Source organism: Ovis aries, chromosome 20, assembly GCF_016772045.2.
Source record: "Ovis aries strain OAR_USU_Benz2616 breed Rambouillet chromosome 20, ARS-UI_Ramb_v3.0, whole genome shotgun sequence".
NCBI lineage: Eukaryota > Metazoa > Chordata > Mammalia > Artiodactyla > Bovidae > Ovis > Ovis aries.
This window is the reverse complement of record NC_056073.1, coordinates 7,391,051-7,451,820: the sequence shown is the minus strand read 5'-3', so window position 1 is coordinate 7,451,820 and position 60,770 is coordinate 7,391,051. Positions and strand designations below refer to the sequence as shown.

Below are 60,770 nucleotides of genomic sequence, written 5' to 3'. Positions count from 1 at the left end.
ATGTCTCTGCTTTTGAACATGCTGTTTAGGTTGGTCATAACTTTCCTTCCAAGGAGTAAGCATCTTTTAATTTCATGGCTGCAATCACCATCTGCAGTGATTTGGGAGCCCAAAAAAATAAAGTCTGACACTGTTTCCACATCTATTGCCCATGAAGTGATGGGACCGGATGCCATGATCTTCGTTTTCTGAATGCTGAACTTTAAGCCAACTTTTTCACCCTCCTCTTTCACTTTCATCAAGAGGCTTTTAGCTCCTCTTCACTTTCTGCCATAAGGGTGGTGTCATCTGCATATCTGAGGTTATTGATATTTCTCCCAGCAATCTTGATTCCAGCTTGTGCTTCTTCCAGCCCAGCGTTTCTCATGATGTACTCCGCATTTGAGTTAAATAAGCAGGGTGACAATATACAGCCTTGACGTACTCCTTTTCCTATTTGGAACCAGTCTGTTGTTCCATGTCCAGTTCAAACTGTTGCTTCCTGACCTGCATATAGGTCTCTCAAGAGGCAGATCTGGTGGTCTGGTATTTCCATCTCTTTCAGAAGTTTCCACAGTTTATTGTGATCCACACAGTCAAAGCCTTTGGCATAGTCAATAAAGCAGAAATAGATGTTTTTCTGGAACTCTCTTGCTTTTTCCATGATCCAGCGGATGTTGGCAATCTGATCTCTGGTTCCTCTGCCTTTTTTAAAACCAGCTTGAACATCTAAAAGTTCATGGTTCACATATTGCTGAAGCCTGGCTTGGAGAATTTTGAGCATTACTTTCCTAGCATGTGAGATGAGTGCAATTGTGCGGTCATTTGAGCATTCTTTGGCATTGCCTTTCTTTGGAATTGGAATGAAAACTGACCTTTTCCAGTCCTGTGGCCACTGCTGAGTCTTCCAAATTTACTGGCATATTGAGTGCAGCACTTTCACAGCATCATCTTTTAGGATTTGAAATAGCTCCACTGGAATGCCATCACCTCTACTAGCTTTGTTCGTAGTGATGCTTTCTAAGGCCCACTTGGCTTCACATTCCAGGAGGTGTAAATCAGGTCCAGAGGCACTCTCGCCCAGTCTCAGCCTGTTTTGCAGTCAATGGGATAAGCCAGGCTGCTTTCTCTTACCAGGTATCAAATTGCCAACATCTGTTGGATCATAGGAAAAGAGAAGTCCAGGAAAAAACCTACCTCTGCTTCAATGACTATGCTAAAGCCTTTGACTGTGTGGATCACAACAGTGGAAACTGTGGAAAATTCTTAAAGGGATGGGGATATCAGACAACCTTACCTGCCTCCAGAGAAACCTGTATGTAGGTCAAGAGGCAAGTTAGAGCAAGACATGGAACAACTGACTGGTTCAAAATTGGGAAAGGAATACATCAAGGCTGTTGTCACCCTGCTCACTTAACTTCTATGCAGAGTACATCATGCAAAATGCCCAGCTGGATGAAGCACAAGCTGGAATCATGATTGCCAGGAGAAATATCAGGTATGCAGATGCCACCATTCTAATGGCAGAAAGTGAAGAGGAACTACAGAGCTTCTTGATGAAGGTGAAAGAGGGAAGTGAAAAAGCTTAAAACTCAATATTCAAAAACCTTAAGAGCATGGCATTCAGTCCCATCACTTCAAGGCAAATGTTAGTCACTCAGCTGTGTTTGACTCTGTGATCCCATGGACTGTAGCCCACCAGGCTCCTGTGCCCATCAGATTTTCCAGGCAAATTCTGGATTGGGTTCCCATCTCCTTCTTTAGGGGATCTTCCTAGGAATCCTCTCTAGGGATTGAACCTGGGTCTCCTGTATTGTGGGCAGATTCTTTACTATCTGTGCCACCCGGAGAAGGCAATGGCACCCCACTCCAGTACTCTTGCCTGGAAAATCCCATGGATGGAGGGGCCTGGTGGGCTGAAGTGACTTAGCAGCAGCAGCAGCAGGGAAGCCATGGCAAATAGGAAAAAAAAAAAGACTGGCAGATTTTCTTAGGCTCCAAAATCACCGCAGTGACTGCAGCCATGAAATTAACAAGATGGGAAAAAAGCTATGACCAACCTAGATAGCACATTATACAGCAGAGAAATCACTGTGCTACCAAATCTGTATAGTCAAAGCTATGGTTTTTCTAACAGTAATGTACCGCTCGCTCTGAGTTGGACCATAAAGAATGATGAGTGTCAAAGAACTGATGCTTTTGAACTGGTGTTGGAGAAGACTTGAGTCCCTTGGACTGAGAGGAAATCAATCCTGAATATTCACTGGAAGGACTGATGCTGAAGCTATAATACTTTGGCCACCTGAGGCAAAGAGCTGACTCATTGGAAAAGACCGATACTGGGAAAGATTGAGGGCAGAAGAGGGTGACAGACGATGGGATTGTTGGATGTCCTCAATGGACAAGTTGCAGGAAACTCCAGATGGTGAATGGCAGGGAAGCCTGGCGTGCTGCAGTCCACTGGGTCAGAGAGTCAGACAGGACTTAGCAACTGAACAGGTAAAGCCACTTAGCTTCTGAGAGTTGAAATCTTTATATTCCCAAACCACAATTTAGAAATACTTGAAGGGGATACAGCCATAGACGTTAAGATTCTAACTGGTCTCCTTTCCAAACAAACTCAAACCTTCAGTTCCCTTTTAAATGTGACAGTGCTAGGCAAACAGACACACATCTAATTGAAACCATTTACCCTTCTAGATTTAAATTCTACCCCACTCCAATTATTTCTGGCTTCCCTGGTGCCTCCGAGGTTAAAGCATCTGCCTGCAATGCAGGAGACCTGGGTTCGATCCCTGGGTTGGGAAGATACTCTGGAGAAGGAAATGGCAACCCACTCCAGTATTCTTGCCTGGAGAATCCCATGGACAGAAGAGCTGGGTGGGCTACAGTCCACAGGGTGACAGAGTTAGACACGACTGAGCGACTTCACTTTCACTTAAGTACTTCTGAACTTTCAGGACAAGAATTTAAATGCAGTTGGGGAAAAAAGAAAGGGGGGAAAAAAGAAATAAATGCAGTTGGAGTTCACTCACTGAGCCTCACAAGTTGGCTCAAAACCCCCTCAAGATCTCATTTAAAAAGCTAAGGCCCTTGCACAAGTATAACAAGCAAGCAATCTCAACCCTGCCTGTGTTACTCTTTGAGCTGGTGCCCAGGCCTCCATTTAAGACTTTAGGTAATTCCCTGGGGGCCCAGCAGTTAGACCGCATCAGTACTTTCACTGCCAGCATGGGTTCAGTCCCTGGCCAGGGAATTAAGATCACACGAACCACAGGGTGTGGCCAAAACAATTTTCAGATATAATTTCAAGTTACTAGCTTTCAGTGGCTCTGTAGATCAAGGATTCGAGAGCTGAGAATCTGCTAGAACCCAGCCTTCTGCAAATCACCACTATTTCTGTTTCTGGCAACATACCGAATAAGCCAGCCTTCACTTAGAAAACTCAAGATTTTCTACCATACCTGTTATACTGAAGGCTCTTGCTTTTGTATGGTCTAAGGCCCCAAATTCTGGTACCCAAATGTTTCATCGTTCTTAACTATAGAGCCCTTCTGTCTTTAGCAAAAGGGCTAGACTTGTACAGTTTTCGTGATTTCCATTTGGTAGACTGCCGGAATCCTGTAAACTAGGCAACTTTGCAAAGCTCCACAAACACGCAATTTGAAGCCAAACCAGCAAATTATAAAAATAGGCACACCGGCCTCTTAAGGCAGATGCCCAGTGCAAAAAAGTACCCATTGTTAGCTACTCTCATCCCTTTCACATCTAACTGGTAACTTCAAGTGTTCAGGGGACAATCCACACATCCAGGACCAGCGAAAAATCTGAGCCTATTCAAAGTCCCGAGTTTGAAACTCTTGGCCAAATGAGCCAGGTATTGGCTTCATCTAAATCCAGAGCAGACTGTGAACCTTGTTATTCTGGAGGATTCACTTTACAAAGGGCAGATGCACTTTTTACCACAGCAACCGCCTACTGATTTATTTAAAACAGGATGATCCTTCTTCCCGCCCGACCCCCAATACATTCCTCAAAATTCTCAAACGTATTCCATTTGTTTTGAAGCAACTACAAAAACAACCGTCATTAAGGTAATGAACTCAGAACATGAATAGTATTTCTTTATTTACAAGTTAGAATCAACAGACAAAAAAAAGACAACCCAGGGGACCAACTGGGGAGATGACTGAAGCCCCTGGGGCCCCAACTGGAGCAGAAGGAAAAGGGAAAACTGAGTAGAAAAAAAAAGTCAACGTAAAAAAAGAGCTCCCCCTTCCTCCCTCCCCATGGAAGCTGAGGGACCATGGCCCCACCCCTCTGCAGCCTTACCTAGCTTAAAATAAATTAGAACAAACAATCTCAAAACAGGGCCCTTCTAAGCGAACAGGGCAGCGTGGCCTCCGGTAAGCCCTATTAGGGCCTCTGCCCATTCCCACCCGACACCCCTGCCTGCCCCAGCCATTTTGAATGGGGGCGCTGTGCCTAAGGGGGCACTCTGCACAGGGCTGGGAGCTCAGTCCTCCTTTGTCCGTTTCTCCGTCCCTCCCTTAGTCTTGTCCCCGCACCCCTCCCCCCTGCAGAGCCAGCTCTCTCGCAGAGGGGGGAGGGGGTGAGATGAGAAGTGTCACGGCACAGGGAGGGAGCGGGCGGGGCAGGGCGGTCTGGGGGTCCGGTCCTGCGGAGCCTCCTGCCCCGTCTGGCCTGGCCCTTTAGCCTGAGTCTGAATCACTGGTGTCTGAAGAGGAGGAAGAGGAGGAGGAGGAGCTGGAGTCCGAGCTGGAGCTGGAAGCACTGAGGCGGGACACCGCGACCTGCTGCGCTGCGGCTGTCTCTGTTTTCTCACTCGCTGAAGAACAGGGGTGAAGTTTAAAGATGTGTGAGCCTATATTCCCCTTTTGAAGAACCAGGAGGGCAGGGTGTAATGAGCTCACAGTGGCTTATGGGACACTCACCTTTCTTGGGGGGCTTTTTGGTAGAATTGAGCTGCCCACTAACATCTTGTAACCGCTTTTCTAGTTCCCGCTTCTTCTCCAAAGCCAGCTCCTCCTTTGTCTTTCCCACAGGTTTTTTAATAGCTAGAAAAGAAACAAACCAGGACTAACGTAGCCAGGGGCACTCCGGTTTCCCTGTCCCATGCGTGTCGTTGCCAAATGCCTTTCTTGAACTTAAGCAGGCAACTAACGCAGCCCGCCATCCCGGGAACTGATGATTCCAAGGGCATCAAGCATAACCCCCACCTCCTTCCCTAAACTGTCCTCAGGATCACACAAGCATTTGCTAGGGTAACTGGGGACCTCACTTCATACTCACTATACGGCTTCCGGGGTTTCTTTCGCAGGCAGGAAAGAACGTAACGTTCAAGCTCTCTAAGTGTGGACGGCTTGAGTGTTTCAAAGTCAATCTCAATTTCTTCTGGGTTTGAGTCACGTAAAGAGGGCTCCCTGGCTTGGATTATGTGCACAACACGACCCAGTTTCTCCCCGGGCAGCTTGTTGATGTCCAGGCTCAACTGCCGCTTCTCATCGTAACTCATGGGCCTGCTTTCTTCCTCCTCCTCTGAGTCGTAGCCAGCAGGCAGGGCAGGGGGGGCTGTCTTTGTGGCCTTTTTGGGGAGCCTGAGCAAAAGAAAATTATCACTTGGGGGAACACATTATCTCAATACATTCTCACTGTTCAATCCAGTGATCTGGATTTCACACGTGAAGAACTGTTTCCATTAAGGCAAATGAGTGAGTCAGAGATGGGCTACGGGGCACTTGTCTATCAGGGGAGCAGAGCTTCTTTACACAGCTAATATTTTAATCTCGGTTGGGCTTTGAAAAATAAATACAAGTATGTCAGCACAGGTCTATTGTTTTTTTTTGGTACCTAAAGCACTAACCCACCCCCGACTACAGAAAAAAAGAACATACAAAAAGGCTTAGAGAAGAGGTAGGCAGATTACACTGTCAAGAGTTAAGCAGCTTCAAAAGACCCTATGTTCTTCAAGGTCTATTTCATCATCTGGACACTTGTCAGAGGGGGAAAAAAACAACCCCAATCACTGCCCCCCCCCCCCCATTTAGAGAAAACTGCAAGCAGCGGGAGAAATCTCTGCTTCCGTTCCTGTTGGAACTCACTTGGTGCCCCCTCCTCCAGAAGGTCCAAAGCCAGGAGGGCCCAGCGTGGCAGCGCCACTGCTGCCACCGCTACCGGCCTTCTTGGACTTCTTGGGCTGAGACGGGCGGGGTGCCCGAGGCCCTTTGTCATCTTCATCAGCCCCAGCTCGGCCTCGATGCTTCTCTGCCTTCCGTTTCTTCTTTTTCTCTTTTTTCTCTCTCTTTCGCTTGGGCTTGGATATTGGGCCTTGGGACAAGGCAGCCAGTTGTTCATGTACTGCTCTAAGCTTGAGAGGAAAAAAAAAATTTGAAAAAAAAAAAATATATAGGTAAAGCAATGGAAAAAAAAAAAAATTAAGCCAAAGACTGCATGAACCTCATCCAGTAACTCAACAGTGACAAAATACCTGCTCCTGTAGTTCAGCCAAGCGATGAGCCCTTTCTTCCTCGGAGTCAGAGCTCTCACTCTCTTCCTCCTCCTCCTCCTCCTCCTCATCTTCCTCCTCCTCTTCCTCAGAAGAACTCTCGCTGCTACTTTCCTCACTGGAGGACTCTGAAGATGACTTGGCCAAGCCAGGGGGCAAGGCAGTAGAGACTGGTAAAGGCCCTGGTTCCAGTGGTTCATCTGGCATTTTGGCATAACGGAACTCAAACACATCCTAGAAAGAGACAGCAGACTCAAAACCGGGCTAACAGATATGCCCTGGTCACACCCAGCCATTCGGCAGCTCCAACGTACAACTGCGTACACCGGGAGCGCCTCATGTTCAGGCTCCGCAGCACAGACGGCAAAACGCCCCCCAGCTCCATCTGCCCTCCCGACCGCGGCCCTGCCCTCACCTGCAGCTTCCGGGCCATGGCCACAACATCGTGGTCTGGAGGGTTGTATTTATAGCAGTTGGAGAACATAAGCCGCACGTCAGCAGCAAACTCCTGTGCGTCCCGATAGTCGCGATTCTCCATCTTCCGCTGCAGAAGGAGGCAGCATCAGAAGCTGCACAGGCAGGGAGACTCACCTTTCCCTGCCAGGCCCAGACACTGCCAAGAACAGCCCTCTAGACAGCACAGTGGGGGGTGGGATGTGTGTGACGGGAAGGACCTATACCCTGGGGCTCAAGTTTGAAGTCAAAGGAATTTGGGTGGGCTGAACAAATGTCTATGTCTAAGAAAAAAAAAAATCATTATTTTTAAGTGAAAGTTGGGGGTGTGTGTGGCCTCCAACTATTGGGCTACTCCCTTTACTCCACTACCCTAACCCAACATTTCCAATAGACAGGACTTGAGTATAAGCAGTGACGCTCTGAACGTAAAACCCACCACAGTTTCCAATTCCAGAAAATACACTCATTAGAGTATGTGACCTTTTGCCTATTTCGTAAAAGTAAAACGCCAAGATAGCTGCATGCCCATAAAAAGTGACTGTTTATTGATCCTTAGGCTCCGATCACTGCCTGAGTATCCCATCTGCCCCATGCAGTGGGTACCTTGACAGTGCTGAGGTCCATGGGGTGCTTAATGATGTCATGGTAGTCATGCAGGCCAAGAGCAGAAGCGTCCACTGGTTTATAGAAAGGCCAGGCATAGGCAGCGTGCTTCTTAGACAGTAACTCCTTCAAAATGCCATTGCAATGTTTTAACTGTTCCGACAGCTTTCCTTTCTTGGAGCTCTGGTGTTGTTGCTGAGAGTCAGGCAAGTCTTTGCGTGGGGGCTTGATAGGGCGGCCACTTTCTCTACGCACAGGGGGGAGCCGGGCTGCCTTAGGCTCCAGACCCCCTGGAGGGCTAGCTGGGGACCCAGGAGCCAGGATAGCTGTAGGTGTAGGGGTGGTAGTATCTGCTTTCCGCTTTACCCCTTTTTTCTGTGGAGAAAAGACAGGTGCCTTTTACTCTGGGGATCCACCCCATTTAAGACCTTCCCCTCCTCATTACCCCAAAGATATCCACAGATGTATACCTTGGCAAGGGGCTGTGCTGGGGGAGCTGCAGAGACAGCAAGGAGTGGGGGTCCAGCGGAGTGCAAGGACTTGAGAAGGGGAGAAGAGATGACCGACGGGTGGGGAATGTTGAGGACAGTGGTAGGTATCTCAGGCGGTGGAGTATACAGGGCAGTGTGAGACACAGAAGAGACAGCGGGCACCTGATGGGCACTGGTGATGCTGCCCTGGAGCGCTGCAGGGGAGACAAAGAGTCTAGTTTGATTACCACTGCCATCTCTTGGTCTCCATTAGCAAAACTCCTTCTCTTCCTACCTGCCAATTTGGCCCCTTTCTTGTGGCTGTTCTTAGGGATAGTAACCACAAGTTCTTGTTCTTCTTGTGGCATTGATGCCACTTTCTGCAGAAAGATCTTTTCCAGCGTTTGTGCCATCAGAACAATATCATCAGTGGGCTACAGGAAACAAACAAAAAGTTCAAATGCTAGGAAGAGAGGTAAAACCATTTTCTCTGGGAAATACCTAGCCCCAGGCATCATCACTACTTCCTTACACAACTCCATCAAAGTACTAAAAATTACCTATACCGGGCCACTCATTTCCCTTTTATCTTGTCCAACTTTGCCCCTCAGAATGCAACAAAGATAAAAAGTGAGTGAAGTGTTGTATTTAAACATCTCTTAATCCTGGATCTCTGAAGCCACATCAGTTTTCAGTGGCACCTTTGCAAACAGACTTTCTAGATACCAAACTGCTGAGAACACCTTCAGTAAAAGATTTAAACTTTACAATGATAAAGTAGTGATAAGAAACGCACTCTCTCCCCCCAACTAATAACACACAAGAACTCACCTTGTTGTAGATGTAGCAGTTGGTGAACATGGTGTTGAAATCCTGCATACACTCTGAGGCAGCCCAATAGTAGTTGTTTTCAAGTCTCCTCTTGATAGTACCCATATCCATAGGCTGCTTTATAATTTTGTGATAATCCTAAAGAAAAAAGTGGTAGGTCAGACCACAGAAAGAAAAACGCCTGTTCTCAGGCAAACTACCAACCCCTACACACACACACACACACACACACACACCCAAGTCTGTCAGAGGAGTACATAGTCTCCTCAACTGCGGCCCCAATCAAAACTATGGGATAGGGTTAAAAAATGGGAACAGGACTCTGATCACCCATAAGGAGACCCCTATCGCCTTGCTCTAACCACCCATCTCCCACCCACTCTGGAAAAGTTTCCCATCCTGTGACATTACCTCTGGGGCTGGCTATCCATGGGCTGCATGAGGGAAAGGAAGAAGCTAAGAATTTTGGCCACCGTGGTCCTCTCCCAACCTGGGGTGGGAATCTGTAAAATGGAGCCAGGGCACAAAAGTTAAGGACACATGGAGGGCACAATGAGAGATCCTAGATAGCAAGCGGTTGGATCAATCACAAAGGACCAAAAATCTAGAATTCTGGTGGCTATCTGCCCTATAGGGTAGAAATGGGAACTCCCTAGGGGCCGCAGCACCTACCTACACTAGGCAGCCCACCTCCAAGCACACGCATTCTTTTCATTTCCACACCTCCCCACTCCAACCTCTCTACTCACCGGCAGACCCAGTTTGACGGCATCCACAGGCTGCCGGAAGGGCCATGCAAACTGATGTTTCCATAGAGCCTTCATCACCACCTTGTGCAGATATTGCAACTGGTTGGTAACCCGTCCTGGCTTTTTGGGATTGGACACCTCAGGAGGTGGTGGGTTGGCAGGGGTTAGTTGCAAAGCCGGCACTGAAGCCATTGTGGGGCTCTCGAATCCCTCATACAATAGAGAGGGCTTTCGAATCCTTTTCCCAGGCGCTGCTGCTTCTGGGCCCAGGCCCAGTAACCCTGCATTCCCCTCCCCAGGGAGCCTGTGAAGATAGGAAACAAAATCAGATGTGGTAATCTGGTGGAGTTTAGTAGAACTCCACAATCCACAGATTTGCACTATGTACCCTCAGCACATCTAGGCTTGGAAAAACAGTGGTAAAGATTATGAAAACGAATTCAGCATCCAAACAATCCGTGGAGCTTTTGTTCTTGTACCTCTTTATTACCTTTTCTATACCCACAGAAGCCCTATCTTCTGAGTTCTTAAAATCTAATAGGCTTCTTCACCTGTTTTAAACTGAAAAAGCCCAAGTAGCTTCTCATAGGGCCCAGCCATTTAAGAATCACAGCCTTGCAGGGACAGACCTTAAGTAAAATGGGTGGAGCCAAGAAACTCAAGCCCCAAGCTTCCTCCTCACTAGGGGCTTGGTGGTTGCCATGGTGGTTGAGCCTGAGGGGAACGGATGAAAAGAAACGAAATAGAAAAATATCATAAATCGCTGATGAGACAGACACCTAAGAATCCACCTGTGCAAAAGGAATTCGCATTCTCCACAAAGCTCGGAATAGTTAACTCCAAACAACGGGCAAGCAATCTAACGGATCCATACCAAAAAAAAAAAAAAAAAAAAAAACCAGACAAGGGAGTATTTGTCAGACTTCAGAGCCTGGAATACCTCAAGCTACTAGCCTCCAGGAATTAACTATTCGAAAATTCAGTCTCCTCCCTCGAAGGGACTCAAAAAATAGAGCTGTCCAAACAGTCAAGGTCAGCAAATTCCCCCATAAAAGTGATAGACCTCCCCCTACCCAACCTCTGCCAAAAACTGCGATGCCATTAACTGGTTCCACTGTAGCATCACCTCTAGAGATCAAAGGCCAACAGTGCATGAAGTTTACATTCTCTCAGGGGCTCCTCAAGACCAGGTGTTACCCAAGGCCCAAGATCTCATTGTTTACATCCCCAGAGCAGGACTAAAGAGTGCTTAGCTCCACCTCTCTACCCTGAAGGAAACTCTCAATGGTGCCTCACACTCTGATACACACACACGAGAAGAAATCCAACCTTCAGCAACACAACGCACACCTCTCAACACAAAACCAAACCACTCACCGAAAATCAAGAATTTAAAGACCTGTCCCCGACATTAGGAAAAAGAGTGGTCCTTGTACCCTACTCAGGGAATCCCCGTTTCCAGTCCCCGAAGCTCTATCACCATGGCAACCCTGTAAAGCACAAGATGTGAACACGAACCCCCGCCCCAGAAGGCCCGACAAACGGTCGCTTAGACAGCAGACTTACTACCCTCAGGACCCGCTGCCCAATCCAAGTCCTCCCCCGGTACATATTCCGCCGCCACCTCGCTCTGCCCGACTCAGCTAAGATCTGACCACAGCGGGAAAGTAACGCGCAGACTGACTACCTGGGCTCCCTCCATACGCAGGATCTGGGGCCGCTGCCACGGTCCCCAAACCGCCGCTCACCCCTGCGCGAGCCTCGACAACCAACAGTTGCGCCACGAAACAGCAACGCGCCCGAGTCGGTTCCACACTCCTTCTGAACCCGACACCTCACACCCGCGCGCCGCAGCCCCCCAACGCCCCCTTCCCACACGCGGCTCGCAGGGACGTACTTGTTGTGGGGAGTCACGTTTTGCAGCATCTTGATCACGGGGAACCGGCGCTGCCCTCAGCCGCGGGAAGTCCGGGTGGCCTCGGTTCCCCTTACCTCCCGGTCCAGCATAACCTGGGAAGTGGGGGGAGGGCGGGGGCCGCCGCCCTCGGTCCTCCAGGCGACAACCCACCCCGCCGGGCTGGCACGAAAGCAATCTCCTCCGCTGTTCCTCGGAGAACTCCCAGCAGCTTGGCGCGCTCCGCAGGAGGCGGACAGCGAGAAAATGGCGGCGGCCTCAGCTGAGGCGGGCGAACGAAAGGGGACGGGCTCTTCAAACCCCAGGATGGCCCCCGATCCCAGACACCGTCGCCAATACTGCCCGCCGTTGGTCTGCAAGGATCCCCTCTTCCTGCCGGGACCGTCCGGGGCGGACGAGGTCCCGTTTCGATCTCGGATGGAGGCGGATGAACACGAAAAGTGGTTTAGGGAGCCGCCGCCTCCATCTTTGAAATCCTCTTGAGGGCGGAGTAGAGGGGGTGGACAGACTCCGAGAACTGGGCGGGGCCCGAAAAAGGGGAGCTTCGGGGGCTTCTATGGGGTCTGTACTGTCCGCCGGGGCCGGTCATAGGCCGAGACGAAGGCCATTTCCAAGCGGATGGACGTGGATTGTAATGGCGGCCCCAGACGACTCGAAGGCTCTGTGTAGATACGCAGAATCCTCCAGCTCGTTCTAGAGGCTGCTCCACTCCAGCGCGAAATGGCGCCTCCGAGCCCCGCGCCAGCCCTTTATATATAGGCAAGGGGGAGGAGCCTCGCCGCTCATGCGCGCCACCGTGCTCGCGATTTCCCCCACCCCCTTCGCGCGCGCTCGCTCGCTCACGCGCGTGAAGAAGCAGAGTCGAAGGGGGAGGAACACCTCTCCGCGGGAGCGTTCTCTATTGGTCGGCGGAAGCGATGACGTCATAAACCTCATTTCCAAAGCGTCAGTCACCAGGCAGAAGAGTGCCGCATAGACCCCCAGGGAAGCGGCAACCCGCCACATCTCTGAGCCAATTGGCTGCGCTGTGGTTCGGCAACTCCAGGGAAAGAGGGAGGTTGGCAGGGGTGCAGCACCCTCTCCCTGCCTCCCCTTCCAACAAAGTCTTTCCAGACGTCCAAGCCCAGTGCGACTGGCGACTGCCAAGCTTGGGCAGGTCGTGCCATTCGTAGCTCCTCCATTGGCCAGGCCGGCAGGATTGGAGGGGGCCGCGTGGGCGTAGCCAGGATCGGCCCGCCGGGGTGTGGCCACAGGACGCCGGCGGTGGTTGTTCTCGGGATCGAGGCGGCCGCCGCAGTGAAGAACCTGAAATGAGGAAGAAGACGCCATCTTAGAAGCCGCGGCCTGCCACTGTGGCAAACGGCCGAGGGCTCCCAAACACAGCGAGGAAGGAACCTAACGTTCCTCTGCTTCGCAATCAAAAGTGCAGAATTACCAGAGTCTTCAAATCCTCCTCTTCCTCCCCCAGGCCAAGCAGTCGAAATCAAAAACGCTCCCCAGAATCTACCCTCTGTGAACTCAAAGGCTTCTCTCCAAGGCAACTAAACAGAGACCATGTTCTAAATACTTGCACCCCAAGCACCTCTTCAATCCCTCCCTCTGATACCTTCAGTTACCAATACAAATATCTACCTGGTCGACAAAACCTCGGCAACCCTTTAGTGGGAGCAAAATCTCCAACAAAAGCACCCGTATACCCTGTAAAATGAAACCCACCTCCTCCCCAAACTTCTCTCCAGTGTCTGGCTCAGAGCGGAAAAAACAAGGCCTTCGAGGGGCGAATCAGGGTGCGCACCCTCCCCCTCTTGGCGAGCTCAGACCTCTCCCCACGCTCCCCGCCCTTCCCCCCACTCCGAAGGCGGGCCCGCACCCCCTCTCAGGGTCCTGGCGTCGGGGGGGCGGAAGGGCTCCCCCATCCCCCCCACGAGGGTCCGGAGTCCTCCCCACGGAGCGGCTGGTCTATCGGTCAGCGCCAGGGAGGAGGGCGAGCGGAGGAGGCGGCGGCGGCTGCGGCTCCGACTAGCCCTCCCCCTCCTCCCCTCCCCTCCCCCCTCCCCCCGGGCCGTCCGCCTCCGAGGAGGGGCAGGAGCCATTTTGGGAGCTCAATTTCGCCCCCTCCCCCCAGCCCACTCAAATCTTTCCCACCACCTAGTAACCCGAATGAGGTTACAGACTACGTGTGAATAGAGCCGCAACGCAAGGTTAGGATCGCTAAAGCCATCTCTTGGACTCCCCCGGTCCCCTTCACCGGAGAGGGAAAGAACTTCCCCCGCCCAGCCTTTAGTTGGGGGCCCTCCCCCCTCCTCCTTGTCCCCTTTTCTGGCTACCAAGTAAGAAAACAGTCTATGCGTATCTGAATAAGGAAATTAATCACGAAAGTCAACGAATATAAAAGCCTCCCCCGACCCCCAACCGCAGGGCTTCGTGAAGGCATAAGTCCTCGAACTGTTACCCTCTTTCCTTCGTAGCAGCCCTGGAGCCTTAACCTCGGTTACTGCGTCTAAAATGGCCGTCAACCTTTAGTCTTCTAGACCACCAACTCGGGCAAACCCTGCGGGGGTGGGGGGAAGCACGCACAGGGACGGCAGTCTCTCCTCTCCTCCCCCCCCCTCCGATCAGGCCTCGGCCTCAAAAGTACAAGCGGGCCCGCCCGGGTGGCTGCAGCAAGGAGAGCAATGACACAGCAACTTTCGCCCAGAGGCCTTCTCCCCTCCCCCTCGTGGCCCAGCCTCCCCAGTCTGCCATTCTTCCATGAGGGGCCTTGCAAGTCTGCACCGAGGCCTATCTGAGGGCCGGTCAGGGAAGAAAAAGAGGTCGAGAGACCACAGGGCCTTATTAGAAAGTAGAAGGGCAGCCAGACATTCTGGCTTATTTCCCTGCATTCCGGAAAATCACTGTTTTCCTCTGCCTCCCAATCGTCCCTTCCCCCAAATGAGTCACACGGGAGGCTACTGGTACTCAGTAATTTGGAAAAGTAACTCTTCCCTCCTTTCCGCTCCCTCCCCCGCAATACACAAGGAGAGACTGTTCAGGAATGGGGGAGGGGGTGAAGGAGGCAAAAGACACCACCCAGGAGAAAACTGAAACTTTGGGAGCTGTGAAATCATCCCAGGTCCCAAGACTCACTCTCCTGTGTCTCAAGCCACGATTTTCAACCTCTCCCGAGACCCTCGTTGGGCCTGGTTCCTGATCCAAAGAAGACCCCAAGCTTCTAGCCTGCAAACTCTCCTCAGCCGGTGATAGACACATGCTCAGCTAAGACCCCGCCGGGGCAACCAAGGTTTATTCAGAAGGCTCCGCAGGCCAGGTCCACGTGAATGCACACAAATTCGATAACCCACTCGAAGCGTAACCTCCACCATGCCATGTGATGACTGCCAGGTTCCTACCGCTGACACAAAAGCAGCACAGAAATGCTCCTTCTAGAGCCTCTGGGGAAAAAGGGAGTGGGCGCCTGGAAACAATTTCAGTTCACAGCTTGGGTTGCCAACTCTCAGTATTCCCCTCTAGGAGTAGGAACTACAGTCACCACTCCCACTCCTCAGCCCACTAGATCACCCCACCCTCCGACCGCCAAAGGATCCCTTCTCACCTGGCTCCAAGCTCCTGTACCCCTAAGGGACGAATGGAATCGGGGGGACACACCGCCCCCAAGCCCCTTTGCCCTCCAATTGGTAAGAGGACAGAGGTTGGCCATTCCCCTCCCCCACCCGAGGGGCCCTCGCCTGCTCGCTCCCTCCCCGCTCCTATTGGTTGTAAACTGTTTGAAGGACAAGTGCTCCCACCCTCAAACGGTTCCTCTCTGCACCCCAAGAATCTCCCTTTCCGACTCCCCACATTGGTTAGGCATTTAAATGACTGTCAACATGCCCGCCCGGCAAGGGCCCCTTCTCACCTGGATCCCGGAACCTTCCAGGGGGGCTCCACTGTTCCCCTTGGCTTGGTGCGGGGGGAGGATGTAATCCGGGGTGTCACCCCCCCGGAAACTGAGGTTGCGTTGGGGGAGGGGGCGTAGCCCCCAGCCCCTCCCTTCCCGGCCGAGCTGGGGGGTGGGGAGAGCATCGGGACCGCGCGGCCACGTCAGCGTCACCCAGATTGGCTGATCCGGGTCACGTGCCAGCCACCCCCCTTCCCCACCGCCACGGGGGCCGGTTTTTCCGAAGGTTCTCGGGGGTCGCGCAAGGGGCCAAGGGGGCCGCATGGCCCAGGCCTTTCTCTACAGACCCAAAGCACCCTAACGCCGCCGCTTCACATCCTCAGCTGCCTATCCCGCTGTCCTCAACCCTATCCCCCCCACTAGTCGCGCCGTACGGGCTCAGCATGGCTGCCGCAGCCCGGGAACGTGCACAGCGCAGGCGCAAGGGTGCGACCGGCTTGGGGGAGGGGGAAGGAGAGGGGGAGGTGGCGGGGAGAGCGGCAGTGCGCAGGCGTCGGCCGTGGCCCCGGCGGCTGGGCTCGGAGCGCGCGCAGTGGGTGGGGCGGAAGCGGGCGCGGCGCGCGCCCTCCCGCCTCAGCAGCCCCTCCCCCACCGCAGGCGGCCTCGCGGGGCGTCCTGAGGGGGCCCAGCTCGGTTCCTTTTCCGCAGGTGTGAGGGGTGGCTTGGGACGCCCGGGCGCGGAGTCCAGCGGGAGCGCGCGCTGCTGAGCTGTAGTCAGTGGAGGAGGATGGGGGCCTGGACCTGGAGTTGTGAGGGTTTGCAGGGTGGGGTCCCTCCGCGGTGTAGTGTGGTTCCGCAGCGGGAGGGTTGTCACCACCCTCGTCGTGCCTGCGGCGGGGAGCGGAGGTGTGGGCTTTGTGTTCGGCCTCTTTTGTCTTAGGCCCGTAACCTCTCAATCGCCTGAGTCTACCTAGACTGCCTTCATTGAATGCTGCGGGGCGAGAGGGAGAGGGAAGGTGTCTGGACTCTGCGTGCTGCAAAAGTTAACAGCCTTCTGATCGCTTCCTTTTGCTTTCAGCAACTTTGGGATTCTTAGGGCAGGAGCCACCCAGGTATGAATTTGTAATGAACCTTGCCCTGTTACCAACTCTGCTGTTTAGATTGATGAGCCTCACTGTGCAGGAGGCACAGGGGCTTCCGAATTCGGTAACAGGGATGGTTGGCACCTAAAGCTTTGTTCCTGGGCAGTAATCCGACCCATGACCCTCAGTGTGGTTCAGTCTGTAGTTCATTACCCCACTCCCCTCCCACACACCGGAGCAGAAAGGCCAACTTGCCCGACAGTTCTGGCTTTCCGTTTCCCACCTGTAAACGCCCTGTATGTGTCTCTTTACCATTTTATCAGTACTAGAAGTCCTCTTTTCGGATTAAAGACACGTATTTTCCTTTCGACCTGTCAACTCGATCTGTTACTCTGAAGCTTTCCATTTTCTACCAATTGGCGTTTTAAACTGCTCCCTTCTAGGGGTTTTTCCCCTTCTAAAAGTAAGGAAAGAAAGAAAATAACCTTAATCAATATCATATCCCTTTATGGACTCTCTTATGTACTTGTCAGCTCCTCTTCCCAGTCAAGACCTGAAATTGTGTTAATTTTCCTCTCTCTGCCTCATTTCCCATTCTTTAGCCCATTTCTTCCACTACCGACACTGTCTTGGCAGATGTCACCAAGGACCTTCTAATTGGCAAAATCAGGAAGCACTTTTCAGCTCTCACCTTATTTGACCTCACTGAAGTATTTGACATTTGATCAGGCTTCCTTCCTGAGATTCTCTACACCCTTGATTTCTGTGACTACTTCTCACTTGATTCTTTTCCTGCTTGTCCTACTGTTCCTCTGGTGTCCTTTGTGGACTCTTCTTTAGCCTGTGTTGATGTTTGCCTGGATTTTGCCTCAGTTTGCTTCTAATTGTGTTCATCTTTTCTAAGTAATGTCACTCAGTGGCTCAGAGCCTCTCAAATCTGTATCTTTAGTTCAGTCAACTCTCCTGAGCAAAACTCAGTACTTAATTTTACCACTTAGATAGCCCTCAGACACTTCAACACGTTCAAAACGGTGCAACCTATATGCAGCCTAGACCTGCTCCTATTAATGTATTATCCTGGCTGATAGCAGAAATTCAGCCAAAAAACCTAGAATCTGGGAGCAGTTCTTGATTTATTTTTCTCACGGTTTTGTATCCCCTTGACTTATCATTGTGCCTCTGATACAGCTATTGACTCACCCTCTGCCCTAGTCAGATCGCCTGAGCTATATCGACAGCTTCCTAACTGATTTGCTTGTCTCTAAAGCTGCACTGTTCATTATGGTAGCCACTAGCCATACGTGGCTGTTTAACACTAAATACTGTTTTAAATTTAGTTCCTCAGGTGCCCTAGCCACATTTTAAGTTCTCATTAGCCCTGTGTGGCTAGCAGCTGTTGCATTGGACAGGACAGATTACAGAGCATTTCCATCACTGGAGAAAGTTCTCTGGGACACTGCTGCTCTAGATTTTCGTCTCTGTCTCTGCCACAACACTGCCAGAAATGAGCTTTCCAAAATACAACTGGAGCCATATGCTACTGTTAAGTCCTGTATTAATTCCTCATTGCCTGTGTGATACAGTTCAAATTCCTGTGCTGGCCAGAAAGGTCTGCCTACCTCTCCAGCATCACGTCTAGCCACTTGTTTGTGGGCCCTATACTCCAGCCATATGGAACTGTTCCCCAACACGCCATTTTGTTTTACGCAATATTTTACACACACTGCTCTTCCTACATGGAAATAGGCTTTTTTGCTCAGTCCATGTAAGCCCAAATACCATCATCCAAAAAGCCTACCCTTGCCTTCCAAATTGAGATGGTGTCTCTTTCTCATAATTGCACCTTTCACAGCGAATGGCATTTATGTGAGCCACGTTTCCCTCCCTTACTTGATTTTGATCCTGAGAACAGGTCCATGCTATAGTCTTTAAAACAACCACAGCAGCAAACTTCCAGCCTCTGGCTCAGGATCTGGCCAATAAGAGGTGCTCACAGAGTATGCAAATGTTGAAGCAAGTTGATGTTTAAGTAAGTACGTGACTTAGGTAAGATTGTAATGTTTGTGGTTGGGGGCCTCCATGCGTAGTGTGGGAGAAGTAATTGTAGTGAGACAAAATTATTGTTATCAGATAAACATTTGAGACACTGGGGTTGTGTGAGAAAAGACAGAACAGAGCAGGTCATTTTCACAGAGCATTGCAGTTCAGTCTGGCCAGACAGAATAAGTTACAAGAAGTAGAGCCGGAGGAGACTGGAAGGTACATTTATTTGAGGCAACATGATGAATTCCAGTGCTGTTAAGTTTGGACCTAATAGGGAACCACTGAAAGTTATTGAGCAACAGCTTGATCAGGATTATATCATTGGATAGGAATTCTGTCTTCATATCTGTGGTGGCTATCACTGTACCTGTTAATAAACACCAAATAAAAATGTCAGGTGTTGGAAGGAGATGAGCCTAGTGGTAGCTAACATTTATTGAGTTGAAATGTCTCAGACCCTATTAAAAGTGCTTTATGTGTATGAACTCTTCTAATCCTTGTAACCCTGTAAAGTAGATTCTATTGTTACCACTCCCAGTTTTCAAATGAAGCAACTAAAGCAAGAGATATTAAATAAACGGTTACATGTTTAATAAGTGTCTGGAGTCGGGATTTGAACCCAGGAAGTCTGCCACTGAATGGTATGTTATTCTGGTTGTTAGGCTAAGGGATCGAAGCAGGTGGGGGAAGCACCAAGTCCTAACCTAAAGTCTAAGGTTGAGGTTTGAGGAAAAAAGATTGGTAGAGGTAGATTTGGGAGTCACCTTTGAGGTATAGTTTGAATCTGTCATGCAAGTAGGTGAGATTTGTAAGGGAGGAAGTATGGGACAATTTAGTTGTAGGATAAACATCGAGATCTGGATTACATCCTCACACAGGCAGCAAGAATAGGAAGTGGAACCAGAGGAAGAGCATCAAACAAGAAGGAAAAGCAGAACAATGTAATATGAGCAACCCAGAACAAGAGAGGGCTCCAGTGAGGACCTCATGTTTACAGAATGTATGACTAATCAGGAGTTTTTTAAGCTTGTCTGTGCTATGGACTTGGGCAATTTGGTGGAGCCTTTGGACCTTGTCTGATGATAATATTTGTAAGGGCATAAATAAAATATGCAGTTATCAAAGTATTTAAAGAACAGGGTGATCATCTAGTAATATGTATTCCCTTACTAATAGAATGCTAATACATTAAGTTAAATGATTTATTTGAAGTCTAACAACTCATAATTGTAGAGATATCCATTTTGAGACTGTGATATGAAAATTTAATTGATGGTGATCTCTATTGATGACAACATTACTGGTACTGTTGATACTACAAAGACTTATTCTTTTCATTGATAAAGTTAAGTTTCAGTTAGTTAGATGTTCTTAAAAATAAAGGTGGCTCTTTTTATTCCATCCAGGTTCATGGACCCCTGAATTTTATGGCATGTGGACTGCAGGTTAAGAACCCGTGTTCTTTTCTTTCTTTTTTGATAGTGCTGTACAGCTTGTGAATCTTAGTTCCCCAACCAGGGATCGAACCAGATAGGGGAAGCACCAAGCCCTAATCACTGGTCTGCCAGGGAATTCCCAAGAACCCCTATTCTGATTGAAAGAGGAGACAAGATCCTGCACAGGGTGTGAGAGCATGAAGAAAAGGGGAAAACTCATTAGGTTGGTAATTGGGGATTGTTACTGACAGTGGAGAGCAGTTTCTGTCATCTAGGGATAGAGGTCAAAGTACAGGGGATCTGAAAACCCAGGCCAGGTAATTCAGACTGAATCTTGTAGAAAGGGAGGAGCTGCTTAATTTTTCTGAAAGGAGAAGCTAGAGTTACTTTTATAGGAAGTCTTACTTAACAGCGTGCACCATGGATTGGCTTTGGAGAGACTGGAGGCAGATCAGGAACCACAGCATACATTCACACATGAAATGAAAAGGAATAAAGTTGTCACAGCATTAGAGCTAATTGCACTTAGAAACCTCACTGTGGTTCAGGAGGCCCTATGTGGTCTTGCTTCTTCCTGCCTCTTGCCTCATGTCTGTCTGTTGTCTCTTAATCACTAATTACTGTACGCCAGCCACACAGGTCTCCTCCATGAAAGAACCAGCCCCTCGCCTGCCTCAGCGCCTTCTCTCCTTCCCACCGCTTCGCTAACCCCTACTCACACTTCATATCCCATCACAACATCACTAGGTTCCATTTCAGTTAGTCTTTCTATGGGATCTCAGTTCTTTTCCTTTATGCTGCCTTTTACAATTTGCTTTTGTAGGTTTGCGTGTTTACTTATTTAATGTCTCTAGACATTAGAGATAAGTTTTCATTAGATTACAAGTTTGATCATGTAGGTGCCTGGTGCCCAGCATACTATCAAGTACATAGAGGACAGTCCATAAATATTTGCTAAATAAATGAATGAACCTCTTTGAGCCCAGGATTTCTTATTTATGTAATGGTAATAGTAAATTCCAGCCTTGTAGAGTAGTTGACAGCATTACTATATTCTAATAATGTAGCCAAAAAGGAAGAGTGAATATGGATGTGAAGAGATACCCGGAGCAGGAAATGAAGGGGAGGGTGAGAGCTGGGTGGCCAGGTTTACTCTGGGCTGTGGCAGAGGGGAAGAAGAAAATGGGAAGAGGGGTGGTATGCATGGGGAAGGCAGTGGGAGTGAAGATGTCTGTAGAGTGGCCCATAGACATGCCTGGTGAGATTTACTGTTGAAATACCGGTATTAGAAGAAACTCATTCATTTAAGGCTTGAAGGTTCTTCCAGGCCCAGTTTTGCACCTTCAGTAACCTACAGCCCATTTATTCATACAGTGAGCAGTCACTTGCTGGTGGGCTTTCTTGGTACATGCTGAGAGTGTTAAAAAGAACAGGATAAGATCCCTTGAGACCCTGCAGTGGGAGTGAGGTGAGTAAAGCAGACATTAACAGAATGATAAAATACAGATGGAAGGGCAGGCCAGTGCTATGGACACATACTGAGGAGGTCCCTCGTCTCCACTCGGTTCCAAGGCTTTCTGAGGGAGCTGAAATTTCAAAGGACTGATACAGAGATAGATTAAGAGGGTCCCGATCATTTAAGTATCATGTCAAGGAAAGCAGACTGCAGAGAACTAGTGAAGGTTTTCATATAAATATGATGTGATCAAATGTGCTAGTAAAAAGAGTCCCATGGCAGTACTGGTAAATGGGAGATTGGAGGCAGAGAGATCAATTCTAAGAAAACTGCAGTAATCCAGGAAAAAAATCTAACCACCGAGGGCCTGAACCAGTAGGAATGGAGGACAGATTCAGGAGATGCGGAAGAGGTAGGATCGATAGTGAACAACTGGGCAAGATGGTTTGAGGAAGATGAAGTTGTCAAACTTGACTCCCACATTTGTGACTCATCTGATTGGGTAGACAGTCAGCCTACACACTGAGCTCTTGAATACAGGAGCTGGATCATGCTGGGAAGGGAAGCTGGTGAGGTTAGTTTTGTAGATTTTGAGATAGAAGTACATTCAGTGTAGTAATTCCTGAACTTAATTTGCCTAAAAATTCATTACTGAACATTTAACAGGTTTATGAGACATCATGTAAAATAGGAAAGTAGTTTTAAAAAATAAAAGCACAATTTGAAAACCACAAGAGTGCTTTCTATTTCAAACTTTCTCAGGCATTTTTGAGATAGGCAGGGGGGAAAATGAACACAAGACTGGGTTAAGTTAAGCAGTCATTTTTAATTTTGTTACTTGCAGTGATAGTATGGCAGTTAAGGAAAATTTATTATAGATACTCTTAGAAATGTTTCCTTGTGAAATATAATGATAGCATTTAACCACTCTAGGAGAATAGATGTTACAAGAATGGAAGACTTCTAGCATGTTTAAATTATTGAAACTGCAAGCATATAGGGGGAGACTTCTGGTGAGCCAATGCTTCTGGGAGACTGGTGAGCCAGTGCTCAAGAATCTGTCCTGCAATGCAGGGGAGCAGGGTCAGACCCCTGGATGGAGAACTAAGATCCCACATGCTGTGGAGCAGCTAAGCCTATGTGCTGCAGCTACTGAGCCTGTGAAGTTGCTCGGTCGTGTACGACTCTTTGCAGTCCCATGGACAGTAGCCTGCCAGGCTCCTCCGTCCATGGCATTTTCCAGGCAAGAGTGCTAGAGTGGGTCTCTGTTTCCTTCTCCAGGGGATCTTCCCGACCTGGGGATTGAACCCAGGTCTCCTGCCTTGTGGGAGATACTTTACCATCTGAACTACAAGGGAAGCCCAACTGAGTCAAGAGTCTGTTCACTGAAGACCTGATGCAGCCAAATTAATTTTAAAAAAAGTGTGTATGGGTTTACTATTCTTTTGTGTTTGTTTGAAATTTTCCATGATTAAAAAAAAAATTTCAGGGACTTTCCTGGTGGTCCAGTGGCTAAGGCTCTGAGCTCCCAATGCAGGGAGCCAGGGTTCGAACCCTGGTCAGGGAACTAGAGCCCACATTCTGCAACTAAGGCCCAGAGCAGCCAAACAAATAAGAAAAATTCAAACTTGGTCATAGATCCAAAGGAAATCATTTAGTGGGATATAGATATTAGAATCAATTAATCAACATTGAGTCAAGTCATAAAGTATATTCTGAATTTGTGGCGAGACCTGTGATAGACCAGAAGTCATCACGTAGATGATAGACATCATTTGGGAGTTGACTGGGAAATGCTGTCTGAATATTTATACGCAGATTTCATGTTATGTTTATGCCTCAGGTGATCTCATGCCATTGTCTGGGATGCCGTATGTTCAAGATAGCTATGTTGAGGTGGTGGTTTGGTTTGTGATAATTCTCTTTTCTTCAGGAATAGCTCTAAGACATAGAGATGATATTCTGCCTGGCCACCACTAATTGGTCCAGAGGTCCATACCTAATACAAGCTGAGACAGTCAGATTGTCTCTTGTAGCAACATGAAACTTGAAAGATAAGATGCTGGAGGCCTTTGAAGATGAGGTATATTAATGGCAACTCAACCCCTGCTGCTAAGGCCCCTGTGACTCCCCTTCCTGAGACTAGCTGATTTATCCCTTTTGATTTTGTGAGCTAGCTCTATATCTGTCCAGTAAATCTCCCCTTTAAGGGGCTTCCATGGTGGCTGAGAATCTGCAGGGCTGACTCTGCCTGCAATGCGAGAGACCTGGGTTCGATCCCTAGGTCAGGAAGATCCCCTGGAGCAGGAAATGGCAGTCTACTCTGGTACTTTTGCTTGGAGAATTCCATGGACACGGGGGCCTGATGGACTATAGTCTCTGGGGCTACAAAGAGTTGGACAGAACTGAGTGACTAATGGGCTTAGCTGATAAAGAATCCACCGGCAATTCAGGAGACCCCAGTTCAATTCCTTGGTCAGGAAGTTCCCCTGGAGCAGGGACAGGCTACCCATTCCAGTATTCTTGGGCTTCCCTGGTGGCTCAGATGGTAAAGAATCCACCTGCAATGCAGGAGACTTGGGTTCGATCCCTGGGTTGGGAAGATCCCCTGGAGGAGGGCATAGCAACCCACTCCAGTATTCTTGCTTGGAGAATCCCACAGACAGAGGAACCTGGTGGGCTACAGTCCATGGGGTCACAAAGAGTCGGATGTGACTGAGCGACTAAGCACAGCACAGAGTGACTAACGCTTTGACTTTTCGCTTAGAAGTTAACTAGGATTGGTTTCTGTTGCTTAAAATCAAAATAACCTGATTAAATATAATTATTGCATAATAAAAATTACTGTATAAACATCTTTGTTGTCTTATTACCTCTGTGTTGGAATACATTTAAAAATAAAAACTCCTACTATCAAATTTACATTTACAAAAATTTCTTGTGGGACCCTATTTTGTGGTGGGTACAATTTGAGAACCGCTGTGTACAACATCCAAGTGGAGATGCCTAAAGGCATCTCCTTTAGGTTTGGTGTAAGGATGGTGGAATCAGCAAGGTCTCAGCCAAAGAAGGGAATTTGGAAAATGTCAGCAAATAGGTGCTAATGGAAGATAAGTGAGGGTAAATGCCATCGAGAGCAGGTGTAGAGTATAAGAGGGGTGAGGACAGAACTCCAGGGACTTAAGGGTTAGCCGAAAGGAGTCCATAAAGGTGACAGGATGCCAGAGAAGTTGGAGGAAAAACTAGGAGAGAGTGCAGACAGGGATGCCGAAAAATAAACCGTTTTAGGAAGCAGGGCATGGCCAACGGTGTCAAATGTTGCTGAGACTGCAAAGAGTCCATTTGATTTAGCAACACAAAGATGTTGAACTGTTTCATTGTTTAGGGTTAAGGATTAAATGGCAAATATGAAAGAGAGATGGTTGCCCACAACTTTTTCAGGAAACTTGGCTCTGTCAAGAAATAGAAAATCGGGCAGGAGTACAGACACATGAAGGGCTGGGTGTTAGAAAGCCGGGACCTATTGGTTTCACAGGTATGAGGGCTCTATTTTCAGAGGCGTTCATATCATCAAAGACAGTGAGTTACTGGGACACAGAACTGGCCACCTCCTCTTGCCTGCAATTCCCACTTCCCTAAACTGATGACATACTATTTGTGAGATATCTGTTAATAGAGTTTGTTGCACGGTCCTGGGAGGAAGAAGAATTACATAGAGGGAAGGGTAGTTAGAAATGTTTTAACTTGTTCCCATTTGTACAGGGAAAGAATGGTTAACCACAGCCTTGCCTCCTTCTTAATGATGGACAGTTGACTTTCTCTGCATGCTGGACTTGTCTACACTGTACTCTTGGTGGGGAGCTTGGATCCTCTTTGCCTTGTCCCTCCACCCAGTGTATTGCAGTGTCTGCCCCCACGTGTTCCTAGACCTCCCACTAATCCTCGTGCTCCTCCCCCAGACTTCCCCCTGAACAGTGTTAATCTGGGACACATTAATGAATTGCCATCCTCAAGGAGGACTGGGGCTCTTTGGAGGGTGGGTTTATTTTGGTTCCCCTACCCCATTTCTGACCACACAGAACCGTGTGCAGCAAACTATGGTCTGAGTAATATTCAGCCCATCTGCTTTTATATGGCCCGGGAACTCAGAATGGTTTTTTGTTTATAAATGATTGGAAAAAAAAGTGAAAGAATTGGGGACATCCCTGGCTGTTCAGTGGTTAAGACTCCACTTCCAATGCAGGGGACTCAAGTTTGAACCCTGGTCAGGGAACTAAGATCCCACATGCCTTGTGGTAAGACCAATAAATAAATGATTTGAAGACTCTGCCTGACTGCCCTTGCTCTCTCCCACCCCCCCCCCATAAAAAAAGGATTATATTTTGTGACTCATCAAAATTATATGAAATTTAATTTTCAGTGATTTACAATCTGGTCCTTTATAGAAAAAGGTTGCTCACTCCTGGTGTAGAACTGTAGGTGGCCATGTGCCATCTGTCTCCACCGATAGTTTTGGTGATGTTAATATGACAGAGACAGTGAAAGCTGCTGTCGTATCCAACTCTTTGCAACCCCATGGATGGTAGCCTGCCAGGCTCCTCTGTCCATGGAATTCTCCAGGCCAGAATACTGGAGTGGGTAGCTGTTCCCTTCTCCAGGAATCTTCCAAACTCAGGGATCAAACCTAGGTCTCCCTCATTGCAGATGGATTCTTTACTGTCTGAGTCACCTCCTCTCTAATTTCCTCGGGCTTTCCTAGTGGCTTAGATGGTAAAGAATCTGCCTGCAATGCAGGAGACGTGGGTTCTATCCCTGGGTTGGGGAGATCACCTGGAGAAAAGAGTGGTTACCCACTTCAATATTTTTGCCTGGAAAATCTCATGCACAGAGGAGCCTGACGGGCTTAGTCCATGTTGCAGAGTCCGGTTGCAGAGTCGGACACGACTGAATGACTAACACTACTTTCCTAAGGGGTGACTCTTCCCCACCACAGGAATTCCTGATGGATTAATCCACAAAGGAAGCCTACCCCAACCCTGGCCTTCTACCCACCACCACACACACACTCACACACACATGTATGTACCCTTTAGTGTTTGGGGATATGCAGAAAGTCATGGGGGAGTGTTTGGGGCTGTCAGGACTGCTGTTGTTTGTTTCTCAGAAGGGAGGATGGATTTTGAAAGGACCGTGTTCACATAGATTGATTTTTAAGATTACTACTTAATTGCCACATTAGATTTTTCTCACTGCCTCCCCCTCAAACCCCTTCTGTCTTTCTTTCTCTTCTCTATCATACTTGCAGCATATACACTGACAGTTTCTTCCTCTTCTCCCGCTTCCCAGCCCACCACAATCTGGAGTCCACTCCCGCTAGAGTGCTGAAACTGCTCCCAGCACGTTTCTCAGCCATCTCATAACCGCCAAACCTGAGGACGCTTTCCAGTGCTCCCTCGACTTCCGAGCTGCATCCGAGCGTGCTGGCCTCGCCCCTCGCCGTGGAGCGCCTCTGTTTCCCTGAGTGCTCGTCGTCTTTTATTCCTGTCGCTCCCGGGGTGCTCCTCTTGCCACGGGCTTCATACAAGTCAGTGTGTTTTGGTGGCCTGGCTAACGCGCGGTGTCGGCGCCACGCCTTGTCTCCTGTATTGTGTTCTAGACTGTTCTGTCTAGGAGTCTGCGTTTCCCAGCCTTCCTGGGAGGTTGGCTTCCTGTTAGATGCTCTCAGTAGGAGGCATGGGCTCATATTTATGCCTTAGGCAGGAGTTTCAAACTCAGGACTTGGAATAGGCTCAGGTTTTCCTCTGGTGCTGGATGTATGGATTGTCTTGGACTCTTAGTCATCAAGAGGTGGAAGGGATGGGAGTAGCCAACGGTGCGTCCTTCTTTGCATTGGACATCTGCCTTAAAACTAGGATCCTGCATGCCGTGTGGTGCAGCAGGAAGCAAAGAAACAAAAACCCCACCTGCCTTCTGGTGTAACAGAGCCTATATGATCTAGCTCTTGCCTAAATTTTTAGCTCATTATAAATCAACTATACCCCAATAAACTTAAAAAAAAAAAGATAAAAAAGTAACTCCTAAAAAAAAAATTCTAGCTCCTCTTGACATTCCACCTTCATCCCCTGCCAGTTACCAAACAGGAACACGTGAACAACCTCCAACTATTACAGTCCAACTATACAGAGGTCTCCAAAGAAAGGAGCTCTGAATGCCTTTGACCTTCACCCCTTTGCCTGCTCCTTGCCCTGGGTGTTTTTTCTCTCTTCACATTCTGCTGGCCTGTTTCTCCTTCAAGACTCTTATCAGCCTTCCTAATTACATCCCACCTGTTCCTTCATCCTCAGTCTGAAGAGCATTCCTCCACGGCCTCCCCACGCCGCCAGCTACACCCCATGCCTGGCCGGGTGAAAGAGCCAAGTCCTAAGAAGATGGCTTGCTCCAGGTCTCTCCCCAGCGACTAATAACGTCAAACCCTACACTCTTTATGATTGGCTTATCCAGAATGACAAGGGCAGTGGTGGGAAGTGAGCTGGAGAAACATGATCTGGGAAGGAATTTGGGGACCTGGGTCAGCTGGCTGGTAGTTCCTAGCCCCCCGGGGAAGTGTGAAGATATGGATCGTGAGCCGAGCCAGGAAACTGCGCTGCTACGGCTGCTCTCCTTTCTGTGGCTGTTGCCCCTGTCCTGGACCGCCCCTGAAGGTATGACAGTACCTCTCACTGACTTCCATCCTGATTGGGGTAGAGCCTAGGGAGCCGGGGTATTTGAAAGTGACAAGAGTGCTTAGTAAATGGTGCAAGTGTGACGAGAGAGCAAAACGATAGCAGAGTTGGGAAAGAGCCATGCTGTAGATGGACAGTAAACAGTGCCAGAGGTGCTTCGTAGGTTCCATTGAAGACAGTCTCTTGAAGCAGAGATTATTATATCCATTTTCCAGCTGAAGGAAATGAGACTCAGAGTTTAAGTAACTTGGGCAAGTTCACCCCTTTGGTAAGTGGTAGAGCTGGGATTTGAACAAAACAGATGTTATCTCCACTGTTCCTACGTAGGAACCCTGCACTCTGAAATCAATTCACCTTAACAATTCTTGAGAAACCTCTTAACTTTATTGGTCCTTAGTTTCTTTCTCTGAAAAGGATGGAGTGGAATGGAAGAAGAACCTGGAAGATCCCTCTTACTCTGTCTATCATTCTGGGTATTGGGTTTTGAGTAGAATCTTTCTGGCTGGGGAGATTCCTGCCAGGAGTTTCAAAGAATTAGGGATTATTTCCTGCAGCTATGGTGCTATTCCCCCAGGCCTGTCTTTGCAAGATCTGCAAGGCTGAGGGAGGGAAGACATATTCAGAGAGGCCTGGTGCCAATGAAGTGCCTGAAAAGAAGCCTGGAGAGTGGTTTTATAGTCTGCTGTGCACTTCCCTGGTGGCTCAGATGGTTAAGTGTCTGCCTATAATGTGGGATACTCGGGTTCAATCCCTGGGTCGGGAATATCTCCTGGAGAAGGAAATGGCAACCCACTCTAGTATTCTTGCCTGGAAAATCCCATGGACGGAAGAGCCTGGTAGGTTACAGTTCACAGGGTCACAAAGAGTCGGGCACGACTGAACGACTTCACTTGTGTGTGTCTGAGTGTAGGGTAGGGCACTGTTGTCTGTGGCTTAGATCACCATTCCTCCATCCACGTGAAGACTGGGAAACCCATACAGGCCCTTCACAAGTCAACAGGATGGCCTCCTGGGAATTACACAAAGGTCTCTTCTGTGGGAGAAAGTAGCCCTGTGCCAGGACTTCCCAGGTGGGGCTAGTGGTAAAGAACCTGCCTGCCAGTGCAGGAGGTGAGTCCTGCCTGGAGAATCCCATGAACAGAGGAATCTGCTGGCTACAGTCCATAGGGTTGCAAATAACTGGACACGACTGAATGGACTTAGCACGCACACACACAACTCTGTGCCAAGATGCATGGCTTGGTAAGCAAAATGCAAGCTGAATTTCAGCCACAACTTACCTCCTTGGCTGGGTGCTTTGGGGCACAAAAATACAGTCAATGCTGTGACTCTGCCAACTGAATTTGTCACTTTAGATCCTAGAACCTTTGACTTGTTACAGCTTTAGATGTTTTTGTGGACTGGGAAAGTTTGGAGAGATTCTGTAATTTCTTTTTCGCCCTTTTCAGAGCCTAAGAGACAGACACAAGAGGGGTTGTAAACCCGCTACTGCCCCCCTCCTCCCTGGAGCAGGGCTTGCTGTTTTCTTTTTTAAAAAATATTAATTTATTTGGCTGTACTGGATTTTAGTTGAGGTAAGCAGAATCTTCATTAGGTTATGCAGGATCTTCCGTTGCGGCAAGTGGATTCTCTAGTTGTGGCACAAAGGCCCCTGAACTATTGCTCAGTAGCTGCAGTGCACAGGCTTAGTTGCTTCTCAGCTACGGGACCTTCATTTCTGGACCAGGGATCCAACCCAAGTCCCCTGCATTGCAAGGGGGATTCTTAACCCCTGGACCACCAAGGAAGTCCCTTGCTGTTTTCTAAGCTGAAGGGGATCCCACCTCCCTGAACCCCACCTGTCTCTCTTGCAGCTCCTGCTCCAGGGTGGACGGATGACCTACAAAACCACACGCTCCTGCACACAGTGTACTGCCAGGACTGGAGCCCCAGCATGGGGCTCTCTGAGGCCTACGACGGGGACCAGCTTTTCTCCTTCGACTTTTCCCAGAACATCCGAGTGCCTCGCTTGCCTGAATTTGCTGACTGGGCTCACCAGCATGGAGATACGTCCAACATTATGTTTGACAAAGGTTTTTGCCGGACCATGATCGAGGAAATTGGCCCACAACTTGAAGGGAAGATCCCTGTGTCTAGAGGTCAGGGCATTTTTCTGTAGAGGTGGGGAGGGGAGCTGCCCTCAACCTCATTATACACTGAATTTTTCCCTTTCACACCAATTCCCCATCTCTCATGCTTTCTGGTTCTCCCCTTGAACCTTGATTTTTTTTACCACCCATGGTCTGCACTCTGTTTTTGTTGTAGGCAGAAGAAAAGCCCCTGGGGTGTAGTAGGATTCAAAACTATGGAACTTGATAAATTTAGCAGGGACCAACTGATGCCTTCTGACTGTTAGCACTTGGGTTATGATTGATACTCAGCAAAATGGAAGGGAGAATGGAAGTATCTGATGATGTGTCTGAATTTCGTTTTATTTATTTATTTTAAAACTTGAGTTTATTAGGGAATACTGATGGATCATAGTAGATGAAAACCCTAGCTGAGTTAACGAAATGGTAGTTAACTGCCTTGGTAAACTAGGCTTAACTACATGGATTAAGTAAGCTTTGTTAATATTTATTTTCTTATTCTGCCATGATTGTTTGGCCATCACAATGTGTTTTTTTAATTGGAATATAGTTGATCCACAGTGCTGTGCCAGTCTCTGCTGCGCAGCCAAGCGACACAGTCATGCACACGCATACATTCCGTTTTTAATATTCTTCTCCATCATTGTTTATCCCAGGAGATTGGATATAATTCCCCACGCCACACAGCAGCACCTTGTTGTCCAACAGTTCTAAAGGAAATAGTTTGCAATAATAATGTGTTTTAATGTACATTTTTCAAGATTTAAACAATACCACATCAAAACTGAGTTGACATTAATTGCATGACAAGGTAACTTAAAAAACATATATAGATGTGATCAGCACGTCTTTCAAATATGTCCAAACATATAGTTCTTGAAACTATCCTTCAAATCAGTATCTTCAATGTTTTTTTAGCAATTGGTTCTTTTTTTTCCGGTGGTTACCTTTATTTTTTAATTTTTATTTTATATTGGAGTATAGTTGATGGACAATGTTGTGTTAGTTTTAGGTGTACAGCAAAGTGGTTCCCTTACACACATACATATATTCATTCTTTTTCAGTTTCTTTTCCCACATAGGTTATCACAGAATATTGAGTAGAGTTCCTAGTGCCGTAAAGTAGGTCCTTATTGATTATTGATCTTATATATAGCAGTGTGTCTGTTAATCCCAAACTCCTGGTTAAAATGTGCCTGCATTTTTAATGAGAAGACAGCTCATGGTCAGGAGCCCCCTGTGCGGTCCAGTTAGGATGGCGGGGCCCGCGTGGTCTGCCTCTGGTCCAGGTGTGGTCCTTGCCTGGGCAAAGACCTCTCCCATAGCCCCAGTTCCTCATCTCTCCTCCACGTGCCACGGCCCCTCCATAAACGGGGTTCCCATCTGAGCTTCCTTCCCTCACGCCTCAATCCCCTCACAGGGTTCCCCATCGTTCAGGTGTTCACACTGAAGCCCCTGGAGTTTGGCAAGCCCAACACGCTGGTCTGTTTCATCAGTAACCTCTTTCCACCCACACTGACCGTGGAGTGGGAGCATCAGTCGGCACCCGTGGAAGGAGTTGGGCCCACTTTTGTCTCTGCGGTTGATGGACTCACCTTCCAGGCCTTTTCCTACCTAAACTTCACACCAGCATCCTCTGATCTTTTTTCTTGCATCGTGACTCATGAGATCGATGGCTACACAGCAATCGCTTTTTGGGGTGAGACCCTTCTCCCTGGAAGCCTGGTTCCTTTGTGGGGCAGAAGAGAGGGGGACCCATGGGAGGGCTTCTTTCTCCACCTGGCCCTTGTTAAGGCTGTTCCCGCTCTGCGCCGACCTCAGTCTTCCCAGCCTCGGGGTCTGCCCTGTCGTAGACAGCCATGGCATCCCCAACCAGGTCTCGGGGCTGATCAGCTCCCCTTTTTCTCCAGTGCCCCAGAACGCGCTGCCCTCTGATCTTCTGGAGAATGTGCTGTGTGGCGTGGCTTTTGGCCTGGGTGTGCTGGGCATCACTGTTGGCGTGGTCCTCATTATCTACTCCCGGAAGCCGTGCTCAGGGGGTACGTTGGGGCATCTGGAGGGGGCGGGAGAGCCAGACACAGTGGCGCACATGTGAGTTTGCTGGGGACCGTCTTGTGACCCAGGGAGCACACAGTGGCCCTTGGGTGGGCAGGCCTGTATCTGCACACCCATCCTCCTGGTTGAGGCCCCGGCTGCACATACACAGTTACAGGTCGGGAGGATGTCTTTGCATGGGGGAGGAGCGGTGGGGGAGCTGGAGGAAGGGCGTTTGGAGATGATCTGGAGACAAGGAGAGAGCAACTTCTGGATGGTGTGTTGCTGGTGGGGAAGGGCCTTTGGGGATGAGAAGGACCCCCCTGATGGATTTTCTCCATCCTTCTTTCTCCTCAGGCTGACTCTTCCTGACCAGAGTCTGATACCAACAGCTGCAGCCACGCAACCAGGAGGTGTTCAGGTTCTCACATCCTGACCAGGATCTCTCCTTCTCAGAGCAGGAGGCCCTGGGACTCCTCTGGGGTGTGTGTGTGTGTCTGTCTGTCTGTGCGAGCATGACAGCCCTCTCAGCTGAGGGCTCTGCATCCAGGGGAACCCAGAGTGGCCTTCTGATCACAACCACACCCCTGCTGTGTCAAGGCAATAAATGTCATTTCTTAATATTGATGTGGCTTCTTTTTTAACTCATGATATTTTATTTCTGGATATTTTAACTCGAGTAGGTTATCATGTCAAACTCAACATGCCTTTACCTGACACAGTTTGCCCTCATTAGGGAGAGAAATGGGAAAACCCCCAACTCCTGGCTGACTCCTGCTTCCTGGTCTCCACACAGCATGACGGCTTTTACTCCTATTAGTCTGTGCAAAATATGTGAGTAATGAAATCAGAGCCTCTTTCTGATAATCTGCTCACACAATAGTGGAGGAAGCTGCTTGCTTTTTTTTTTTTTTTTTTTTTAGCACTCTACTCTTTGTGAAAGTGTTCATGCCTAGTAGAGGCTGCCTTGAGGAATATATAACTACCTTCAACCTTCACCATAGCTGGGAAAACAAGAGCTTCAGAGTGGGAAAAATAAGACTTCAGATGCTGTTCTAAGTCATCTTGGTTTTGTGAAAACAGTATAATCAAAAATCACTGAAGTGAAGTGTGAACAGCCTGGAAGGGCCCAGAACTCACGCGTCCTCTCCGATGGCCTGTTCTGTGGCCTGAGGGGACTATCCAGGGAGAACCATGCTGCTGCTGCCCCGGGTGGGCGGTGGTGGTGTGGTGGGGGGCACATGGCGAATGGTAGTAACTCCCTTTGTCTGCACTTTCTTTCTTGCTTTTCTCGAGGTCTGGGAGTTGCTTTCAAGGAGGGAGTGGCGTTAAGATGAAAAGTGAAATTATTTTGGTGTTGGTGCAAGAGTCTCTGCTTTCTGCATTGTATCAGAATCTCAGGGAAAATATTCGCTTCTTCTGAGAAGCTGGCACCTCCTCTGAACCACCTTATTGCTAAGAGCAGCATGTGTACTGGTTAAGAAGATGGGGTGCAGAACCAGACCACTGGGGATTCAGTCATGACTGTAGCTGCGTTCCCTTGGATGAGTTCCTCAACCTCTCTGTGTCTTGGTGTCATTTTCTGTAAAAGGATGATGTTAACAGTGGTGCCTCCCTGAATAAGGTTGCTGTGAAGCTTAAATAAATTAATATCTTGCAGAATGCTTAGAACAGTGCTTGGCACGTAGAAAAAGTGCTTGTAACTTAGCCAAGATTTTCACTGGGGAATTCAGCAGCATCATTAACTTCTTTTCTGGAAACAACTTTGACTCTACCTTCAAGTATTATGTGGTCTCTCTTTGAGACCCTTTCCTTTCACTTTACCATTTTGCGTCTGTCCCTTGTTGCTTTCTAGTTCTTCTTGATTTCTCTCTCTCCATTTTCCAACCTATCCAGAAACTTCCTGCCACTCAAGCCTTAAAAGTGGTTTTATTTATTTATCTGTGAGAATTTTTTGGCTGCACCTCTTGGCTTGTGGGATCTTAGTTCCCCGACCAGGAGTGAATCTGGGCCCTTGGCAGTGAAAGTGCAGAGTCGAAAATCACTGGACCACCAGAAAGTCTCCAAACCTTTTTTTAAACTACACTTTGTGGCCTTAGACAAGTCACACCCTCTCTCTGGGCCTCAAACTCCTCATCTGTAAAGCCGTGGGCTTAGGTTACGTGCTCTCTGATCAAGCATTCTGTGATACTGCCACTTATAATATTCAAGAAGCCTTCCAGACCCTCTCTCATCTGATGTCCCTCTTTTAATAAAAATCTTAGTGCCTCCTCTTCCGTGAACCTATGCCTAATCTTCCAGCCCTATCTGACCTTGACTGAAGTCTTCCAAGACGTGATACACTCAGCCCAGACTCTGCCCTCACGGCTATGCCGTCTTGGCTCATGGGTTAGTTTTTTCACACAATTGCTTTGTCATTTCAGTGATTCAGGGACCATGAACAGTTTACACGCTCACCAACTCTCACTTTCCTTTATTGTCATTAGCACTTGAAATTATTTGACTTTCAAATGTTGGCAATTCAGTGGGTGTCAAGTGGTCTCATGTTTTAATTTGCTTTTTTTGCCTTGCTAGTGAGGCTGGACATCATCTCCTAGGTTTCTCTCTGTGTGAGTTGTTGATTTATATTGTTCATCTATCTTAAAAATGGTTTTTTCATGTGACTGTGGGGGTGGGTGTTTCTGATATATTCCGTATAGTAATCCTATGTCAGCATATAAATACTATAAGTGCCTTCTTCCACTTTGCTGCTCGTCAGTTAAGTTTGTATATGGTCCCTTTCCTAAATAGAATGATTTCATTTTCATGATCAAAACCCATATGGTGGGAAATCCCTGGGGGTCCAGTGGTTAAGACTCCATGCTTCTAATGGAGAAGGCACTGGTTTAATTCCTGGTCATCAAACTAAGATACCACATACACCTGATGTGACCAAAAACTTAAAAAAAAAAAAAAAAAGCCCATATGGTTTGTGTTTTCATAATCTTAAGAAATTCTTTCCAAACCCAGGGCAGTAACGTTATAAATTTTGCTGGAACATAAAGTGATAAGGTGAGTCTCCATATTCTCAGTGAGAATATTTTTAAAACATTTGACCAGTTTCAAAATATAAAGCTTTAGGTATATAGAAGTTATAGGCAAATAGTCAAACGTCTGCTAACTACTTTTATTTAGTTACTCACAAGTTTAAAATCACATAATTTATAACATAGTATTTTAACACATATTGCTGTTTCCACTTTCATGTTCCATAATTTTTAATCTAATTCTTCTCATGTATTTATTTTTGATTATGCTAATGGTTTCTAGATTATCTGATTGATTGATTTAAAAATAAATCCATTTATTTAAACTAAAATGCCCCACCCAAACCAGTTTATTCTTCTCTCCCATCTCCCGGCCCCTGTCTCAGCACCCACAAATCTGTTCTCTTCCATTCCTATAAGCTTGTTTATGACTATTATTCCACATAATAAAGAGATTATATGGTATTTTTCTTTTCCCAACTTATTTCATTTCACATAATGCCCTTGAGGTCCATCCATGTTGTTGAAAATGACAACATTTTATTTTTTATGACTGAATAGTATCCCATTATATGTACACACGACAATTTCTATTTTCTTTCATTCACTGATGGACAGTTAGGTTGTTTCCATTTTGTGTCTATAGTAAATAATGCTGCAGTGAACATGGGGGTATATATATATACACATATTTGAATTAATGTTTTTGTTTTCTTTGAATCAAGACCCAGAAGTGGAATTGCTAGATCATATGGCAGTTCTGTTTTTTTATTGTTTTGAGGAACTTCTGTACTGTTGCTGAATCCTTATGCAATATGGTAGGAATGGAAGTTGGTTAAGCCACTCTGGAAAACAGTATGCAGGCTCCTCAGTTACTTGTTAATTGAAATCATTTTAGAATAATGTATCTTCTCCAAAGAACTTTGAAAGAGTGGCCATAATTTGGAAAGGGAAGAATTTAAGGACTTATATCGAAGGTAATTCTCTCTTTTCTGATGGATAATTTTGGGTAAAAATGCTTTGCTTTGTGTTTATCTGGCCATCTATGATGTTGCGCTGAGCCTTCTATTAGTGTTTGTCATTCTCCTTTCACATTTGGATCTTGACTGATCTGGAGTCTTTGCATGTGGTGTGAGTATGTTGACAGCTTCCTTTTTCTCCAAACACTGAATTGACATTAATGTCATTTAGAAACTATTTGATTTATTCCCAGGAATTTTATGCCAAATTCCTCCATATGCATGGATTTGTCTCTGAATTATTCTGTTCAATGGCTTTGTCAGTTTCTTGTTCAGTTAAACATGTTTAAATTATTACGGCTTTTTAAAAATGTTTTCATATTTGACAATGCTAGTTTCCATTTCTTTGCCACCTCACTTCCCAGAAAACTATATTATGCTCTTCTTTATCAAAATTGTCTAAGATTCTCATGGACTTTATTATCATATATATTTTAGAGTCAGTTTGTCAAATTCTGCTTTGATTTTGGTTAGGAATATGGGGGGAACCTGACTTCTTCATTGTGATAGGATGCCTCATCCATGAATAATGTTATGTCTCTTCACTTCTTGAGGTCTTCATTTATGTACTTTAATAAAATTTTCCTTTTATTCCATAAAGTTCTTATACTTTTGTATATTAATTTCTAAATATATAAATATATTATGGTTTTTAAATTCCTATTAGAAATGGTTGACAATTTTCCATTATTTTCTGATTATTAAGATATTATTATAGGGCTTCCCTGGTGGCTCAGATGGTGAAGAATCTGTTTCTAATGCAGGAAATCTGGGTTTGATCCCTGGGTCAAGGAGAACCCCTGGAGAAGGAAATGGCTACCCACTCCAGTGTTCTTGCCTGGAGAATTCCATGGACAGAGGAGCCTGGCTACAATCCATGGGGTTGCAAAGAGTCAGACAGGATTGAATGACTAATACTTTCACTTTTTCAAGTTATTATTATAGTGTAGGATTTTGAATCATAAATCCTGAGTTCAAGTCATCGCGCTATTACCCAGCATCTGAGCAAAGCTGAGCAATCACTAACTTCCCTCTGCCTCCATTTTTTCATAGCTAAGATGGGGAGGTAATAACATGATTCAAAGGTGGTGGTGGCAGGACTTCCCTGGGGGTCCAGTGTCTAAGACTCCATGTTCCCAATGCAGGGGGCCCGAGTTTGATCCCTGGTCAGGGAATAAGATCCAACATGCCACAGCTAAAGGTCCTGCATGCTGCAACTAAGTCCTGGCTGAGTCAAATAAATTAAATATTTTTTTAAAAAGACTTGTGGCAAATCAGGTAAAATATATGCTAGTAATTCAAGTAATCCGGCTGCAGGATGGAAAGATATTGAACTAGTTATAGCTACTGTAACCCAAAGGTCAGGGTCTAGAGTAGCGAATCCTAACAGAGAAGATGAAGAGTGAGAAGAGGTGAGATGGCAGGTGGGCGGACGTGAAGCTGAACAGACGGGGAAGTCACGTAATCCTGACCCAATGCAGAAGTGTGTAGTTTTGGGAAGACATTGGAGGAAGTCACAAATGTGGTCTTATACTCTTGGTTTTCAACTGCAGATGTTGGATGGATTGAACAATTTTTGACTTTATAAAATGGAAGCTTAAGGGAAAACCATCTGTCAGGAGAGGAGCCTGTGTGCATACAGGGACACTAGGAAATACCTAGAAGAGCTCCAGTATTATGGCCAGCCTCTCGGAAAAAGCGTAAGACCACATTGGTGAATTTCATCCATGTGCCAATGATGTCATTGTAGTTGGTTTTGTTTTCACCAGTCCAGGTGGCTGGTAGACCCTCAACAGAAACATACACTTCCAAGCTTGTGCGGTTATACACCAACCGCCTTCCTCTTCTCTGATGTGAAGGCAGCCCACTTCCAGGCCTACTCAATGGAGAGGACTTCCTGGGCACCAGACCCACAATGACGTCTCTTTTCTCTTTTAAGTCCCCCATCCAGATTGCTTGCCTGCTTTAACAAAAACTCTTCTCTTTCTAGGTGTTTCTTCTCACTCTCCAACTGACCTGCAAGTGAACGACATGGAGGCAGAGGTCACATCTCTTAGCTCTTGGGAGTCTGTATAATGCTTTGCACACACACACCATAGTTAGTCCACTTCTGGCCTTGGTGGCTAGGTTGGTGGAAGAGGCAGTGGGCAAGGAGGGGACTCACTCTTTGGGCCCTTCTATAGCGGCAGTAAAAGAGGGACAGGGACTCCCCTGGTAGCCCAGTGGTTGAGAATCCACGTGCCAGTGCAGGGGACCCAGGTTTGATCTCTAATTCAGGAAGATCCTACAAGCCACAGGAAAACTAAGCCCGTGCACCAGGACTATTGAAGTCCGCGAGCCCTATAGACTGTGCTCTGCAGCAAGAGGTCCTTACACCACAGCTGGAGAAAGCCCATGAGCAGCAGTGAAGACCAGGTATAGCCAATAAATAAATAAATACAGAGGGACAGCACAAGAGAAGCTGCCTGGGGTTCCCTAATGTCAGTCCTGGGTTCTACATAAATGGTCATCCAATCACCGACAGCCACAGGACTGGAAAAGGTCAGTTTTCACTCCAATCCCAAAGAAAGGCAATGCCAAAGAAAGCTCACACTACCGCACAATTGCACTCATCTCACATGCTAGCAAAGTAATGCTCAAAATTCTCCAAGCCAGGCTTCAACAGTATGTGAATCATGAACTTCCAGATGTTTAAGCTTGATTTAGAAAAGGCAGAGGAACCAGAGGTCAAATTACCAACATCTGGTAATTCAAAATGGATTACCAATGTTGGATCATTGAAAAAGCAAGAGAGTTCCAGAAAAACATCTGCTTCTGCTTTATCGCCTACGCCAAAGCCTTAGACTGTGTGGATCACAGCAAACTGTGGAAAATTCAAGAGATGGGAATACCAGACCACCTGACCTGCCTCCTGAGAAATCTGTATGCAAGGCAAGAAGCAACAGTTAGAACCAGACGTGGAACAACAGACTGGTTCCAAATTGGGAAAGGAGTACGTCAGGCTGTATATTGTTACTCTGCTTATTTAACTCATATGCAGAGTACATCATGCAAAATGCCTGGCTGGATGAAGCACAAGCTGGAATCAAGACTGCTGGGAGAAATATCAATAACCTCAGATATGCAGATGACACCACCCTTATGGCAGAAAACGAAGAGGAACTAAAGAGCCTCTTGATGAAAGTGAAAGATTAGAGTGAAAAGGTTGGCTTAAAGCTCAACATTCAGAAAACGAAGATCATGGCATCCAGTCCCATCACTTCATGGCGAATAGATGGGGAAACGATAGAAACAGTGACAGACTTTATTCTCTTGGGCTCCAAAATCACTGCATATGGTGACTGCAGCCATGAAATTAAAAGACACTTGCTCCTTGGAAGAAAAGCTATGACCAACCTAGACAGTATATTAAAAAGCAGACACATTACTTTACCAACAAATGTCCGTCTAGTCAAAGCTATAGCTTTTCCAGTAGTCATGTATGGATGTGAGAGTTGGACTATAAAGAAAGCTGAGTGCTGAAGAATTGATGCTTTTGAACTGTGGTGTTGGAGAAGACTCTTGAAGCATCTCTTGAATTGCAAGGAGATCAAACCAGTCCATCCTAAAGGAAATCAATCCTGAGCGTTCATTGGAAGGACTGATGTTGAAGCTGAAACTCCAATACTTTGGCCATCTGATGCGAAGAACTGACTCATTGGAAAAGACCCTGATGCTGGGAAAGATTGAAGGCAAGAGGGGAAGGGGACGACAGAGGATGAGATGGTTGGATGGTATCACCGAGTTAATGGATATGAGTCTGACTCTGGGAGCTGGTGATTGACAGGGAGGCCTGGCGTGTAGCGGTTCATGGAGTCGCAAAGAGTCGGACACGACTGAGCGACTGAACTGAACTGAAGTGAATTACCAACAATGCTCAAGACAGTTGAAATATTCTTTGGAGTTGACTAGAAGTGGGGACAGAGCTATGTGTGTAAAAACAAACACAAAAAAGTAGAGTCAAGAGGAAAAAGGGAAGGAAGAAACCACTTCGCTGAGCACAGGTCGCTGGGTTTTTCTGTCCAGCTTAATTCTAAAACCACATTCAATCTTCTCATTAATAGAGAAGTGAAATTGCCTGCGTTTCCTGTTGCTGCCTTATGGAAGGTTTCACATCTTTGGCTGCCTGAGCAGAGACCCAGGCACAAGAGGGAGCTCGCCGAGCCTCCAGAAGCTGGCGGAGGGCCACGCAGGGAGCATTCCAGTTCCAGGCAGGCTTTGGAGACCTTGATAAGGATCCCGAGACCTGGTTCCTAAGGTTAGGGTCACCACCTACCTAGGAGGAGAGACTTTCAAAGGGGAAGCGAACATGTGTGCAGGGGAACTCACACAGTTTTGAGGCTGTTGAAAGACAAAGTAGAAGAGACACTGGTTCAGAGTGGGAGGAACTCTGAGCATTGGAAAGAGAAGACTCAGAGGCATGTGCTGGCTCTTCCCGTTTTCCTTTTCTCAGCTTGGGCCACCACAGGCTCCTTCTATGTGCTCCTCTCAGTCCTAGGACAGTGAGTGTGTGGGCACACTCAAATGTTTGTGTGTGTGTAACTTGAAACCTTTGGTGTGAATCTTCAACTTGTTTTCCAAATTATAAAAAGGACCATTAACAGGACTTTTAAGATTAAATGAAATAGTGTGGCTCTCATAGTATCCGCCACAAAGTAGAAGCTCACTAAATTTTGGACTCCCCCCCACCTCCTCCGTTTTCGGTTCATTCAACACCCTTCACGGCTGATTAGAGAAGTTCAAGTGTAGAACAATCTTGTAACCAGGTGGGGTTGAGGGCGGGGGTGGTAGGAAAACACGGTCAGAGCATCAGTGAAGCTCAGCTAATTACACAAAACCAGCCTTTGGTTCCTGATATTCGTCTATATTTTCATTTGGAGGATATAGTTTCCCCTTTCCTCTCTTTTTCAGAAATATCATATTCTCTTGGAGTCAGGGACTTGGAGGGAGGATGGGTGTTAAGGGGTTCCCTCCTCATCCTCTTTTGTTTAGCTCACTATTAAGTCAAGTTCAAGAGCTTTCAGGAACCAAGCTGGGGAGAGGCAGCCCTGAAGACTGGTGGGGACCACAGGGAAGTCAACTGAGAGTTTTACATTTGTAATGGAAAAATCTACCAGTTGTATAGGTCACAGGTGAGAATGAATTGCCACGTGAAGTTTGTCTTTTCCTGGGGAAGAAGAGCAGGGAACGTTTATCTCATTTTCCTAGTGGCTTCACAATGCGAGGAGGGCCTGCCCCAAGACAGATGGGACCTGTCAGGGAAACACATAGGGGAATTTTGAGTTTGGGGGAGACAAGTGAGGTTTGGGCACTGGCTCATGACCAGCTATATATCAAGCAGATTAGTGGGGTTGCCCAGCGGTCTGCCCTGAGATGGTTCAAAGGATAGGGTGTCCTGGCTCCAGAAAGCAGAAAGGGGAAAATGAAACTCGTCTGGCTAGAACGGAAGAAGCAATGGGAGCCCAGGGAGGGACTGTTCAGGGCTGTGGCCCTGAGCTCTTAGGAACAGCGCCTCTTATTCTGCCATCTTGCTTTGAGGCCAGAAAAGAAGGGCCTCTTGTCCATCTGTTTCCTGGGTGACAGGACAGACCACGGGTTATGTAATCAAGGGTTAAGTTCCCCAGTAACTTCCCTTAAAGGAGCAAGAGAGGTGACCTTGTCTCAGTATCTGGGGAGACCTTGAGAGAAAACAGTTAGACGAGTGGGCAGTCTAGGCTGCATACATCCTGGGAATACAGGGTTATTTTCTCCACCAATCTAGGGAAATCCACCTGTGTGTGTTTGTGTGGGTGTGTGTGTGAGAGTTGCTCAGCCGTGTCCGACTCTGCAACCCCATGGACTGCAGCCCACCAGGCTCCGCTGTCCAAGGGAGTCTCCAGGCAAGAGCACTGGAGCGGGATGCCATTTCCTTCTCAAGGGAAATCCACCTGCAGACTGGTTGTTCTGTGGGATAGTAAGAGATCAGTTGCTAAAAGCCCAGGGCAGGATGAGATCTACCTGGTAACTGATGATGCTGGGCTGAGATGCTCAATGATTTGTCTCTATACTTGTCCCCGCCTACCTAGGCAGTCTGACAATTCTCAGTTTGGAACGCTCACATGATCTGGCAAGGAACAGGTTTATTATCTCGGGCCTTAGTAGCCCCAAACTGCTCATTTAGAGAGCATCAAGGGGCCCCGGGCAGTACCACATTCCCACTTAGTGTGTAGAGATACTCTACCCAGGCTGGAACTTTTGGGGTAGACGAAGACCCAGGGCCCCTGGAGGAGCTGGTCCAGGGGACCGAACTCCCCGTGTCTCCCCAGAGCAAAGAATGACTGTCCTCTTGCCGCTGCTGCTGGGCCTCAGCCTGGGCCGCACCGGAGCAGGTAAGGACTCTCCCTTCCTCTGCTCGCTTTGGATTGGGAGGTTCTGTTTTGCTATTGGATTCGGACACCCCAAAGCAGTCTATCTCCCTATTATATACTCCCACCACACTTTGTACTGTAGCTTTGCAGCAATTTTTTGAATTTATATTTTTAAATTGAAGTATTGTTGATTTACAATAACGCACATGTATAGTTCTCTTTTATATCCTTTTCCATTATGGTTTATCCCAGGATATTACTATAGCTGCCAGCGCTACACAGTAGAAACTTGTTCATCCGTGTAGCAAATTTAATGCAATTAAGCTGTGTAATTATTTGTGTGACAGATATCTCTTGCTGGAATGTAGGCAAAGGTGATGACGGCCCTGTTGATAGCTGCTGTGTCCCCAGTTCCTCGCGTGGTGTCTGGCACACGGCGAGTCCTCCAGATATACATGCGGCATGGATATTTAATAATGTATACAGCACAGAACAAGCCTGACTCTTTCCTTTGACCCCCTTTTCTCACTCAGTCATTGGTCTTACTGAAAATCTTAATCCTGGGAGATTGTTGTGTTTAAACATGCAAATAATTTTGGGTCACTTGTGTCTCCATGCTGAGTCTTCTGTAAAGAGGAAATGGGATCTAGGAACTTCTCTGTTAGGATTACCTAGTGCCTGCATCAAGACTTGCAGAGACTCCTGTTCATGAGCTTGGTGAGCAGATGATGCCTCAGGCAGGAATTCTGTGCCCTCCTCACCAGGTGTAACTGAGGCTTGGGCTCCTGCAGAGGACTCTGAGCTGCCCCCTTTCTCTGGCTCCTGCAGGTGGCTTTGTGGCACACGTGGAAAGCACCTGTCTGTTGGACGATGATGGGAATCCAAAAGAGTTCACGTATTGCGTCTCCTTCAACAAGGACTTGCTGACCTGCTGGGATCCCCTGCAGGCCAGTATGGTTCCTCGTGAATTTGGGGTGCTGAACGGCTTGGCCAAGTACCTCTCAGATTCCCTCAACAGTGACGATGTCCTGATCCAGCGCTTGTCCAGTGGTCTGCAGGACTGTGCCGTGCACACCCAGCCCTTCTGGAGCTCTCTGACCCACAGGACACGTAAGGAGAGAGGGGAGCAGAGGGATGGTGCGGAGAGGGGAGGCTGTGAAGGCTCCCTCCACTGACAGGGGGTTTAATGTGGGCAGAAAAGAAGCAGATAAATGGGAGGACCTGTGATGTAGAAAGAGAGGGAAACAAGGGGGTTGACAGGGATGGGGCTGGAATGCAAACTGGGTGGTGATATTTGAGCAGGCAAGGAGCTTCTGCAGGGAGAGTAAGAATGTTCTTCGATTCAGGGCATCTCAGGAGACAGATCCAAGTTCAGCCAGGGGTTGAACTGTCAGAATAACCAGAATGGCTTTCCCCAAAATGCTTGTGCCTCTGTATCCCAGGTTCTGGTGTCCCGGGTCTAAGATGGGCCCAGGCATGGGACAATTTGGAAAGCCTCCCAGGGAATTCTGAAGTAAAGTGAAAGTGAAAGTCGTTCAGTTGTGTCCGACTCTTTGCAACCCCATGGACGGTACAGTCCGTGGAATTCTCCAGGCCAGAATACTGTGGGTAGCCTTTCCCTTCTCCAGGGGATCTTCCCAATCCCGGGATCGAACCCAGGTCTCCCATGTTGCAGGCGGACTCTTTACCAGCTAAGTCACAAGGGAAGCAAACTCTTTCCCTAATCACTTGCATAGAGAATGACTTGAGATTGGTTAAAAAAAAAAAACAAAAACCAAACTTGAAGTTCTCTATCTTAAAAAGTATTGTGTCTCAAGATATCATTTCTCAGAATTGCCTGGGGAAGGTGCTTGTTAAAAATGCAAGTCCTGGGATTTCCCTGGTGGTCCAGTGGTCAAGAATCAGTGCTTCCAGTGCAGGGGGCTCAGGTTCAACCCCTGGTCAGGGAACTAGGATCCCGAAAGCTGCGTGGCACAGCCAAAAACAAAGACAGAAATAAATTTAAAATAAAAACATAAAAATAAAAATGCAAGTCCTTGAGAGCTACTGCAGATCTGTTGAATAAAAATATCCAGCGATGCAGGCTAGGGAATCTGCATTTTAACACAATATCTTGGATTTTTATCGAGGATTTTATTTGAAAGACACCCAAGCAAGCTGAAGGGTCACCTAGAAAAATAAATTACCAACAGATGGCAATATGAACGATCTGATGAATTGGGTCCACCCTCATCCAAATTTAAGAGTTAGTCCTGAATTAGTCTTGCTTCCTTAAACTATTCAGGCTTCCCAGATGGCACAGTGGTAAAGAATCTGCCTGCTAGTGCAGGAGACTCAGGAGATAGGGGTTCAATCCCTGGATCAGGAAGATCCCCTGGCGTAGGAAACGGCAACCCACTCCAGTACTCTTGCCTGGGAAATCCCATGGACAGAGGAAACTGGCAGGCTCCAGTCCGTGAGCTCGCAAAGAGTCAGACACGACTGAGCACGCAAACATGCCTTAAACTCTTCAAGGGAAAAAAAATACTTTCTTCACCAAGTTAATCTGTTCAATGTGATTTGAGGACAAGGGTGTTTTCCTACTTTTGCTCACCCCCACCTATAAGTCTGGATGACAATTTGCTTTTAAGTACTTGGAATGAATACAATGCCTTCTGAAACAGCTTGCAGTTCAGCCCCAGCTTCTACTTACAGTGATCAAACAGGATTTTGGAGGAAGGAGAAAGAAAGGAGCAGGGATGGAGTGGGAGACAGGAAAGAGTACAGAGGAGTATATTCCAGCCTCTCATTTTCAGAGGGATGTGTGCAGGCCTGGGGTGAGGGCGGGGAGGGTGGGTGGGCAAAATCCAAGAAGCCTTGAAGTAGGAGAGAAACCAGGTTGGAGGAAAAGCCAGGGTGGTACCCTCCTTCGTGACTGTTTCTTCCTCCTGTGCAGGCCCACCGACCGTGCAGGTAGCCAGAACCACTCCTTTTAACACGAGGGAGTCTGTGATGCTGGCCTGCTACGTGTGGGGCTTCTACCCAGCGGACGTGGCCATCACGTGGAGGAGGAACGGGCAGGAGGTCCTCCCACACGGCACAGCCTGGAGGGTCATCCAGCCCAATGGAGACTGGACGTACCAGACCGTCTCCCATCTGGCCACAACCCCCTCTTTTGGGGACACCTACACCTGTGTGGTCGAGCACATTGGGGCTCCTGAACTCATCCTTCAGGACTGGAGTAAGTGTGCAGCAGGCGGGAGGAATTAGCGTTAAAGCAGAGAGCTACTGGAATTCCCTGGCAGCCCAGTGGCTAAGATTCTTCGCTTCCACTTGCAGGGGGCCCAGGTTTGATCCCTGGTCAGGGAATTGAGACCCACACGTGCTGCTCTAGCGTGGCCAACAAAAACAACAAAAAGCAGAGACCTACTGCAAGTGGGTTGGAGAAGGCAATGGCAGCCCACTCCAGTACTCTTGCCTGGAAAATCCCATGGACAGAGGAGCCTGGTGGGCTGCAGTCCGTGGGGTCGCTGAGTCGGACACGACTGAGCGACTTTACTTTCACTTTTCACTTTCATGCATTGGGGAAGGAAATGGCAACCCACTCCAGTGTTCTTGCCTGGAGAATCCCAGGGACGGGGGAGCCTGGTGGGCTGCCGTCTCTGGGGTCGCACAGAGTCGGACACGACTGAAGCGACTTAGCAGCAGCAGCAGCACTGCAAGTAGGTGGTTGTAAAAAAAAAACACCGGTACTTTGGCAGAGGGAGGAAGCTGTAGAGAGGTCCACGGTACAGGGAAGAGAGGGAGATGCTGAAAACGAGCAAGTCTGGAGGAACTCGTGGAGCGTGCTTGACCAGAGATGGGGCCAGGGGATACTGGGGCATAAAGAGTTAATCATCCTTGCTGTTGCTATGGTGCTGTGGTTGCTGTTCTGCGCTTGTTGGAAGGTGGGAGGGGAGCCTGATTGTCTTGAGAAGAGGATGTTGATTTGGTAACCATATTTTCAGAGCCCCAAATTGTGATGCAGTATTCTAGGATCTTCAGATTTCCACTGTTCCGTTGTCAGGTCAGGGATGGGAACTGGAGAAATAAAGATCGCAGGAGAGCGAGGAGCCTCTTGGTGTCAGAGAGGGGAAGCCCAGGCCAACAGATGCTTTGATGTGCACGTTTGAGGGCTACCGCGTCAAGCCAATCATCACTGTTTGAACCCTAGGACTGGAAGTAGTTAAAGGAAAGGAATTTGGGAGGGGCACAGGATTCAGACTAGGACCAGTTCCAGGATGTGGGGGCTGTGGAGGTGGGATAGACACAGGTTCTGGAAGGACCCACGGCCAGTCTGAAAGCGGACAGGCAGAGACACCTAAGCCCTCGGATAGCAAGGAACTGCAGAAAGGAAAGGTGGAAAGACAATTTAATGGGAAAATGCTCGAATAAAGCAGTCAAGGGAGCAAGTATTGTCACCACAGGCAAGTGAAGAGAGGAGTGGGGGGCCCTGCATTCTCCGGTCAGGGTGCCTTTGGGGTGAAGAAAGAAAACGGGAAGCCTGGAGGGCCCTACGGTCTCAGAGAGCATCTGGAAGCCGGGGTACAAACCTGGGGAGAGGGGTTCCTCAGGGACCTTCAGGAACAGAGGCCCACGGGACAGGGGTTTTGAGGAAAGGCCACTTGCTCAGGCCTGGATTGCTGTGAGCCCCGGGCCCCAGATGAGCACCTCTGAACCTCTGGGCGGAGGTCGCAGTCAGCGAAGGCGCTCTGGGGACCAGCTCTGGGAACTGGTTGCAGTTCAGTTCCTGTGTCCGCAGCTCCTGGGCTGTTGCCTGTGCAGGCGGTGAAGGTTTCCTTGTCTCTGGTAACGCTGGTCCTGGGCTTCATCGTCTTCGTTTTTGGTCTGCGCAGTTGGCAGAGAGCCGCCTCCTCCGGTGAGTGAGCCTCCCGAAACGTCAGACCCAACCTCTGCCCACTTTGTGTTTGTGACTGGCTCTCCCGTGGCGTCCCCCACTGCCATGGAGGAGACTTTCATCCACCAGGCCTGTCCTGGGCGGGAGGGATCAACTGAGAGATGGGGATCGGCATCTACACACTGCTATGGATAAAGCAGATCACTAACAGGAACCTGCTGTATAACACAGAAAACTCCCCAGTACTCTGCAGTGGCTTAGATGGGAAAAGAATCGAAGATGAGAGGGGTATAGGTAGATGTATGCACTTTGCTGTACACTTGGAACCAATACAACAGCGTAAATCAACTATAGTCTAATAAAAATTAAAAAAGAAAAGACTGTCCTCAACGCAAATATTTTCTTCTCCTAGGCTACATTTTCCTCCCGGGGTCCACTTATCCAGAAGGTAATGTTTCTGTTGGTCTGTGCACCTCCTGGTCCCTTGGAGGGGGAGACAGAGGGCGTTATCTCTGGTGCTGATGGCGGGGGCGGTGCGCGTCTGCTGGGATCAGGCTGAGTGTGATTGAAGCCGCTGCTGTTGGGCTCAAGAGCAGAAGGCAGGAGCACCGGCCTCCTCCACTTCTCCCCGACAGTGTGTCTGAAAGTGGCTTCTAGTGCTTGGTGATCTAGAATTTTCCACCTCACTGTGTTAAGGGCTCTGGCATGGATGGTTATAGGGACAAACGATGGGGTCAAGTTGGCTCGAAGCATTATTATCTCCTTTTCCTTTCTTCTGCAGGTCATCACGATTGATAGAGGCCGGACCCTACAGCTTTCCCTCCACGTGAGGAGGAGGCCTGAACTCTTGGGGATGCTGCTGGGGCCCTCCACATCTTCTTGGACCCTGTGGTTTCTCTATTTAATTCTTTGAATTTCCCAGTGTTCCCTGTGTGAGGGCTTTCCTGGTGGCTCAGCTGGTACAGAATCCGCCTGCAATGCGGGAGACCTAGGTGTGATCCCTGGGTTGGGACGATCCCCTGGAGAAGGGAAAGGCTACCCACTCCAGTATTCTGGCCTGGAGAATTCCACAGATTGTAAAGTCCATGGGGTCACAAAGAGTTGGACACGACTGAGCGACTTTCACTTCACTTCACTTCCCTATGTGAACCTTAGTAACTTGGGGAAACTCATTCCTGGTAAAAATATTCTGTAACCAAGGTGCTGTCCATAGGCAGACCCCAGGGCTAAATATCTGGGGTGAATATCATCTGGGGAGGAAGGTTAAAGACCCTCTTGGGGGCCCCCCTGTGTCACAGAGGGCGTGAGTCACTGTTGATTGTCTCTGAGGAATAAACTGGTGGAATCCTGTTTTTTTCCATGCTTTTTCCTGCGGTCCTGGGGAGGGACATCGGGCAGTCGGGCTGGGCTTGATTCGCTCCAGTCGGTGTTTCCTCCCATTTTCCCATCTGGACATGACAGAACTGGGGGCTGTTTTCTGCTGGATAATTCATAAGAAGACTTTAAACTTTGGTGGGAGGGAGTCACAGAGTCAGAGATAGTAGGAGGTTAACAGTTTTCTGAACTCATAAGGGATCTTAATGAGGCTTAAATGAGTTCATACTTGTAATTGGCCAAGAACATTACCTGGCACCCAGCCAGCCCGCCTCCGTGACGTTAGCTGTTAGCGGTCACTCTACTTTCCGGGCCAGGCTTCCTACCAGGTGCTTTATTTGCTCTGTTTCATTTGATCTTCATCACAACTCTGACAGACCCTCAGGCAGGGCTCAAGGGGCAGAGCTCAACTTCAGATCTGAATTCTGGGCCGTTACTCCTTCCACAACCAGCATGGGAAAGGGACCGCAGCTCCAGCGCTTGTCACGATGTGGGCAGTGGGCTAGGTGCTTTATGCTGTGTCTCATTCACGCTCCACAATCACCCGGTAAGGGGGAAGTGGTCTGCCTCCAAGTCCCAAGATGAAAGTGAGGTTCAGAGAGGTTAAATAGCTTGCCCAAGATTGAACAGCAAATTCTCTACAGGATGTCAGTTTGCCTGAGCTGGAAGTAACTAGGCTGCTGTGTTCTGAGGACTTTCCTGCTGGCGCACACACCATTCTTCAGAGCCCTCCTTCCATTCCCTCCACCTGAAGCCCATGGGGCATCCACCGTTTGGGACTGGATTTCACACAGGACAAGAGGGTGCTTTAAAGAGAGCTGAGCGCCGAAGAATTGATGCTTTTGAACTGTGGTGTTGGAGAAGACTCTTGAGAGTCCAAACTGCAAGGAGATCCAACCAGTCCATCCTAAAGGAGATCAGTCCTGGGTGTTCATTGGAGGAACTGATGTTGAAGCTGACACTCCAATACTTTGGCCACCTGATGTGAAGAGCTGACTCACTAGAAAAGACCCTGATGCTGGGAAAGATTGAAGGCAGGAAGAGAAGGGGACGACAGAGGATGAGATGGTTGGATGGCATCACTGACTCGATGGACATGGGTTTGGGTGGACTCTGGAGTTGGTGATGGACAGGGAAGCCTGGCGTGCTGCAGTCCATGGGGTCGCAAAGACATGACGGAGCGACTGAACTGAACTGAACTGAACTGGAGAGGTGCTGATCATTCCCAGTGAAGGGTGACACCTGCTGGACCCAGGTGGCATTGTCTTTGGAATGAGAGTTGGAGTCTAGAAAGAAACCAGAAATGAAAACACATACTGGAGGAGTTTAGCCTGACAGAAAGTTGTGGACAGAGAACAAGCGGTTAAGAATGCATGTCTGCCAAAAAGGAAAAAAAGAATACATGTCTGTGTGTGGGTGTCTATGTAGGAACATGGTAAGCAGAATCTGATGAGCTGCGGGAAGGGGTCAGAAGACAGTGTGCGGAATCTTCCTGGCTTGTCTCCGTGGTGGTCTGTGTGGGTGCCTGGTGGGTGGGGTTGGGTCCCTTCCTCCTTGCATGGTTTCTGTCCTGATGGGGGCCTGGAGAACAGTGGGGATAGCACTGATCGTACAGCCTTCATATCCAAGGCAGGTGCTCAGGCATAAAAAAAGAAGAAAACAATTCCATTTGCAGCAACATGGATGGGCCTAGAGATTATTTTACTAAGTGAAGCAAGTCAGAAAGAGGAAGACAAATACCATGTGATACCACTTATATGTGGAATCTAAAATAAGATACAAATGAATTTATCTACGAAACAGACTCACAGATACAGAGAATGGATGGATGGTTGCCAAGAGGTGGGCTTGGGAGAGGGACGGTTTGGGAGTTTGGGGTTGGCAGATACAAATTATTGTATATAGAATGTATCAACAAGGTCCTACTGTAGAGCCCAGGGAGTTATAGTCAGTATCCTGTGATAAATCATAATGGAAACGAATATAAAAAAGGAGGCATATATATAAACTCCGGGAGTTGGTGATGGACAGGGAGGCCTGGCGTGCTGCAGTCCATGGGGCTGCAAAGAGTCGGACACGACTGAGCGACTGACCTGAACTGATGTGTGTATGTGTGTGTGTGTGTGTGTGTGTATGTGTATAACTGAATCACTTTGCTGTACAGAAGAAATTAACACAACATTGTCGAGCAACTATGATTCAATTGAAAAAAAGAGTAGGTGCTCAGGGTTTGTCTAATCAGTGAATTGATTTCCACTACGTCCATGCTTTCCCCAGAAAGATCCTTGTGATCAAGGCACCTCTTCTGGAAGGAGTTTCGCCAGAAAGTCAAGGAAATGGGAAAATGTTCCTGAGTTCAGAATGGCTCTTCTCTGAGCTGGGCCATGTAAGGTAGGAAGCAGTTGGGTGCTCTGTGCTGTGATTGGTGAGTGTAGGCTCAGACACAAATCCCTACAAATTTTATCAATTTTATGTTTCATTGAAAAAAGGTTTTTATAGGGACTTCCCTGGCAGTGCAGTGGTTAAGACCCCAGGCTTCCACTTCAGGGGGCTTGGGTTCGATCCCTGGTCAGGGAACTAAGATCCCAAATGCTGTGCACTGCAGCCAAAAAAAAAAAAAAAAAAAAAAGGAAACAGTTTTATGTAACATTTAATTAATTAGCCTGTATATCATGTAAATAATCTATCACCTCTACCCAACTCTGAGCTTCCTTTAAGAATTTGCCGTCTGAAGCCTTGCCATATCCTTTCATTTTCACTTTTCCATTCACTGTTCTTGCTTTTGTTTGCTTGACAAAGCTAATTCCTTCTGAAATTCTAGTCTAGTCTGGAGTGAGGCTTTGGTCTAGGCTTGGCCATTTATGAAGGAGACGCTGTACATTCGGAGGGTATGGGTGTGGTCTCAGCGGTGGAAATCAAGGGGGCAGGACCCCAGGGGAAGGAGGGAGAGAGGCAGCTAATGAGTGCACCTCCAGTCTCCCTCTGGAGATCCCAGGCAAGCTTGCTCTGCCCTAATCTTACTGGGTTTTGTTTTATAGGGAAGGCTGTCCTCTTTCAGATGGGGAGCTGAAAGAAAAATACCACGTAGATCTCCTGGGATCCAGCAAGCCAGATTACAAGGTGAGAGGAAGGGGGATGTGTGTACTGCGCAGGCAAGCGAGTGGAGCCTGGGAGGAAGGCAGGATGATGGGTCACCTCCCGCACTGCGTGAGGAGAGTAGGATGCCACGCACAGCAAGTGCCAGAAAGGGGGGGGTGCGTGTGCCTGTGTGTGAGACAGAGAGAGAGAGCTGGGCTTTTGCGTTATATCTAATACAAGGGGCACAATGATTGGTTCTCTCCCTTCAATGTCTGCTTTGTTTTAAAAACTGAACTGGAAGCTGGGAATTGACTCTGAAGGTCATCTAGTCCAACTCTCAGAGCATAGCGGACATGCGTCTGTGTCCATGAGGGCAGACACCAACACTGCAGTCAAAGGTGTTGACCCCAAGTTTGAGGCTCTCTGGGCCCTTGAAGACGATGGGAATAAAACCAGATGCACCCCCCCCACCTGAAAAGAACACAACATTGTAAGCCAACTATGCCCTAATGAAAATTAAAAAAATGTAAAAGGAAAAAACGAAGGGAACACCAAGGATGGCTGGCAACCCCAGAAGCCGGAGAGAGGCAGGGAACAGATTTCTCCTTAAAATCTCCAGGGAGGACTAGTCCTCTCGGCAGCTTGATCGTGGCCTTCTGGGCCTCTCAGCAGCGAGAGAATCAATTTCTGCTCCACCCCCCCTTTTTAAAGCGTCAAGTGCACCCCAGAGGCTGTCTCCTCAGGGCCCCACGTTCCAGGTGCTTTGCTTCCCTAGTGCACGTTCATGGGAAAGGAGCAGACAGGGATTGGTAGCTAATCTCACTGTTCATTTAGGAAAAATAACGTAGGGAAATCATTTTCAGATCATCTTCTCAAGTAATTCTGTTTCTGAAGTAAAATCAGATGGATCAGATGAGAAATGAGGGTGGAGTGGAACCTTGGTTGGAGTGCCTGCTATTCCCGAGAGTCCTCAAACTGCCCTAGGGCAGGGTCTGGGGGATTCCTCCTGGGTGTTGAAACCAAGCAGTGCCTGTGGGGCTTCCAGGCATGGAGGCCCTTCTTGTCTCCTGTTTCTTGTAGGCGAGACTCCAGCTTCCACAACCCACCCTGAGTTCCACTTCCAACAGCTGCTCATCACGGGAAGGGCAGCCAAGAAACCACCCGAGGCAAGATTAAAGGGACCTGAGGAGGTTAGGTCCTTATGATTATCCAGTGGAAGTGAGAAATAGATTTAAGGGCCTAGATCTGCTAGACAGAGTGCCTGATGAACTATGGAATGAGGTTCGTGACACTGTACAGGAGACAGGGGTCAAGACCATCCCCATGGAAAAGAAATGCAAAAAAGCAAAATGGCTGTCTGGGAGGCCTTACAAATAGCTGTGAAAAGAAGAGACACGAAAAGCAAAGGAGAAAAGGAAAGATATAAGCATCTGAATGCAGAGTTCCAAAGAATAGCAAGAAGAGATAAGAAAGCCTTTTTCAGCAATAAATGCAAAGAAATAGAGGAAAACAACAGAATGGGAAAGACTAGAGATCTCTTCAAGAAAATCAGAGATACCAAGGGAAAATTTCATGCAAAGATGGGCTGGATAAAGGACAGAAATGGTATGGACCTAACAGAAGTGGAAGATATTAAGAAGAGGTGGCAAGAATACACAGAAGAACTGTACAAAAAAAGATCTTCACGACCCAGATAATCACGATGGTATGATCACTCATCTAGAGCCAGACATCTTGGAATGTGAAGTCAAGTGGGCCTTAGAAAGCATCACTACGAACAAAGCTAGTGGAGGTGATGGAATTCCAGTGGAGCTATTTCAAATCCTGAAAGATGATGCTGTGAAAGTGCTGCACTCAATATGCCAGTAAATTTGGAAAACTCAGAAGTGGCCACAAGACTGGAAAAGGTCAGTTTTCATTCCAATCCCAAAGAAAGGCAATGCCAGAGAATGCTCAAACTACCGCACAATTGCACTCATTCACATGCTAGTAAAGTAATGCTCAAAATTCTCCAAGCCAGGCTTCAGCAATATGTGAACTGTGAACTTCCTGATGTTCAAGCTGGTTTTCAAAAAGGCAGAGGAACCAGAGATCAAATTGCCAACATCTGCTGGATCATGGAAAAAGCAAGAGAGTTCCAGAGAAACATCTATTTCTGCTTTATTGACTATGTCATTTGACTGTGTGGATCATAATAAACTGTGGAAAATTCTGAAAGAGATGGGAATACCAGACGACCTGACCTGCCTCTTGAGAAATCTGTATGCAGGTCAGGAAGCAACAGTTAGAACTGGACATGGAACAACAGACTGGTTCCAAATAGGAAAAGGAGTACGTCAAGGCTGTATATTGTCACCCTGCTTATTTAACTTCTATGCAGGGTACATCATGAGAAACGCTGGGCTGGAAGAAGCACAAGCTGGAATCAAGATTGCCGGGAGAAACATCAATAACCTCAGATATGCAGATGACACCACCCTTATGGCAGAGAGTGAAAAGGAGCTAAAAAGCCTCTTGATGAAAGTGAAAGTGGAGAGTGAAAAAGTTGGCTTAAAGTTCATCTTTCAGAAAATGAAGATCATGGCATCTGGTCCCATCACTTAATGTGAAATAGATGGGAAAACAGTGGAAACAGTGTCAGACTTTATTTTTTGGGGCTCCAAAATCACTGCAGACGGTGACTGCAGCCATCAAATTAAAAGACGCTTACTCCTTGGAAGAAAAGTTATGACCAACCTAGATAGTATATTCAAAAGCAGAGACAATACTTTGCCAACTAAGGTCCGTCTAGTCAAGGCTATGGTTTTTCCTGTGGTCATGTATGGATGTAAGAGTTGGACTGTGAAGAAGGCTGAGTGCAGAAGAATGGATGCTTTTGAACTGTGGTGTTGGAGAAGACTCTTGAGAGTCCCTTGGACTGCAAGGAGATCCAACCAGTCCATTCTGAAGGAGACCAGCCCTGGGATTTCTTTGGGGGGAATGATGCTAAAGCTGAAACTCCAGTACTTTGGCCACCTCATGTGAAGAGTTGACACATTGGGAAAGACTCTGATGCTGGGAGGGATTGGGTGCAGGAGGAGAAGGGGACGACAGAGGATGAGATGGCTGGATGGCATCACTGACTTGATGGACCTGAGTCTGGGAGTTGGTGATGGACAGGGAGGCCTGGTGTACTGCGATTCATGGGGTCGCAAAGAGTTGGACTCGACTGAGCGACTGAACTGAACTGAACTGAGGAGGTCAGGAGACAGACTGCCTGAGAAGAGTTTAAGGAAGTTCTAGCCTTGTTCCCACAGCTGAGGCTTCCCTGGTGGCTCAGAGGGTAAGGAGTCTGCCTACAATGTGGGAGATGTGGCCCTGGATCAGGAAGATCCCCTGCAGAAGGAATCCGCTCCAGCATTCTTGCTTGGAAAATCCCATGGACAGAGAAGCCTGGCGGGCTACACAGTCCAGGGCCGGGTCACAAATAGCTGGACAGGACTTCACTAGCCTTGTTCCCACTCTAATCTTGTCAGACCCCACCGTTGACCCACCTTTATAAAAATCCTCATCAAATCCTCCTGGGTGGCAACAGTTTTTCAAGGCAGAAGCCTGGTGTGTCTCCCTTTGGCTGGCAAAGTAATAAAGTGATCCTTTTCTACCTCACCCAAAACTGTGTCTCCAGGATTTTATTTGGCACCAGCTACAGAGAGGCCATAAAGGTGGTGTCATCTGCATATCTGAGGTTATTGATATTTCTCCTGGCAGTCTTGATTTCAGCTTGTGCTTCTTCCAGCCCAGCGTTTCTCATGATGTACCCTGCATAGAAGTTAAATAAGCAGGGTGACAATATACAGCCTTGACGTACTCCTTTTCCTATTTGGAACCAGTCTGTTGTTCCATGTCCAGTTCTAACTGTTGCTTCCTGACCTGCATATAGGTTTCTCAAGAGGCAGGTCAGGTGGTCTGGTATTCCCATTTCTTTCAGAATTTTCCACAGTTTATTGTGATCCACACAGTCAAAGCCTTTGGCATAGTCAATAAAGCAGAAATAGATTGTTTTCTGGAACTCTCTTGTTTTTTCCATGATCCAGCGGATGTTGGCAATTTGATCTTTGGTTCCTCTGCCTTTTCTAAAACCAGCTTGAACATCTGGAAGTTCACGGTTCACTTGATTAAAGTGAAGGAAGAGAGTGAAAAAGTTGGCTTAAAGCTCAACATTCAGAAAACGAAGATCATGGCATCCAGTCCCATCACTTCATGAGAAATAGATGGGGAAACAGTGGAAACAGTGTCAGACTTTATTTTTTTGGGCTCCCAAATCACTGCAGATGGTGACTGCAGCCATCAAATTAAAAGACGCTTACTCCTTGGAAGAAAAGTTATGACCAACCTAGATAGTATATTCAAAAGCAGAGACATTACTTTGCTGACTAAGTTCCGTCTAGTCAAGGCTATGGTTTTTCCTGTGGTCATGAATGGATGTGAGAGTTGGACTGTGAAGAAGGCTGAGTGCAGAAGAATGGATGCTTTTGAACTGTGGTGTTGGAGAAGACTCTTGAGAGTCCCTTGGACTGCAAGGAGATCCAACCAGTCCATTCTGAAGGAGATCAGCCCTGGGATTTCTTTGGAGGGAATGATGCTAAAGCTGAAACTCCAGTACTTTGGCCACCTCATAAGAGTTGACTCATTGGAAAAGACTCTGATGCTGGGAGGAATTGGGGGCAGGATGAGAAGGGGACGACAGAGGATGAGATGGCTGGATGGCATCACTGACTTGATGGACGTGAGTCTGAGTAAAGTCCGGGAGTTGGTGATGGACAGGGAGGCCTGGTGTGCTGCGATTCATGGGGTCGCAAAGAGTTAGACACGACTGAGGGACTGAACTGAATTGACTGACAGGCCAAGGTTTCAGCCCAGAGCTTCCTGCCACCTCTTGGCCTGACCGGCCCCCAGGGGGGCTGCAGCAAAAGGCCCCAAATTCAGAGTCTACTCCTAGACTGGGACTCACTGACTCTCTTGACCCTGACTCTCCCTCTTTTCCATTGCACACGAGGCTTCAAGCGCCCCTGGCCAGACTGCATTGGGGCAGGGAATGAAGACATAAGTGACTTTCATTGTCACTTTCAAATGTCACTTATTTCAGGGCCGCAACCAGGATAGTTCAAGGAGAGTCTGTTTACGAGGAAGCGAGTGGAGGACAGGACAGTAGCAGCAGCTGAGCCGTCACCAGCCCACCCCTGCCCGCAATGGGAGGGGCTGTCAGGACCCAGAGGAGGGCGAATCCCGCAGCGTCCCCGCCTTGCCGGCAGATGCCCTTCAGCCCAGGGACACAGCCGGCCTAAGGTGACCTTGCAGGGTGAGAGCCAAGGGAATAAACACCCTAACCTCACTGTCTTCCCTCCCTCTCTGGGTGAGGCTGAAAGCAAGAGAAGGCCAGGGAGCAGGTATCCTGTGATGTCCTACAGACCCCCAGGTGGAGAATACAGAGGGCGGGGCCAGAAGGCAGAGGGAGGAGGTCAGTACAGTTTACAATGTGAAGGAAAGAAGCCAAGGTTGGGGCGTGTGGGTGTGTGTGTCGGGGAGATGCAAAGCGCCGGTTTCTCTGGCCCTGGATAAGACCTCAGTAGCAAGAAGACCAGGTTTGTGCTTTCCTGCTGGGATACGGGGTGGAACACTCCCTTCTCCACCCCTTCCCCTGCAAGGTTTTGTAACTCTTTCTGAATCTTCCTTTTTTCTCCTTCTTAGTTCACAGTAAGTTTGTTGAGTTCTCAGAATGAAAGTAGAATTTTGATTGAGGTTATACTGAATATATACAGCAACGTGAGGAGAATTGATTTCCTTTTCCTATCAAGTCATCCCACAGAAAAGCAGAGGGTATGTCCTCATTAATTCAAATGACTTATTTGCTCTTAGTTGCTTTTTCACTGCACCATGGAGCTTGTAGGATCTTAGTTTCCCAACCAGGGATTGAACCTGGGCCTTGGCAGTAAAAGCCCAGATTCCTAACCACTAGGCCACCAGGGAACTTATATGTTTTTAAAAACTCACTTTGTCATAGTGACCAGGGTATGGTTGGTTAACTCTTGGACATTTTAGAGATTTTTTTGTAATTGGGATAGGTGTCTTACTGTAATTCTACTTTCAAGTCAGTTATTTCTGGTACAGAAAAATATAGCCAATTTTTAAAAATTGTGGTAAACATTTATTGTAAAATTGACCATTTTAACCATTTTAACCATTTTAAAGTATACGTTTCAATGCTAGGCATGTTCACGTGTTGCATATTTGTATAGCAAATTGCTCAAATGTCTTCATCGTGCAAAACTGAGTTTTTGTACCCATTAAACACCAGTTCTCCAGGTCCCTCTCTCCCCAGCCCCTGGTGACCACTGTGCTTCTTTATGTTTGACTGAATTTGACTGCTTTAGATTCCTCATGTCAACTTAAAAAAATGCACAATGTGAAAGCTACAAGTTGAGTTTTACTTGGGGCAAAATAAGGACTGTAGCCTGAGAGACAGCGCCTCAGAGAGCTCTGAGAAACTGCTCCAACGAGGCGGGGGCGGGGGGCGGGTGGGGAGGACAGCACATGTGTGTGATTGTTGATGAAAGGAGAGTGCTTGCAATCAGGCACATGTTTTTGCAGACAGTCTCTGCTAGTCACAGGGAACAGTCATCACCATGAAGGATTTCAGTGCTTTTTCTAGATCTGAAGAGAGACAAGAATTGGACTCATACAACCAGCTCCTGAAAATATCTATTAATAACTGTCTGAAGACCTGTCCTGCCAGTTTTTCCCTAAGCACAGAGTGCCTCCTTTCTGTTCTCCACCCTGAACTCCTTTCAGGGGGTGTTGAAAATCAGCAGCTGCAGCGGCAGATGATGTAATCCTCGTAGAGGTAGACGGGCAAGTGCCAATTTGTGGTTGACACCCATATAAGCGATACAGTATTTGTCTTTTTGTGGCTGACATTTTAGGTAGCACAATGTTCTTAAATTCACCCATGTTGTCACATATGATAAGATTTCTTTCCTTTTGGAAAGCTGAATAATATTCCATTGCATGTATTTACCACATACTACTGCTTATCCATTCATCCATTGATGGATGTTTGCCTGTTGCTTCCACCTCTCGACAACTGTATATAGCGCTGCTATGAACATGAGTGTGCAAATATCTGTTCTTTTCTTCTTTTTTAATCGTAGGTATCCAAATGGTTGGAGAAGGAAATGGCTATCCACTCCAGTATTCTTGCCTGGAAAATTCCCTGGACAGAGGAACCTGGTGGGCTACAGTCCATGGGGTCGCAAAGAGTCAGCCACGACTGAGCTCACATCCCAGTGGTATGTCACTGTGGTTCTGATTAACACATCTCTGATGAGGAGTAGTGTAGAATGCCTTTAGATAGACTTGCTGGCTATACCTGTAGAGATGTGTCTGTTCAAGTCTTTTGCCCATTTTTCAGTTGTTTTTGTGCATGGTCTTATTTGTTGTTAAGTTACAGGAATTTTTAAAAAATTAATTTATTTCATTTGGAGGCTAATTACTTTACAGTATTGTAGTGGTTTTTAGATTCTGGATATTGCTGAAGCCATGAGTGGGGCTGAGCTCCATGAGGCTTGGCTTGGCCCCAATGCTGCCCTGGCTGCTGAGCTGAACTCCTTTTATTTTCAATACTTGGACATTGCTGCCCTGTTCAGCTCCACAGCTCCCAGCTAGTAAGTTTCTGCTCCTTGGTGGGAATTCTGACTATTCAAATAAACCAGACACCCCACATGTATCACGTAAGTTAAAAAAAATAGATTCTAGATATTAATCCCTTATCAGATGTATGATTTGCAAATATTACTTCTAGCCTACCAGTTTGGTTATAGCGAAGCTTCCTAGGTGGCGCAGGTGGTAAAAAACCTGCCTGCCAATGCAGGAGATATAAGAGACTCGGGTTCTGTCCCTGGGTGGGAAAGATCCCCTGGAGGAGGGCATGGCAACCCACTCCAGTATTCTTGCCTGGAGAATCCCATGGACAGAAGAGCCTGGCGGGCTACAGTCCGTAGGGTCGCAAAGAGTCAGACACGACTGAAGCAACTCAGCATGCACTCATGTGGCTATACTGGCACCAGTTCAGTTCAGCCCCTCAGTCATGCCCGACTGTTTGGGACCCCGTGGACTACAGCACGCCAGGCCTCCCTGTCCATCAACAACTCTCAGAGTTTACTCAAACTCATGTCCATTGAGTTGGTGATGCCATCCAACCATCCAACCTGTCGTCCCCTTCTCCTCCTGCCTTCAGTCTTTCCCAGCATCAGGGTCTTTTCCAGTGAGTCAGTTCTTCACATCAGGTGGCCAAAGTATTGGAGTTTCAGCTTTAGCATCAGTCCTTTCAGGACTCATTTCTTTTAGGATAAACTGGTTTGATCTCCTTGCAGTTCAAGGGACTCTCAAAAATCTTCTCCAACACCACAGTTCAAAAGCATCAGTTCTTTGGTGCTCAGCTTTCTTTCTAGTCCAACTCTCATATCCATACATGACTACTGGAAAAACCATAGCTTTGACTGGAGGGACCTTTGTTGACATACTGGCATACCTCAGGATATTGTATGTTTGGTTCCAGACCACTGCAATAAAGACAATATCAAGTTAAGCAAGTCACATTTTTTTTGTTTCTAGTGCATATAAATTCATATTTGCACTATACCATAGCTGCCGTCTATGGGGTCGCAC

General features: G+C 47.7%; 4 protein-coding genes and 1 long non-coding RNA gene across 10 annotated transcripts in view; 3 read left to right on the top strand and 2 right to left on the bottom strand.

Moving 5' to 3' along the window:
- Positions 1-4,068: 4,068 nt before the first annotated feature.
- BRD2 (bromodomain containing 2) lies at positions 4,069-12,257 on the bottom strand. Of its 3 annotated transcripts, XM_042237014.2 has the most exons (13): positions 11,512-12,257; positions 10,244-10,328; positions 9,615-9,918; positions 8,866-9,003; positions 8,330-8,468; positions 8,035-8,249; positions 7,565-7,939; positions 6,921-7,049; positions 6,488-6,739; positions 6,102-6,367; positions 5,293-5,597; positions 4,935-5,057; positions 4,069-4,828 (listed from the first exon to the last, which is right to left on the bottom strand). In XM_042237014.2, exons 3-13 carry the CDS (start codon positions 9,804-9,806, stop codon positions 4,692-4,694), a joined length of 2,271 nt encoding a protein of 756 aa, XP_042092948.1. In that variant the 5' UTR covers positions 9,807-9,918; positions 10,244-10,328; positions 11,512-12,257; the 3' UTR covers positions 4,069-4,691. The 3 variants fall into 3 exon arrangements, with proteins under 3 accessions (XP_042092948.1, XP_027814445.1, XP_027814447.1); XM_027958644.3 differs by lacking the exon at positions 10,244-10,328; XM_027958646.3 differs by lacking the exons at positions 10,244-10,328; positions 11,512-12,257 and adding an exon at positions 9,277-9,368 and having other exon boundaries at positions 9,615-9,692.
- Positions 12,009-15,886, bottom strand: LOC132658290 (uncharacterized). The gene is made up of 2 exons (XM_060403579.1): positions 15,425-15,886; positions 12,009-12,834 (listed from the first exon to the last, which is right to left on the bottom strand). The coding sequence occupies exons 1-2, from the start codon at positions 15,728-15,730 to the stop codon at positions 12,223-12,225; spliced, it is 918 nt and encodes a 305-aa protein (XP_060259562.1). The 5' UTR covers positions 15,731-15,886; the 3' UTR covers positions 12,009-12,222.
- A 12,119-nt stretch (positions 15,887-28,005) lies between these two features.
- Positions 28,006-32,931, top strand: LOC101116099 (HLA class II histocompatibility antigen, DM alpha chain). 2 transcript variants are annotated; one of them, XM_004019167.6, is made up of 5 exons: positions 28,006-28,124; positions 29,999-30,283; positions 31,695-31,973; positions 32,185-32,313; positions 32,666-32,931. In XM_004019167.6, exons 1-5 carry the CDS (start codon positions 28,037-28,039, stop codon positions 32,668-32,670), a joined length of 786 nt encoding a protein of 261 aa, XP_004019216.4. In that variant the 5' UTR covers positions 28,006-28,036; the 3' UTR covers positions 32,671-32,931. The 2 variants fall into 2 exon arrangements, with proteins under 2 accessions (XP_004019216.4, XP_060259561.1); XM_060403578.1 differs by having other exon boundaries at positions 32,185-32,931.
- A 9,543-nt stretch (positions 32,932-42,474) lies between these two features.
- On the top strand, positions 42,475-48,965 carry LOC101109746 (HLA class II histocompatibility antigen, DM beta chain). Of its 3 annotated transcripts, XM_004018740.6 has the most exons (6): positions 42,475-42,760; positions 43,568-43,849; positions 45,675-45,959; positions 47,520-47,636; positions 48,028-48,063; positions 48,397-48,965. In XM_004018740.6, exons 1-6 carry the CDS (start codon positions 42,706-42,708, stop codon positions 48,408-48,410), a joined length of 789 nt encoding a protein of 262 aa, XP_004018789.2. In that variant the 5' UTR covers positions 42,475-42,705; the 3' UTR covers positions 48,411-48,965. The 3 variants fall into 3 exon arrangements, with proteins under 3 accessions (XP_004018789.2, XP_042092944.1, XP_060259560.1); XM_042237010.2 differs by lacking the exon at positions 47,520-47,636; XM_060403577.1 differs by lacking the exons at positions 47,520-47,636; positions 48,028-48,063; positions 48,397-48,965 and adding an exon at positions 46,058-47,513.
- Positions 48,966-57,578: 8,613 nt separating this feature from the next.
- The window catches only part of LOC132658291 (uncharacterized), an 18,827-nt gene continuing 15,635 nt past the window's right edge, over positions 57,579-60,770 (top strand). The window contains exons 1-2 of the long non-coding RNA XR_009597698.1: positions 57,579-57,688; positions 59,255-59,392. This is a non-coding gene — a long non-coding RNA (uncharacterized LOC132658291). The remainder of the gene's footprint in view (positions 57,689-59,254; positions 59,393-60,770) is intronic.

What these genes read in the sequence shown, in the direction of transcription:
- LOC101116099 (XM_060403578.1), top strand. Translation starts at nt 28,037, where the DNA reads ATGGATCGTGAGCCGAGCCAGGAAACTGCGCTGCTACGGCTGCTCTCC. An exon ending in GTCCTGGACCGCCCCTGAAG is followed by an intron (nt 28,125 to 29,998) that starts GTATGACAGTAC and finishes TCTCTCTTGCAG; the next exon opens with CTCCTGCTCCAGGGTGGACG. An exon ending in GAAGATCCCTGTGTCTAGAG is followed by an intron (nt 30,284 to 31,694) that starts GTCAGGGCATTT and finishes ATCCCCTCACAG; the next exon opens with GGTTCCCCATCGTTCAGGTG.
- BRD2 (XM_027958644.3), bottom strand. Translation starts at nt 11,540, where the DNA reads ATGCTGCAAAACGTGACTCCCCACAACAA. An exon ending in CCATGGCCCGGAAGCTGCAG is followed by an intron (nt 6,740 to 6,920) that starts GTGAGGGCAGGG and finishes GTCTCTTTCTAG; the next exon opens with GATGTGTTTGAGTTCCGTTA. An exon ending in GAAACCCCGGAAGCCGTATA is followed by an intron (nt 5,058 to 5,292) that starts GTGAGTATGAAG and finishes TTTCTTTTCTAG; the next exon opens with CTATTAAAAAACCTGTGGGA.
- LOC132658290 (XM_060403579.1), bottom strand. Translation starts at nt 15,730, where the DNA reads ATGCGGCCCCCTTGGCCCCTTGCGCGACCCCCGAGAACCTTCGGAAAA. An exon ending in TGGAAGGTTCCGGGATCCAG is followed by an intron (nt 12,835 to 15,424) that starts GTGAGAAGGGGC and finishes TCCTCATTTCAG; the next exon opens with GTTCTTCACTGCGGCGGCCG.
- LOC101109746 (XM_060403577.1), top strand. Translation starts at nt 42,706, where the DNA reads ATGACTGTCCTCTTGCCGCTGCTGCTGGGCCTCAGCCTGGGCCGCACC. An exon ending in CCTGGGCCGCACCGGAGCAG is followed by an intron (nt 42,761 to 43,567) that starts GTAAGGACTCTC and finishes TGGCTCCTGCAG; the next exon opens with GTGGCTTTGTGGCACACGTG. An exon ending in CTCTCTGACCCACAGGACAC is followed by an intron (nt 43,850 to 45,674) that starts GTAAGGAGAGAG and finishes CCTCCTGTGCAG; the next exon opens with GCCCACCGACCGTGCAGGTA.